This window comes from Salvelinus namaycush, chromosome 3, assembly GCF_016432855.1.
Source record: "Salvelinus namaycush isolate Seneca chromosome 3, SaNama_1.0, whole genome shotgun sequence".
In the NCBI taxonomy this organism is placed as follows: domain Eukaryota; kingdom Metazoa; phylum Chordata; class Actinopteri; order Salmoniformes; family Salmonidae; genus Salvelinus; species Salvelinus namaycush.
Window position 1 is genome coordinate 27,470,693 of NC_052309.1, and position 72,089 is coordinate 27,542,781.

The window sequence follows — 72,089 nt, forward strand, 5'->3', positions numbered from 1 at the left end:
GCTGACAGACACAGCAAACCTTTTTGCCACAGCTCGCATTGATGTGCCATCCTGGATGAACTGCACTACCTGAGCCACTTGTGTGGGTTGTAGACTCCGTCTCATGCTACCACTAGAGTGAGAGCACCGCCAGCATTCAAAAGTGACCAAAACATCAGCCAGGAAGCATAGGAACTGAGAAGTGGTCTGTGGTCACCACCTGCAGAATCACTCCTTTTTTGGGGGTGTCTTGCTAATTGCCTATAATTTCCACCTTTTGTCTATTCCATTTGCACAACAGCATGTGACATTTATTGTCAATCAGTGTTGCTTCCTAAGTGGACAGTTTGATTTCACAGAAGTGTGATTGACTTGGAGTTACATTGTGTTGTTTAAGTGTTCCCTTTATTTTTTTGAGCAGTGTATTTAACTTCTATGCCTATTTTTTAGCTAGAAATTTTTAATTTTAAATAAGTTTATTATCCAATAGGCCCCATCCTATCCTAGACCACAATGTACCCCTCCCCCGTTTGATACCTGGCTCTGGCCAGGTATCAACCTTACCTACTCTAAATAATGACTTAGTACATTATAATATAGGAACGTCCCTTTCATTCGCCGCATATCCAATTCTCCCTTGGGCGTACATTCATATCTATTCTTTTCCAATTCTCTGTCAAGTGACTTATCTACTTTAAAATGTATCTGTGCTGCTTATATATGTTAAACCCTTTCTCTCCTATCTTATTTCACAGCCTACCTTGCTCATTTCCTGGTCCACCCTCCCCACTCTACTCTCAAACCTTCAAGGTCTCAACAGTGCGGGGTAGACCCATCTGTCTGCCTTTTTCTAATAATAGTCAATAACAACTATGTGTTCTTTTGCAATATTAACTAAGTGTCTCACTGTTTTGACTTTATCTATCCCAAATGGATTTAAAAATAACAACATGTCTTATAGTGTCAATCTCTAAAGTCCTTACATAACCTTAATAAACCTATCTTCTAATGGCCAAAACAAATGCTAACCTTATGGTCAAGAGTTATAAACTCTATTATAATCAATTTACCTCAAAACTAATATCCCAAATGACACAAATTCATTATTCTCACTACATTCCTCCGTGAGTGATCAAGTCACCGGAAAATGCAACGAAAATAGGTCAAAAAGGTTACACCTACATTCGTGTTCCATACCATATCTAGACATACCAAAAGAACCCTTTATCTTAACAAAGTCCCTTGCCTAAATAAAATTCAGAAAGTAAAACTCTTATTCCAATATGAGTGTATTCTCTCAAGATATCTTGTCTCTGGGAACACGGAAAACCCCTTAACCCAAACGTTTGCCACAAAAACAAAACCTAATAATTATGATAATACCCTTAAATCATTCGTTTTAAATTTCCCCGATGTTTCATGTAACACAACTGTGATAAACGTGTACTGTCCCTTTAAAAACTCCCTGCCAGCCATACCAGGTTGCGAGTCGTTCATTGTTCCCCATAATGAAAACAGATCACGTTTAGAATACGTTTACTTATTGTTCGAATTCTCTGGTATTACCTAAACAAAAACCAATAACTTTCAGCAACTTTTGAAAAGTATCTCAAAGCTATAATGTACACATTTTCCCTCTAAATGACACAACCAATTTTCTCTAGCATAATTTAATACGGCCACACCCGGTGGGGAAAGTACAAATTGTATCCCGTTCCTCCTATAATACCCAATGCTAAATTCAAAGTTGTGGTTAAATATATGGATTTGCCAATCATTATCAAATGTTAAATATACAGGTTTAGTACTTTTATCAAATAGATTAGTATAGTTCAAATAAAGATATGCGTTTACTAGCGCTCAACCTGTGTTCAGAACGCAGCAACTAGCCAATACAATACCAAAAATAACTGTCTTATTCATGCCTCTAGGCAAAACATCTAGTTACTCCAACTGAGTTTAGCAGCAAAACTATCGTATAAGTAAAATCAACTTCTCAACTTTCTCCATTCCAAAGTGTAAACTTACCATATACTTCGCTAAATTTATATCGCATGTCAGCCAATCCATAACAATAATATCATTAGTCTGTAAATTTAACCTAAATAAGTTATTAAATGTATTCTCTCTACTCCGAATTGGTTTTAAGTTTTTCTCTGTCACCAGCATTCAAACAGGCTCCCCGTTTGCTGGGAGACCGTTGAGTGCTGCAATACTGCCATCTTCTGTCCATTCTCTGCACAGCTCTCCACCCCCAACTATTCTAAGAGTTATGAGTGTGTGGAGGAATATCACAAATAAGGGGCCAGATATCCCTAGTCTTGCCCAGGGAGGGAGAAATGTCCCTCTAACTGGGTGAGGTTCCTTTTTCAGGGGAGGCGGAGTTTGATGCCGCATCACCTGAGTCAGGAGTGTCTTCATTTGGAATCGAATTTAGGCCGCTCAAATCAGCTCTGACTTCTGTCAGTGTTCTGGAAGGAATTGGAGCTGGAGTGCAATGTGTGAGGTGGTGCCAAGGTGCGCCTGATTTACCTTTGACCTGAACTGAGTGTGAAGTAACCTCCTTCACTTCGTACAGTTCAGTCCACCTGGGTTCCAGCCACTTTCTCTTGTGGACTTTAACCCCCACCCAGTCACCATTTTACATTCAGTGGTGGCGTGCCTCCTGGCAGCTCCCCCTCTCGGACCTTGTGAATCTGTTTGGAGAGAGCTGCAGAAAGTTCCGTCAGTTTTTTCACATATTTACATCAAGAGCGGGCATATGACCTCCCTCTCTTGGTGGACCAGGTATGACTCTTCCAGTCATTATCTCATGAGGAGAGAGATGGGTGCCTGCCCCTGGAGAGGCTCTCATGGCCATCAACGCCAGAGGCAGGGCTTCAACCCATGTCAACTTCGAACCTGCACATACCTTGGCTATCTTAGCCTTCAAAATTTGATTGGCGCGTTCCACGAGGCCTTGAGATCGGATTTGTCGTGGGATACCATACCTAGGTATGAGTTCTGTTTGCAGCCACTTAATGACCGACCTAGCATCCTCCCCCGCCCATGTTCCTATTTTTAGTTCTGCTTCTGCTCTCTCTCGTTGTTTAGTCCCTTCCTTTTTAAACAAGTGCCTTCTGTTCTGTTCTACCTCCCTGTCCCTAGCTTCCTGCACTCCATCTCTCAGTCCACCTTCCATCGTACTCAGTTGGGCCCTGCTTGGCGGCCCCCCTCCTAGATAACCTGCCTGTGTCCATTTCAACTTCAACCCTTCCCAAACCTTCTTTATAGACTTCCACTGTTCTTTTCCCCCTGACCTGTCTTGTATCTTCTGATCTAGAAAATCGTTAAATTTTAGCTTTGGAGTATTTGGGGTCGTCATATTGTCATGTATTTTATATTTTAACTTTTATCTCTATATTTTAAATCATCTGATTAAATTTCATCACTATATTTAGACTATCTGAATATACTTAGCCCGTCACTGGTAAATACCCGTGATGAATTCTTGGAGACACGTACTCTGTCTTATCTCAGAGCTCCTCCCTCGTACACTCAGAATTTTATATGTATTATTTAATTTATACGGCGTTGTGGAATGCGCAACCAACAGATTATATCAGCACATTTAAACACATCATTTAAACATTCATTCAATTTAGTCAATATTTATCACTTAAAATACTTCACATTAATCAGTATACATTCAACACTTACACATTACATTAGAGATCTCTTAAACACTATGAACCTATCCCTTACCGATCTCAGTCGGACCGGTCTCAGCCGGACTTGGAATTGTTATCACTTTTCACTGTTTACTTTAAGTGCATCCTTCACCGAACAAATATTCGGACTATTGGATGAGACTTATTTCACTTTAAGACTTCCTTACCGGTCTCTGCCGGACCGGTCGCTGCCGGACTATCGGATAAGTCTTTTTATCAATTCAAACTATTCCTTACCGGACTCTGCCGGACCGGTCTCTGCCGGACTATCGGAATTTAAACACAATTTTGTCCCTTACCGGACTCTGCCGGACCGGTCTCTGCCGGACTATCGGAACAAAATTATGGCCACATATATTTACTTCACTGTCATTCACATGTCATCTATGCACATAAATTTAAACAAGAATTCTTACCCACACTCGGTACTACTGATCAAATTTAGACAGACTATACGACAATATGCAAAGTTTGATTTAACAGGTCTTGCTTACCTTGTTTATGGTCGACCTTGAGATCAGTTTCCCGAGCTGAGCAGAATTGTTGTCCTCCCCCCGAAAGATTTCACCTGTCCTCCGTGAACCGTCCTTTCACCAACTCGCCCCCTCACATCCACATCAACCACTCTGGACCGGGTATCTAGACAACCATCCTCTGCTTACCAAGTTTCTGTTGATAATGGGATATGGAGAAGGGTGAGCCGGTCAAGGATCGATTCAGACAAGGTGGTAAATTGTATGACAAGCGACAGTTTAATTTAAGAGTAAAGATATCTGGTACAAGCGTATACGGACTCGTTCATTCAGCTCATAAGGAACCTCCAGAAAGAGCCCAGATAACAGAGTGCATAGACATTTTATACAGCACAGAAAGTAGGTTGAGTCTGGAAGTTCTGGTCCTCTGGTTGGTTCTGGACAGGTTGTTGTCTTCTCAGATTGGTCCTGATGAGCTGGGCGTCATCCTTCTGAGTCTTGCAGCAAAAGTTCTTTGTTACCAAATGTTCAGCTAAGCAGGAGATTTTGTGTGTGCGTAGATGTTCTCGTTTTAATCAGTGTTTATGAAAGGTTTACGTCAGCCCTCTGTCCTTGGGTATGTGTGTGTCTCAGTATCTCGTAAAATGCAGACCCAAGCACCCTTTTCTTATCAGTGTTTATGAAAGGTCTGTGCCAGCCCTCTGTCCTTGGGTGTGTGTGGGTCTCAGTTTCTGCTTATGAGTTTGTGAGAAACCCTGTTTTGAAAGAAGTTAGTTATAACAACGTAATAGCAATATGCTTGTGTTATTTTAAATGGTATTTATTACACACGCTACCCAAACCGGACCCGTCGCGTGCGCGAGCGTTGCAAAATGAATTTACACATACATGTTATTCAATCATTGCACCCACAATGCTCGCACACTGTGTGTGTGGAGAGCCAGAAGTTTGGGATATATTACATGGTTTACACGCTACCCAAACCGGACCCGTCGCGTGCGCGAGCGTTCCAAATAAATTTACACATACATGTTATTCAATCAATGCACCCCACAATGCTCGCATGCACCAACGAGCGTCTGCGTTGGCAAGCCTAAACTAAAACTTACTTCTATTTGTGACGTCGAACGCGATGCAAGTCCTGCCTCTCCCATTTCCTCATTGTCTTTTAAAAGCATATACCCACATGCCATCTCCTCATTGGTTATACCCACGTGGGTGATTGAAAGATGAACTGAGGTCGGTTGTGGTAATACACCTTATTATGAAAGTTAGATGCCATATAAAGTCCAAAGAAGAAAAAGCCTGGAAGGAGGAGAGTTGACTAGAAACGATTCGGTTGACCTTTTTATGTGTGGATTAATTGTCTGAGTAGTGAACCTTTTGCATTTCAGGTAAAATAACAACCCAGGACAAATTAGCTAGCAACAGCAAGCTAGCTAATAGCTAAATAGGACAAATTAGCTAGCAACTGCAAGCTAGCTAGCTAAATTGCCATAAATGTTTAATGCTTTTCGACCTGTCCCCAAATTAATATAATTGGTTCAGAGTTTGTTTTGATATTTCAACCTTCGTGTCGTAATCACGTTTGGTGTAGGGTGACAAAATCAATTTGCGCATGATGGCACGCACAGACGGTTTGGGCATGGTTTTAGTCTCTGCTCAGTAAGAGGAAGAAATGGAGCTCAGTTTGAACACACAAACATCTAAACATCACCGCCTAGTGAGAGCAAGAAAAGAAGAGATGCTGACAGGGTTTATCATAAGTTAAAACTACGTTCTCCCACAAGAGCCCTGCAGCCAATCACACTCACAGTCAAAAAATCAGACTCACACACAATGGGCCAGTTTCCCTGACACAGATTAAGCCTAGGCCCTGGACTAAAAAGCATTCTCAATGGAGAGAGTGTATGTTTGAATAATAATGTTTGTGTTGCAGTATGATGCGGACGACCCTGTTGCTGTGTTTGGGGTTCCTCCTCTCCCTCTTATGCTCAGTTGGTGATACACCAAAATCGCTGTTTTCACTCTCAATTCTTTCTTATGCTCTCATGTCTTTTATTCACTCCGTCCCTTTGGCTTTCCTATTCTACACTTCATCTCTCTCATCTTCCTCTAGTAGATTCACCACAGTCTCTCCATCTCTACGTCCCTCCATTTTCATTCTGGCTTGCCAATCCCGAACACCATCACTCTTTGTCACATCACTTCTCTATCTCCTTATTTTTCTCATTCTCCATGAACAAGCCATGTCAATAACCCTCCTCTCTCTCTTCCTGTGTCTTTCGATTGACCAATCCCATGCAGTTGGAGACAGAGGAGGCGGGAGGGGAAGAGGAAGCTGTGGAGCTCTTTACCACGCCCAGAGCAAAGATGACCGCTGCCACCTCTGACTTATGCTACAACCTGTTCCGGACCTTGGCGGGTCGCGACCCCAAGACTAACGTGTTCCTGGCCCCCATCAGCATCTCTGCAGTGCTCACTCAGCTATCCATGGGTTAGTAAGCCTCAACACTGTTATACTTTATATCACTGTCTGCTATTTATCTGGTATTTAATTGGCAAAATTGTAATTACATATTGATCTCTCTCTCAGGAGCGTCTCCGGATCGTTCAGAGAGGTGGTTATACAGAGCTCTGAGGTATCACACACTGCAGGACCCTCAGCTCCATGACACTCTCAGAGACCTACTTGCCTCACTCAGAGCACCTGGCTAAGGCCTCAGCATTGCTGCACGTGTCTACCTGGCCCGCAGTGAGTGAATGTGTGTGTGTGTGTGTGTAAGCATGCATGTGTCTCAGATAATTTTGATCAGTCTGTGTGTGTTTTGCTTGTGTGTATGTTTGTTGAGCTGTGTGTATCTCTCTAGGACTGCGTCTGAAGCAGTAATACTTTGGCGTGGTGGAGAAGCAGTATGGTGTGCGGCCCAAGACTCTGATGGGCGGGGCTAAAGATGTGAATGAGATCAATGATTGGGTCAAACAGCAGACGGGCGGCAAGGTCAACCGCTTCATGTCCAAGCCCCTGGGACGGAACTCTGGTGTGGTTCCTCTGGGCGCCGCCTACTTCAAAGGTAAGGACAGTCTGTCTGCAGTCCAATTCTCTACCCTTCTCCCCAAAGTGTGCAGTTGTTTATGGGGTGCTGTTTGTAACATGCTGTTTGTGTGTGTGTGTGTAGTGAAGCGGATGACTCGGTTCAGTCAGAGTGGAGGGATGGAGGACTTCCAGCTTGTTGGAGAGGCTCCCACCCGCATTTCCATGATGCAGCAGAACAATTACCCGGTGAAGATGGGTGTAGACCCAGACCTGGGCTGTACAGTGAGTACAGATGCAGTATATTCAGCAGTTATGCTTTTTCCAGTGGTCATTACTTTCTTAACTAGCCAGTTATCAAGTTTGCCTCAGGGAAAACATTTATTGATGACCCCCCCCCCCTCCCTTTCTCTCCAGATTGCTCAGATTCAGATGCAGGATGACGTCAGCATGTTTGTGTTCCTTCCTGATGATGTCACTCAGAACATGACCTTGGTGGAGGAGAGCCTGACAGCTGAGTTTGTTCAGGACCTCTCCATGACCCTTCACCCCGTGCAGACGGCCCTCACACTGCCTGTCCTACAATTCAGCTACTCCACTGACCTCCTGTCACTCCTCACTGACCTGGGTGAGTTTCTTCACCTCCCTCCTTCTCTCTTCCTCTCGGCCTTCATTTTGTTCTTCTGCCTTCACATCTCTCATATCCTCTTTCTCCATCTCTCCAGGTCTCGACGAATTTCTGGCAGACACGGACCTGACTAAGATCACGTCTCAGGCGGCGAAGCTCGGCAGCCTCAATCATAAGGTTGTCATGGAGATGGCCCCAGAGGGCACCCAGTATGCCAGCTCCCACCCCGCCTCCACACCCCTTTCGTACTGCGTGGACCATCCCTTCCTGTTCCTGGTGAGGGATGAGTCCTCGGGGGCACTGCTCTTTATTGGCAAGGTGGTCAACCCACGCAATCTGAGGATATTAACACAGACACACACTGGATCCTAAGCAGGTCCTAGGAGGGTATCAGCCATCGTTAAGCTTAAGCTTCTTTGTGTCATAAATGCACAATATGAGAGGGTGGATAAGCAGCTAGATTTGCCCATTGATCATATAATACAGGTTCTTAATCATGTATGAAAACCATGCATACCATTCAGACTAAAAGTTCAGACCAAAAGTCTGAACACTCACAACTGATAGTCTCAAGTTGTTTTCAGGGAAAATAATTTGTGATTGAAAATTCCACCTCTCATAATTTTTAAATAGAGGCACATACTTTAACCCAAAACATACTCTTCATAATATTGTCAATTGCGATGCAAGAAATAAACATTGAAGTTAAGTCTTTCTGTTTGTCTGACTCCATAGAGGGAGTTGTATAACTTTATCCAGTTGACATACTATAGCTGCTTCCAGTAAAGGGTTGGGTTATGTTGGAAAGAAATTGGACTCTTGGATGCTCTTTCCTTAGCTATTGTGCTGGTAAACAAAATTTAAAGGACTAACACAAACATATGTGACCGACCGCCTTGATTCGGTCTTATGTAGCAAAATTTGAAATTGTGTTTTTTACATTGGATAAAAGCAGAGACACAGAGCGACAAAATTGTATATCATGCACTGCATTTGAGGAACAATGGGAAAGTAATTCTGCTTTGAAAGTTGATTAACTTAACCTCACTTTTGAGAAAATGGCCTTTGAATATTTTGGTACCTACTGGAGAGCTGCTCATTGTCTACACCCATTCAGCATCGTTCACACACTCTTAAGCTTTAGCCGAGCGTTCTGTCCTAACAACAACAACAGTCAGGCACCCAAGCTAACGTTGGCTAGCTACTTCCAGACACAAATGAGAGAACAGCTCACTGACCATTTTCTCACCCTTGCAGAGCTGGTTAGGCTGTTTTCATGTTATCCAGAGCGTTGGTGACTGCAACTGTGCTGTTGGCAACAATTTACACTTTTTTTGTCAACGTTTACTGACAACGGCTATATTCAACGGGTGTTGAGCAGTTATTCTGAACTCTGGCACACTCGGAGTAGATAGCCAGAGCAAATTTACCACCTATGTCTATCAACGGTTGTCGCAGTGAATTTCTATTGAAATGGATACTTGCATAGTGGAGTCTTTTGTTAAGACATCTAGTTAGCTAGCTAAACAATGAACCATAATCCCAACTCATGATGTTATTACCCAGCATTAATCTGCAGGTAGCTAACCAACCAGGTTCAATGTTAGCTAGCTAACATTGGGCTATAGCTAGCAAAGCAAATGGCTCTGAGATACAAATAATAAGATCATACACATAACATTAGTGAGTGAGCCAGCCAGCTAACTTTAGCTAGCTAGCTAGCTAACAGTATGAAGCTAGCTAGATGGATGGACGCCTCTCCCTGTCATGGATGCCAAGGTTGCCCTTCTACTGTGCCAGTGGTTCCCAAACTTTTTATAGTCCCGTACCTCTTCAAACATTCAACCTCCAGCTGCGTACCTCCTCTAGCACCAGGGTCAGCGAACTCTCAAATGTTGTTTTTGCCATCATTGTAAGCCTGCCACACACAAACACACACATTTCTTAAACATAAGAATGAGTGTGAGTTTTTGTCACAACCCGGCTCGTGGGACGTGACAAAGAGCTCTTATAAGACCAGGGCACAAATAATAATAATCAATAATTTTGCTCTTTATTTAACCATCTTACATATAAAGCTTTTTTGTTAATCGAAAATTGTGAATAACTCACCACAGGTTAATGAGAAGGGTGTGCTTGAAGGATGCACATAACTCTGCAATGTTGGGTTGTATTGGAGAGAGTCTCAGTCTTAAATAATTTACTGTGCCTGTATTTAGTTTTCATGCTAGTGAGGCACAAGAATCCACACTCACATACAGTACCGTTCAAAAGTTTGGAGTCACTTAGAAATGTCCTTGTTTATGAAAAAAATGAAAAACAATTGTCCATTAAAATAACATATTGATCAGAAATACAGTGTAGACATTGTTAATGTTGTAAATGACTATTGTAGCTGGAAACGGCTGATTTTTTTAATGGAATATCTACGTAGGCGTACAGAGGCCCATTATCAGCAACCATCACTCCTGTGTTCCAATGGCACGTTGTGTTAGCTAATCCAAGTTTATCATTTTAAAAGGCTAATTGATCATTAGAAAACCCTTTTGCAATTATGTTAGCATAGCTGAAAACGGTTGTGCTCATTAAAGAAGCAATAAAACTGGCCTTCTTTAGACTAGTTGAGTATCTGGAGCGTTAGCATTTGTGGGTTCGATTACAGGCTCAAAATGGCCAGAAACAAAGACCTTTCTTCTGCAACTCATCAGTCTATTCTTGTTCTGAGAAATTAAGGCTATTCCATGCGAGAAATTGCCAAGAAACGGAAGATCTTGTACAGCGCAAACTGGCGCTAACCAGAATAGAAAGAGGAGTGGGAGGCTCCGGTGCACAACTGAGCAAGAGGACAAGTACATTGGAGTGTTTAGTTTGAGAAACAGATGCCTCACAAGTCCTCAACTGGCAGCTTCATTAAATAGTACCCACAAAACACTCCGGGATGCTGGCCTTCTAGGCAGAGATGTCTGTTTCTTTGCAACTCTCAGACTGGCCAATAAAAAGAAAAGATTAAGATGTTCAAAAGAACACAGACACTGGACAGAGGAAGATTGGAAAAAAGTGGACAGACGAATCTAAGTTTGAGGTGTTCAGATCACAAAGAAGAACATTTGTGAGATGCAGAAAAATGAAAAGATGCTGGAGGAGTGCTTGACGCCATCAGTCAAGCATGGTGGAGTTAATGTGTTGATCTGGGGGTGCTTTGGTGGTGATAAAATGGGAGATTTGTAAAAGGGATCTTGAAGAAGAAAGGCTATCACTCTTTTTTGCAACGCCATGCCATACACTGTGGACGGAGCTTAATTGGAGCCAATTTCCTCCACTGTGTCTCACAGCTCCACAATATGTAATAACTATTTAGGGAAGAAGCAGTCAGCCGGTATTCTGTCTATAATGGAGTGGCCAGCACAGTCACCGGATCTCAACCCTATTGAGCTGTTGTGGCAGCAGCTTGATCATATGGTACGTAAGAAGAGCCCATCAAGCCAATCCAACATGTGGGAGGTGCTTCAGGAAGCATGGGGTGAAATCTCTTCAGATTACCTCAACAAATTGACAACTTGAATGCCAAAGGTCTGCAAGGCTGTAATTGCTGCAAATGGAGGATTCTTTGACAAAAGTAAAGTTTGAAGGACACAATTAAAAATCATTATTTATAACCTTGTCAACATCTTGACTATATTTCCTATTCATTTTGCAACTCATTTCATGTATGTTTTCATGGAAAACAAGGACATTTCTAAGTGACCCCAAACTTTTGAACGGTAGTGTAGGTACATGGTTGCAAAAGGCATCAGTGTCTTAACAGCGCGATTTGCCAAGGCAGGATACTCTGAGCGCAGCCCAATCCAGAAATCTGGCAGTGGCTTCTGATTAAATATAATTTTCACAGAACCCATTGTTGCAATTTTGATGAAGCTCTCTTGTTAAGATATCGGTAAGTGGACTGGAGGCAGGGCATGAAAGGGATAATGAATCCAGTTGTTTGTGTCATCCGTTTCGGGAAAGTACCTGCATAATTGTGCAACTCACTCAGGTGCTTCGCTATATCACATTTGACATTGTCCGCAAGCTTGAGTACTTTTGCGCACAAATCATACAATGATGGAAAGACCTGTGTGTTGTCCTTGTTAATGCAGAGAGAGAAGAGCTCCAACTTTTTAATCATAGCCTCAATTTTGTCCCGCACATTGAATATTGTTGCGGAGAGTCCCTGTAATCCTAGATTCAGATCATTCAGGTGAGAAAAAACAGCTGTCAGGCATTCCCTTGGCAGCAAGAGCCTCTCGGTGGATACTGCAGTGTACCCAAGTGGGATCGGGAGCAACTGCTTGCACGCCACTGTCTCCCTGTCATGGCTTTTGCACCATCAGTACAGATACCAACAATGGCAGCAGCTACGTTTGGCTACATACGGACCGTTAGTGGAATTCCCGCGATCGGTTAATGTGATTGGATGTTAATTATTTGACTAGGCTACCTGTATTTGACATTGTGTTATTTCGCTGAACACCTAGATGGCTTAATTTTTTATTTTTGGCAGTAAAACGAGGCAACTTAGGTGCGGAAAAAAAACCTCACCCAAATGTATAGCCCCATTTGACATTATAAATGTACTGTTTGAAAATGTGAAGATAATTATTTATTTTTACATAAAAAAAATATGTGAATCACACAGGCATACCCCTGACGGCATTGCGCGTACCCCAGTTTGGGAATACCTGTACTACGTGATACATAAAAAAAAGCCACGTTGGACAGGATTACCTACACATACTGACCAGCTCAAATAGACAGAAGCGAGCTATATGGCAAACCAATCCGAACGCCTCTCTCGGCATGTCGAGCCCACTCATTATCTCAACCAATCATGGATAGCGGGAGGTTGCTGTCTTTTTCTGTGGCTAAACCAACTAGGCTCGTAATTTAACAATTGTATTCATATTCACAGATGGCATACAAGTCTGTTATTAAGGCACATGGAAGTTCACATGTTCCAGAAGGGATTTCTACCAAAAAATGCATTTTGATAAAAGGAAATGTACGTTCAAATGCCTCTCCTGTGAAGTAGTGACGTGGAACATACGCCTAGCTTCCTGGAACGGGTCACATATACTCTTCTCATTCTTCTCTGTACATCAGAGTATCTTTCAAATTAAACATAGATGAATAGTATGTGTAGTGTGTGTGGTGTGTTTGCATGAAGTCATGTTTCTTGTACGAGCTGATTCAAAATACATTTTCCATGTTTGGGAAGAGATTGCTGTGGCCACGGTAACCCTTCCCAGAACAAACACAACCAAAGCCATGCCTGGAAGAAATCAGTCGCTGATTAGAGGGGAACAATTAAAAAATGCAGTGGAACTGGCTTTGAGATCCAGAGTTGAGTTTGAAGGCGTGAATCATGACTCACTCTCTGTCTCCATGCCATCCCTCTCAGGCCCCCATTGTGACCACTAGAGGGAGCCCTTTATCAGGGATAGCGCTGAGGAGGCACTGAGGAGGCAGAGAGAAGACAGGAGGAGAGAACATGAGGAGTCAAGGTGAGACTATTGAGATTGAGACATTCATTTACCGAGAGGAGCGCTGAGGTCATGTAGCACACTTCAATGTGTTTTTCCACATGAAATGCCATGTTTGGCATTCTGCTGCATTGTGAAGATATGGAGGTCAGCAGTTGGCTAGTGTGATTTCTGATTGGTGGCAACCTTATTTAATGTCACTATGCACTTTAATTCATATCCCTGTCAGTGAACATGGTTAACCTTTGGCTTTAAACTATTCAGCATTTCACAACTTCATGTTTTCATAGCACTATGGGTCAGATTTTCTGTAAGAGGAAGTCGCGCACGCACGCACACACACACAGACAGAGGAAGCAGGGTGCAGACATGGGATGCAGTTTCACAATGGAATAAAATAAGGGGAGATGTGGCTGAGGTAAAGATTAGTCTGTGTACATAGACTAGAGAGGAGAATTCTGACAAATTATTTGAAGACAGTTGACAGACGCGCTCGCCAGCACACCTCTGTGACTAGCTGACTGGTCATTAAGGGGTCAGAGATAAATAAAATACAATTTGTATATGTTCAATTACTTATGCAGAAGTAATAAATGTATACAAATTTAATTGAACCTATCCCCAAAAAATCCTTACCCTAGGATACTTTAACTGGTGACTAACCGGGAGATTGAATTGCCTTCATCAGGTCATTACAGTCCCTGGTTCGAATCCAGGCTGTATCACATCCGGCCGTGATTGGGAGTCCCATAGGACGGTGCACAATTGGCCCAGCGTTGTCCGGGTTTGGCCAGGGTAGGCCGTCATTGTAAATAAGAATTTGTTCTTAACTGACTTGCCTAGTTACTCACTCACTCACTCACTCACACTCCCCTATACCCCAACATAGTGTTCTGGAAGCAGCAGTGTTAGAGCCAGCCAGCAGATACGCTCACAATTCAAGAATGATGTGTCTCTCTGGAATGACAACAGGAATTGGGCCTCTTTGCCTTTTGACTCTGCGGGACATGGCAGGACTCCCAGATGTTAACTCTGATATTCTGAGATTCAGATATCAGATATATCAATGTTAGGGAGGTCTTGGCAGGTCCACACTCACAATCGTTCATGCACCAGCTTGTGTCACCCCATACCTGTTTAAGACAGTAAGTCAGCAAGACACAGTTGCTCTATGAAGTAAAAACATGCCATCTCCTGGCATGACTCCTTGACACAACCTTTTCTGCAGTGAAAGGATGAGGACTGAACATGTCTGCTGATAGAGTTTATTATCCTTGTGTATCATCACTCAGGATGGCAGTTATAAATGCTTGGCTCAGGTTTCACAACAACTCCCGCCTCTCGCTCCCCTTGGAGAGCAATGCCCTCTTCAATGTCACATGGGTTCACATCAGTTCATTACATGCATGATTTCTTCCCTGTTTGGAAAGGGCATTTAAACTCACAATGCTTGCCTACCATAACTCATTACATGACAAGAGCAATGGAGAAACAGATGCCTTGTGTGGAATTGTCCATCAAATATAAATTCCACTTTATATAATGTAGTGAAAATATTTACATTTTTTTCTTCACAGGATAAGATTATAAGCATGATATATTATTGGAGTTGTTTATATGTAAGGCACCTCCTCAATCTATGATACTTTTCTTTGAAAGTATACGTTCACCACTTTATATTGTTTACAAAGGACAAAAAGTTTTTTTTTAATCTGTAGAAAAATATATGGTATAAAAACAAGCAACATCTGAAGACCATTGGCTTGGTAAGTGTGGTTATCTAATGCTCTCTTTGGTCTGATAACGCTGATCTACAGTTCATAGATCAGGTGTCTCCTACAATACTCACTATAGATTATCCTCTAGAGGTCTAGGATCAGCTTATACTCCCCAAGTCTTAACCTTAACCATAAGAGGTATAGAAAAAGATCTGACCCTGTTTCAGTGGATAGGGAACCACTCAGACTGGTCCCAGAGAATGACATGCTATAGTAAAAGTGCCATGGCTCAGATACAGCACTTGCTGTACACATTATTACAGTCAGTTTGGGCGCAGTAATAGTGTACTTTCTCTAAGCACAGTTTTGGGAGTAGGGAACTATAGTTCAAGCAGTAATTTAAATACATTTTGCAGTAGCTTGGTGTTACTTGAACTAAATTAAAATATGGTAGTATTTTTAGTAGGTAACTAGAAAGGTATAGGCTAGCCTGAACATGTGGCAGTTGGTTTGGTGTCTCTAGCTTGAATGGTTCAAGAGTTACTGTTGGTGAGGTATTTTATGCAAATTTGAATAGTTCTAGTTAATACGTGTTTTTAAGAATTGGAAGTTATGATAGCCTGAACATGTGAAAGTTGGTTTGGTGTCTGTAGTTTGAATGGTCTAAGAGTTACTGTTGGTGGGTTAATTTATGCAAATGTGGGACACATTCATGTAGTTATAGTTAATACAGATTTTAAAGAATTTGAAGTAGGTATAGCCTGAATGTTTTAAAGTTGGTCTTGTAGCTTAGCTTAACTGGCCAAGGAACTGGTCCATTTTGATAAGCTACCCTTGTATTCCTATGGTTCTCATTTAAACTTATGTTAATTTATGCACATTTAAGATCGTTATAGTTAAAAAAGTATACATAGTATAAGAAAATCCTTTGACAAGAAATCTAAGTTGGGCCAGTCTGAACATTTCAATGTTGGTTTGGTGTTAATAGCTTAATAGAGATTGGTCTAGAATCTCTTTTTTTATTATTATTATTATTTTTTTTACAATTGAAGTCTGTGACCCTTTTTTTCCATTGAAATGCATTGGGAGCTCATTTAAATATTGATATGGTTCAAAAAGTATAAATGTTATCAAAAATATTTTTCTCAAGCAACCCCAGTTGGGGCAGTCTGGGCATTTGGAAGTTGGTTTCGTGTTAAATCGTTTAAGCTCGAGCGGGCTAAAGAAATCAAATAATAATAATATGAGTATGTAAGAAATCTAGAGTTGCACACCTAATTACTTTTTGCCATGTAGGGGTGTAGTTAACTACTGGAACTCCACCCTACTTTTTTGCAAAAATAAAATGGGTGATATGGGTGATGTAGTCAATCATTTCATTTTTTCTGCATCACACCTGCCTAATTCATTTTTTTCATTTAGCAGATGCGCTTATTCAGAATGGATTCATTTTTGTACTGGTCCCCCATGGGAATCAGACCCCCAACCCTGGCATTGCAAGCACCATGCTCTGCCAATTGAGCCACACATGACTTAATTCTCACTTGATACATAGTTTTTGTGATTAATAGGCAAATTACACATTCTGTTGATACCCCAAAGTGATGCGTTATTGCAATTGGTAGTCTATGACATTTCAGATGTAATTTTTATTTTTATACATTTTCACCAAGTAGTTTGGATATAGTGAACTCCTTTTTCAAAGTAACTTTAGTTTAATAAAACTATATCTTTTTTTAAAGGGTAGCTTTAGTGTAGCTTAACTTCTTCCAGTCTGAAGTAATTGCCTGCTTGGTAACCTATATTTTCAGAGTAGCTTCACCAACACTTTCGAAGCACTGCTCATTGGCCAACAGGGGTCAGGAAGAGAAAGTAACAAGTCCTCCCATGGACAAAATGGAGGACACACACAGTAAGAGATGGACTCTCAATGAGAGAGAATTCTAAGGAGCAGCTCTCATTTCTGTAGTTTTCATCAGGACCCTCTGGGGGATAGAAATAGACTTTCTACTCAGTTCGCAATTCAGTTCTTTCTTTCTTTCTTTCTTTTTCTCCTTCTCTATCAGGCCTCTCTTATGCTGCCATACTCTGCAATTCATTGGAGGCAGTGTTCTTGTCTGGACTCTGCTCTCTGTCAATCATAGTGTATCCCTGTCCTGCCTGCTGGCCTTGTTTTCCTGCTCTATGTCTCAGGACCAGGAGGGAGAGCAGGAAGCAGACAAATGCTCCGGTGACAAAGAATGCCTGCAGACCCAGGAACCTGCACACAGAAGAGAAAGGAGAATATCAGACATACCACTACTCTATAACAGGCCTGGGTCTAAGAAATACAGTATTGGAAATACTTTTAAATACTTGAACTGTGTTTGATTTAGTTTGCCTGGTAAAATGGTCCGTAACTGCTCTATGCTAAATCAAGCACATCTCAAATACTTTCTAGAATGACTGACATGGCTGACATATCTGTTGGCGCTTGCCTCTGTCTGAAGAGGTCCATGTTGTAGTAGTGACAGGACGTGTTCCTCCCACACTTCTTCCCCCAGATGATACAGGTGGTGTCTATGGCAGTGCCATACAGGACTGGGGCTGGCAGGAACGCTGGAGACACACATACACAGAATTATAAACACACTGTGTAAACAGACATTTGGATGAGCGCCTTTGAGGTGATTCTTTATGAGTGGCAGTGTTTTTGTGTTAATTATCCCTGTCGAGTCTTATTTCCATAGTGTACATGGTCCTGCTTAAAGGTAGAGTCAGCTAAATGACATTGCATGAGCAGTAATGCAGATATTGCGATGAGTGAGATGCAAGACTTCGCTCTCACACAGTATCTGCGCATGCTCACAAGTTCGCTTCACACTTTTACAACGTGGTAGCCACGGGACCAAAACAGCAGAGAAGTTTGGCATCGCGCTCCAATGCTTTTAGTTGTTGTGGAAATTGACCCACTATGCTGTTTGATTTGTGCATCTACGTCATATTGCTGACTCTACTGTACCTTTAATGTCACCTAACAGGACAAACAGAGTCAAATTCAGGGTTAAATATTTAAAAGGCAGTTTCCCAGACATTTGCTGTTAAAATTATGGATGTTTGCTCGAACAGAAAAGTCGATCACTGTAGGTCATTTATCTACATTTCTTGGAATCCAAGGCAAAGAGGTGAGTGTGGCTGGCTGTGTAATGCTGATATACAGTGTCTTCAGATAGTATTCACACCCCTTGACTTTTCCACATTTTGTTGTTTTAAAAGGTGGGATTAAAATGGATTTAATTGTAATAGATCTACACAAAATACTCTAATGTCAAAGTAGAAGAAAAATATGAACATTTGTAAAAAATAAAGTATGAAAATAAACACTAAAATGTCTTGATTACATAAGTATTCAAACCCCTGAGCCAATACGTACACATTAGTATCACATTTGGCAGTGATTACAGCTGTGAGTCTTTCTGGGTAAGTCGAAGAGCTTTGCACACTTGGATTGTACAATATTTGCACATTATAAATGTCTTAATTCTTCAAGCTCTGTCAAGTTGGTTGTTGATTATTGCTAGACAGCCATTTTCCAGACCTCCCTGGTCTTTGCAGTTGAATCAGTGTTTGAAATTCACTTCTCAACTGAGGAACCTTACAGATAATACTATGTGTGAGGTACAGAGATTAGGTAGTCATTCAAAAATATAAATAATTTTAAACACTATTAATGCACACAGTGTGAGCCCATGCAACTTATTTTATGACTTCTTATTAAGCATTATGTGACTTGTTACTCCTGAACTTATTTAGGCTTGCCATAACAAATGGGTTGAATACTTATTGATTCAAAACATTTTCAGCTTTTCATTTTTATTCATGTGTAACAATTTCTAAAATCATAATTCTACTTTGACATTATGGGGTATTGTGTGTAGGCCAGTGACACAAAATCTAAATTTAATCAATTTTTAATTCAGGCTGTAACACTGTAACTCACCCAGCACTCTGAAGAGCATGTACTGAACACCCACAGCAAAAGACTTATCCTCTGGTCTCACTGTCCTGCAGAGGAGAGTGGGAGAGATAAGGAAAAATTGATGGAGAGGGTAGAGGGGATGGAGAGCTGGATAGAACAGCGTTTAAATCAGAGTGAATCACAACAGCTAAACGGATGCAGTAAACCATGTCAGACTTTTTTCACACACACACACACACACACACACACACACACACACACACACACACACACACACACACACACACACACACACACACACACACACACACACACACACACACACACACACACACCTCAAATATCAACATGCCACACTACCCCCATCCTCTTTATCTTGAAATCTTTGTTGTTGCATGCACCTTAGAGACTGCTTTGCCCTATGTACATACACTGCTCAAAAAAATAAAGGGAACACTTAAACAACACAATGTAACTCCAAGTCAATCACACTTCTGTGAAATCAAACTGTCCACTTAGGAAGCAACACTGATTGACAATAAATTTCACATGCTGTTGTGCAAATGGAATAGACAAAAGGTGTAAATTATAGGCAATTAGCAAGACACCCCCAATAAAGGAATGGTTCTGCAGGTGGTGACCACAGACCACTTCTCAGTTCCTATGCTTCCTGGCTGATGTTTTGGTCACTTTTGAATGCTGGCGGTGCTTTCACTCTAGTGGTAGCATGAGACGGAGTCTACAACCCACACAAGTGGCTCAGGTAGTGCAGTTCATCCAGGATGGCACATCAATGCGAGCTGTGGCAAAAAGGTTTGCTGTGTCTGTCAGCGTAGTGTCCAGAGCATGGAGGCGCTACCAGGAGACAGGCCAGTACATCAGGAGACGTAGAGGAAGCCGTAGGAGGGCAACAACCTAGCAGCAGGACCGCTACCTCCGCCTTTGTGCAAGGAGGTGCACTGCCAGAGCCCTGCAAAATGACCTCCAGCAGGCCACATGTGCATGTGTCTGCTCAAACGGTCAGAAACAGACTCCATGAGGGTGGTATGAGGGCCCGACGTCCACAGGTGGGGGTTGTGCTTACAGCACAACACCGTGCAGGACGTTTGGCATTTACCAGAGAACACCAAGATTGGCAAATTCGCCACTGGCGCCCTGTGCTCTTCACAGATGAAAGCAGGTTCACACTAAGCACGTGACAGACGTGACAGAGTCTGGAGACGCCGTGGAGAACGTTCTGCTGCCTGCAACATCCTCCAGCATGACCGGTTTGGCGGTGGGTCAGTCATGGTGTGGGGTGGCATTTCTTTGTGGGGCCGCACAGCCCTCCATGTGCTCGCCAGAGGTAGCCTGACTGCCATTAGGTACCGAGATGAGATCCTCAGACCCCTTGTGAGACCATATGCTGACACATGCACATTTGGAGGTCATTTTGCAGGGCTCTGGCAGTGCACCTCCTTGCACAAAGGCGGAGGTAGCGGTCCTGCTGCTGGGTTGTTGCCCTCCTACGGCTTCCTCTACGTCTCCTGATGTACTGGCCTGTCTCCTGGTAGCGCCTCCATGCTCTGGACACTACGCTGACAGACACAGCAAACCTTTTTGCCACAGCTCGCATTGATGTGCCATCCTGGATGAACTGCACTACCTGAGCCACTTGTGTGGGTTGTAGACTCCGTCTCATGCTACCACTAGAGTGAAAGCACCGCCAGCATTCAAAAGTGACCAAAACATCAGCCAGGAAGCATAGGAACTGAGAAGTGGTCTGTGGTCACCACCTGCAGAACCATTCCTTTATTGGGGGTGTCTTGCTAATTGCCTATAATTTACACCTTTTGTCTATTCCATTTGCACAACAGCATGTGAAATTTATTGTCAATCAGTGTTGCTTCCTAAGTGGACAGTTTGATTTCACAGAAGTGTGATTGACTTGGAGTTACATTGTGTTGTTTAAGTGTTCCCTTTATTTTTTTGAGCAGTGTATAATCATTGAACACTGGTCACTTTAATAATGTTTACACACTGTTTTACCGACTTTATATGTATATACTGTATTTTAGTCATGAACCTATAACTACTGCTGTACACAACTTTTCTACTTATATTCTGTCTATACACACCATTATATATATTTATCTTCCTGAACTCTGACATTGCTCGTTCTGATATTTCTTAATTTCTTTTCACTTTTGGATTATGTGGGTATTGTTTTCTAGGCATTGGAGCTTGAAACAAACATTTCGCTGCATCTGCAATAACATCTTCAAATCTGTGTACGTGACTTTGATTTGCAGATGCTCTCTCTCTCCCTCTCTTTCATTGGTGTGTGTGTGTTCAGTATGTTAGTATCATGTTAGGCCTGTGTGTGAAAGGCGTGTGTGTATGTTCTACCTCAGTATCATCATGTAGGATGGGGTCTGTGAGAATGATGCAATGAAGCAGGTGAGAGCAGAGAGAACCATGAAGGGCAGGAGGAGGTGTTTGCAGTCACTACCGCATGTCCCTGGCAACGCATAACCATAGGATCCGCTGACCCCTATGCAGCCACAGTCGGTGTATTTCTGTCAGAGAGACAGAGAGAGTCACATGACGTTAACCACTGACTGGCCAATCAGACTCACACCATTGCATCTGGCAGTAACTGTTGGCATTATTAGGTATGAATGAGAATCTCACAAAGACATTGAAAAGACATTATCAAGAAACAGTCTCTCTGGCTTCAAGCAAAATGAATATTCTTCTCCCAGGCTTTGTGTGGTGGTAGCATGTGTGTGTGCATGTGTGTAAGTGTGTGTGTGTTGGTTCAAGAATGCTGAGTCTGGCTTTAAACTCTGTTTTCCATGCAGTAGGCACCGGGCTGTGACAGTAAAGCAGAAGTGAGGCCCCTTTAGAGTCTGTCTGACACGTCTACTACCTTGAAACCCATCATCTAGGGTTTCTTCAGTCCTTCTGCATCTTATATGATTTCATTTTCTCTCTGCTTTCTTTTTTAAGCTCATGTGCAAATATAATACATGGAACATTCATTGAATGCCAGGAGAAGTTAGGATTCAGCCCATTTATGGATAGGCAGGTGTAGTGGTTTACCAGGATTTTGCTGGTGTTGTCATCCAGTACTTTGGTCAAGCAGCCTGCATGACAGGGCGATCTGAACTCCACCCCGTCTGAGCCACACACTGGGTTAAAGTCCTCAGTCGGACAGGAGCACCCAGAGCTACACTCCAAAGACCTGTTCTGTCTGAGAACAGAAGAAGATGTAAGAGAAATGGTGCCTGGTACAATATGGCAACTTATGGCTTAAGTGTTGTTTTAAGGAGGGTGGAGAGGTGAGGGTAACCTTTTGAGACGGCAACCTACTTGGTGGGGTAGATGCCAGTGACCCTCTGTGTGGAGCAGCCGAGGAGGAGGAGAGGCAGTGCGGTGAGTATACACATCAAGATGGCTGACGTGCAGATGAGGGCGGAGCCTCTAGTAGAGATATTCAGCCTCCTCATCAGAGCCCCGCCCAGCACGATGCCCAGCACCGCCAGAGGGATGTTCACCCCACCTTCAGGCACACAAAGATTAAAGGTTACTCAGAATAAAGCAGTTGGCACATTCCAGATAATGTTAATTGCAGTCGCCCTGCACATCTCAGAAGATAGCTGTGTTACTATGGTTCCGGAGACATTAAACACTGTGAGATGTGCGCATCCCGACTTTGAGAAAGACAACCTGGAACACAACCAGTGTTTCCCATTACTTAGGCAGGGTGGTTCCCCTCTGCCTCGCTCTGTTAACACCCTCCTAAAAATGGTCAGCCTTATTTGGTTGTCATGTAAAATGGTGATATATTGGCAGCTTCAGGTGCTAACACTGGAGATTCTGCACCCCGCCAAAGAACTGGCTACAACACTGGGGTAAAGGGCAAGTAAATCCCATCCAGATTTGACCCTGTTCATCAAAGAGAACACACTGTATTCCAAGGCTATAAGCATGGGTGGCAGGGGTTTGATTGGCTGTGCTCTGCACATACAATGGAGTCTTTATCGTCTGGACAGCATCTGTGAATGATTACCTCCAGTTGATCATTAATCTGACAGATTTTTATGGGGATTTTTTTACTAGGCTAATTAGATTTCCACAAAAGTGTTTGTGGTCGTTTTCTATGCGCCCTGTGCTTTCCATAGACCATTGGAGAGTTGAAGCATAATTATTCTCAGCTAATACTGTGTATATGTCAAACACAGGTGTCAAATACTGGAGGTGTGCAGATTTGACTGAAGCAATCACTCTCCATGGAGTGGAATTTTCATTTGGTCCATTGGTTCTATTTCTATTCAAATTTTTTAGACAAACCCTAACCTTAACCTTAATCTAAACCAGGATGTTCCACAGAGATAACGAATGGTGTCTCTCACCGATCATCATGTTGGAGAAGGAGGCGGTCTGGGTAAACTGGCGCTCTATGAACTTGGCCATGAAGGTGGCAAGGCCGGCTATCATAGCTGCCAGGTGGACCTGTGCCAGCACCACCAACAGGTAGATGGGGTTCTGCAAGGTCCGCAGGGTGATACGGGGGAAACCTGGGAGAGAGAAGGGGGGGGAAAGAGAGGGAGAAGAAATAGGCGAATGAAGCCGATGACCTAACTGCTTCAGACCATATTTAACAAGGGATGAGAAGCAACAATAGAGGAAGAGAGAGACCACCACAACTACTTTTCATATACTATCAGTATCATGACATCAGTGACCGTCACCCTCAACGCCATGTAGTCACCCACAGACACAATGAAGGGAAATGGAAAGGAAACAGACGGATGTGGTCTTATAAAAGAGTAACTTTTGAGGAACTGTGTGAGGGTGAGCTCCTGGACGGGGTCTGGCAGCGGTTTCTTTTTCTCCTCGGCTCTGGGTTTTTTGGCATCGCCTGCAGCTTCCTAACCAGGGGAGAGGAAGAACCACAATGATGCTCTTTACTCGTGTTAAAACAGATTTGAGTGTGAATACGGTACAGTAAACATGTAATCCTGCCTGTATTGCATTAACTCTCTCTAATAGCCTTTGAAGAGACCTGGGTCACACGATGTGGCAAAGAGATAGTTTGTCTGATTGCGAAATGATCAAATGTAAAGTGTATTCTTTATTTTATTCCACCTTTATTTAACCAGGTAGGCTAGTTGAGAACAAGTTTTCATTTACAACTGCGACCTGGCTGAGATAAAGCAAGCAGTGCAACACAAACAACAACACAGAGTTACACATGGAATTAACAAACATACAGTCAATAATACAATAGAAAAAGTATATACACAGTGTGTGCAAATGAGGTAGGATAACAGAGGTAAGGCAATAAATAGGCCATAGTGGCGAAATAATTACAATATAGCAATTGAACACTGGAGTGATAGATGTGCAGAAGATGAGTGTGCAAGTAGAGATACTGGGGTGCAAAGGAGCAAAAAAATAACAGTATGGGGATGAGGTAGTTGGATGGGCTATTTACAGATTGGCTATGTACAGGTGCAGTGATCTGTGAGCTGCTCTGACAACTGGTGCTTAAAGCTAGTGGGGGAGTTATGAGTCTCCAGCTTCAGTGATTTTGCAGTTCGTTCCAGTCATTGGCAGCAGAGAACTGGAAGGAAAGGCGGCCGAAGGAGGAATTGGCTTTGGGGGTGACCAGTGAAATATACCTGCTGGAGTGGGTGCTGCTATGGTGACCAGTGAGCTGAGATAAGGTGGGGCTTTACCTAGCAAAGACTTATAGATGACCTGGAGCCAGTGGGTTTGGCGAAAAATATGAAGCGAGGGCCAGCCAACGAGAGCATACAGGTCGCAGTGGTGGGTAGTATATGGGGTTTTGGTGACAAAACGGATGGCACTGTGATAGCAAATTGGATGCAGTCTGAGTAGAGTGTTGGAGGCTATTTTGTAAATGACATCGCCGAAGTCAAGGATCGGTAGGATAGTCAGTTTTACGAGGGTATGTTTGGCAGCATGAGTGAAGGATGCTTTGTTGCGAAATAGGAAGCCGATTCTAGATTGAATTTTGGATTGGAGATGCTTACTGTGAGTCTGGAAGGAGAGTTTACAGTGTAACCAGACACCTAGGTATTTGTAGTTGTCCACATATTCTAAGTATGGTGCAATGCAGTGCACTCAAGTTACACGCCAAGCTTTAGAGCTTTTAAAGCTCCAGCATTCAAGAGACAGAGAGAGAGAGACTGTGTGTCTGTGTCTGTGTTTGTGTTTGTGTGTGTGTGTGCACGCCCAGTTATGCTCTGGCATGTTAATATGATATACAGCCACTTTCACTATTGAGCAAGAACTGGCAGGAGTATTCTTCTTTGTGCTCGATGACTGATTAGAGAAACATGAACCAAAATCTGATAAAAACATTATTTCAGAATGATAGATATGAGCCAAAACCTTATTCAACAAGGTCAAACCACATCACTCTCACTTGTTCTGAACCACATATTTTCTATGAGAGAAGATTGTGCAACTTTCATTAGAAATATATGTCATGACTGTGACTCAGCTGGTATACAATCACCTCTTTTGGCATCTGTTTGGGGAAGAAGAGGTAGGGCAGGGAGGTGAGAAAGAGGAAGGAGGCTGCCACGACAAAGCCCAACCACCAGGCTCCCACCCAGCGAGGGTCCCCTCTCTCCAGACCTATCTCATCTGCAGACAGGAGAGAGACATGTTACTGTACTAGTTGCAAAGTACATTATCAATAATAAAATAAAAATATTCGATGAAACTATTAAATAAAATAATAAATTGAATCAAATGCACTGTATGTATAGAAGTGTACCCTGATCACAGTTCCTGGTTTCAACATGTTGTAACGTTTTGAGCAATTTTAGACAGTGTTAAGAGAAAGTTGTTTTTTCCCTTGGTATCATGCAACAGAACATTGAATCTCCGTCAAACTGATAGCAGTTTCCAGGAAGAAATCAGTCTTTCATTTTCAGTCATTGAAAATGAATGTGGAGCTTCTCCCAGTGAAAGAGAGTGATTTCTTCCTGGAAACTGCTATCAGTTTGCCGGAGGTTAAATGTTCTGTTGAATGAGGTCACACTGGCTGCAGGAACCCAAATTCCAGCTAAGAATCTATTTTACTCCAAAAAGGGAGTAAAGCAGATTTCTCTCATAGAAATTAATCTCATATCATGCACTGTTTTACAGAGGTAAATAAGTTAAGTTATTCATTATATGCAGTGCATTAGGAAAGTATTCAGATCCCTTGACTTTTTCCACATTTTGTTACGTTACAACCTTATTCTAAAATGGATTAAATTGTTCTTTTTTTCTTCAATCTACACACAATAGCCCATAATTACAAAGCAAAAACTCATTTATTTAAAAAAATATATATATTCTTGGGTATGACACTACAAGCTTGGCACACCTGTATTTGGGGAGTTTCTTCCATTCTTCTGAGGAGCGTCGCTGCAGAGCTATTTTCACGTCTCTCCAGAGATGTTCGATTGGGTTCAAGTCTGGCCTCTGGCTGGGTCACTCAAGGACATTCAGAGACTTGTCCCAAAGCCACTCCTGCGTTGTCTTGGCTGTGTGCTTAGGGTCGTTGTCCTATTGGAAGGTGAACCTTCGTACCAGTCAGAGGTTCTGAGTGCTCTGGAGCAGGTTTTCATCAAGGATCTCTCTGTACTTTTCTGTTTTCATCTTTGCCTCAATCCTGACTAGTCTCCCAGTCCCTGCCGCTGAAAAACATCCCGACAGCATGATGCTACCACCAACATGCTTCACCATAAGGATGGTGCCAGGTTTCCTCCAGACGTGAAGCTTGGCATTAAGGCCAAAGAGTTCAATCTTGGTTTCATCAGAACAAATAATCTTGTTTCTCATGGTCTGTGAGTCTTTAGGTGCCTTTTAGCAAACTCCAAGCAGGCTGTCATGTGCCTTTTACTGAGGAGTGGCTTCAGTCTGGCCACTCTACCACAAAGGCCTTCTGGAAGGTCCCATCTCCACAGAGGAACTCTAGAGCTCTGTCAGCGTGACCATCTGGTTTTTGGTCATCTCCCTGACCAAGGCCCTTCTCCCCTGATTGCTCAGTTTGGCCGGGCATCCAGCTCTAGGAAGAGTCTTGCTGGTTCCAAACTTCTTCCATTTAAGAATGATGGAGGCCACTATGTTCTTGGGGACCTTCAATGATTCATACATTTTTTGGTACCCTTCCCCAGATCTGTGTCTCAACACAATCCTGTCTCTGAGCTCTACGTACAATTCCTTCCACCTCATGCCAACTGTGGGACCTTATACAGATAGGTGTGGGCCTTTCCAAATCATGTCCAATCAATTTAATTTACCACAGGTGAACTCCAATCAAGTTGTAGAAACATCTCAAGGATGATCAATGGAAACAGGATGCACCTGAGCTCAATTTCGAGTCTCATAGCAAAGGGTCTGAATACCTATGTCATTAAGGTATTTCTGTTTTTAATTTTTTATACATTTGCAAAAATGTCTAAAAAACGGTTTTCGCTTCATCATTATGTGTAGATTGCTGAAGATTTTTTTACATCCATTTTAGAACGAGGCTGTAACGTAACAAAATGTGGAAAAAGTCAAGGGGTCTGAATAATTTACGAAGGCACTATATATAACTTCCATCTAAATATTTGCAAGAATGAAGTCACGTTCCATTAAGCTGCACTGTGTGTGCCTTGCAGAAGGCGCTAGTTCAGGCTTGAGGAAACACACACACACGAGCACACGCACACACAAACACACACACACACACACCCAGACACAAACCTCAAAACAATGGGGAATAATCTAGTACTACCTAAGTTGAATTCAGCTGGCCTTTGAACAGTTTTGAACATTTGTCAAATCATAGACAATGCTCTCACACCTTGATAAATGAGATGCATTAAACTAAAAAGCTGAGATCAATGAGAGCAGACTGCAAATACAGGACACTGGCCCATGATTGTTGTAAATCCTGTTTTAGAGGTATCTGAAGCATTGCAGGGTGAGAACATGTCTGTAGTGGTGGCTTTGGTTCACACAGAAGGAGGTCGATCTTAAAATAATATTTGCTTGTTAGAATTCACAGGAGTGGAGTGAAGATAAGGTCGTCGCTATCATGAACATTATTCCAGCTAGTCTTCATTAACACCTGATTTTATTCACGGCTTGAAACTCAGGCATGTAAAGAAAATACCCTAACGTGACCCTTAGTACATAACCCGCCCTATATTGCATTCTAACCCTAACCCTAGCTTTATGTCCACTTCCCAGTTCAACCCTAACCCTAGCTTTATGTCCACATGCCGGTTCAACACTAACCCTAGCTTTATGTTCACTTCCCAGTTCAACACTAACCCTAGCTTTATGTCCACATCCCGGTTCAACACTAACCCTAGCTTTATGTTCACATCCTGGTTCAACACTAACCCTAGCTTTATGTCCACATCCCGGTTCAACCCTAACCCTAGCTTTATGTTCACATCCCAGTTCAACCCTAACCCTAGCTTTATGTTCACATCCCGGTTCAACCCTAACCCTAGCTTTATGTTCACATCCCGGTTCAACCCTAACCCTAGCTTTATGTTCACATCCTGGTTCAAGACTAACCCTAGCTTTCTGTCCACTTCCCAGTTCAACACTAACCCTAGCTTTATGTCCACATGCCGGTTCAACACTAACCCTAGCTTTCTGTCCACATCCCGGTTCAACCCTAACCCTAGCTTTATGTCCACATCCTGGTTCAACACTAACCCTAGCTTTATGTCCACATGCCGGTTCAACACTAACCCTAGCTTTCTGTCCACATCCTGGTTCAACACTAACCCTAGCTTTATGTCCACATCCCGGTTCAACCCTAACCCTAGCTTTATGTTTACATCCCGGTTCAACCCTAACCCTAGCTTTATGTTTACATCCCGGTTCAACCCTAACCCTAGCTTTATGTCCACATCCCGGTTCAACACTAACCCTAGCTTTATGTCCACATCCCGGTTCAACCCTAACCCTAGCTTTATGTTCACATCCTGGTTCAACACTAACCCTAGCTTTATGTCCACATGCCGGTTCAACACTAACCCTAGCTTTATGTTCACATCCTGGTTCAACACTAACCCTAGCTTTATGTTTACATCCCGGTTCAACCCTAACCCTAGCTTTATGTTTACATCCCGGTTCAACCCTAACCCTAGCTTTATGTTTACATCCCGGTTAAACCCTAACCCTAGCTTTATGTTTACATCCCGGTTCAACACTAACCCTAGCTTTATGTTCACATCCCGGTTCAACACTAACCCTAGCTTTATGTCCACATCCCGGTTCAACCCTAACTCTAGCTTTATGTCCACATCCCAGTTCAACCCTAACCCTAGCTTTATGTTCACATCCCGGTTCAACACTAACCCTAGCTTTATGTTCACATCCCGGTTCAACACTAACCCTAGCTTTATGTCCACATCCCGGTTCAACCCTAACCCTAGCTTTATGTTCACATCCCGGTTCAACCCTAACCCTAGCTTTATGTTCACATCCCGGTTCAACCCTAACCCTAGCTTTATGTTCACATCCCGGTTCAACACTAACCCTAGCTTTATGTTTACATCCCGGTTCAACCCTAACCCTAGCTTTATGTCCACATCCCGGTTCAACACTAACCCTAGCTTTATGTCCACATCCCGGTTCAACCCTAACCCTAGCTTTATGTTCACATCCTGGTTCAACACTAACCCTAGCTTTATGTCCACATGCCGGTTCAACACTAACCCTAGCTTTATGTTCACATCCTGGTTCAACACTAACCCTAGCTTTATGTTTACATCCCGGTTCAACCCTAACCCTAGCTTTATGTTTACATCCCGGTTCAACCCTAACCCTAGCTTTATGTTTACATCCCGGTTAAACCCTAACCCTAGCTTTATGTTAACATCCCGGTTCAACCCTAACACTAACCCTAGCTTTATGTTCACATCCCGGTTCAACCCTAACCCTAGCTTTATGTTTACATTCGGTTCAACCCTAACCCTAGCTTTATGTTCACATCCCGGTTCAACACTAACCCTAGCTTTATGTTCACATCCCGGTTCAACACTAACCCTAGCTTTATGTCCACATCCCGGTTCAACCCTAACTCTAGCTTTATGTCCACATCCCAGTTCAACCCTAACCCTAGCTTTATGTTCACATCCCGGTTCAACACTAACCCTAGCTTTATGTTCACATCCCGGTTCAACACTAACCCTAGCTTTATGTCCACATCCCGGTTCAACCCTAACCCTAGCTTTATGTTCACATCCCGGTTCAACCCTAACCCTAGCTTTATGTTCACATCCCGGTTCAACACTAACCCTAGCTTTATGTTCACATCCCGGTTCAACACTAACCCTAGCTTTATGTTCACATCCTGGTTCAAGACTAACCCTAGCTTTATGTCCACTTCCCAGTTCAACACTAACCCTAGCTTTATGTTTACATCCCGGTTCAACCCTAACCCTAGCTTTATGTTCACATCCCGGTTCAACACTAACCCTAGCTTTATGTTTACATCCTGGTTCAACACTAACCCTAGCTTTATGTTCACATCCTGGTTCAACACTAACCCTAGCTTTATGTTCACATCCCGGTTCAACACTAACCCTAGCTTTATGTTCACATCCTGGTTCAAGACTAACCCTAGCTTTATGTCCACATCCCGGTTCAACCCTAACTCTAGCTTTATGTCCACATCCCAGTTCAACCCTAACCCTAGCTTTATGTTCACATCCCGGTTCAACACTAACCCTAGCTTTATGTTCACATCCCGGTTCAACACTAACCCTAGCTTTATGTCCACATCCCGGTTCAACCCTAACCCTAGCTTTATGTTCACATCCCGGTTCAACCCTAACCCTAGCTTTATGTTCACATCCCGGTTCAACCCTAACCCTAGCTTTATGTTCACATCCCGGTTCAACACTAACCCTAGCTTTATGTTTACATCCCGGTTCAACCCTAACCCTAGCTTTATGTCCACATCCCGGTTCAACACTAACCCTAGCTTTATGTCCACATCCCGGTTCAACCCTAACCCTAGCTTTATGTTCACATCCTGGTTCAACACTAACCCTAGCTTTATGTCCACATGCCGGTTCAACACTAACCCTAGCTTTATGTTCACATCCTGGTTCAACACTAACCCTAGCTTTATGTTTACATCCCGGTTCAACCCTAACCCTAGCTTTATGTTTACATCCCGGTTCAACCCTAACCCTAGCTTTATGTTTACATCCCGGTTAAACCCTAACCCTAGCTTTATGTTTACATCCCGGTTCAACACTAACCCTAGCTTTATGTTCACATCCCGGTTCAACACTAACCCTAGCTTTATGTCCACATCCCGGTTCAACCCTATCTCTAGCTTTATGTCCACTTCCCAGTTCAACACTAACCCTAGCTTTATGTTTACATCCCGGTTCAACCCTAACCCTAGCTTTATGTTCACATCCCGGTTCAACACTAACCCTAGCTTTATGTTTACATCCTGGTTCAACACTAACCCTAGCTTTATGTTCACATCCTGGTTCAACACTAACCCTAGCTTTATGTTCACATCCCGGTTCAACACTAACCCTAGCTTTATGTTCACATCCTGGTTCAAGACTAACCCTAGCTTTATGTCCACATCCCGGTTCAACCCTAACTCTAGCTTTATGTCCACATCCCAGTTCAACCCTAACCCTAGCTTTATGTTCACATCCCGGTTCAACACTAACCCTAGCTTTATGTTCACATCCCGGTTCAACACTAACCCTAGCTTTATGTCCACATCCCGGTTCAACCCTAACCCTAGCTTTATGTTCACATCCCGGTTCAACCCTAACCCTAGCTTTATGTTCACATCCCGGTTCAACCCTAACCCTAGCTTTATGTTCACATCCCGGTTCAACACTAACCCTAGCTTTATGTTTACATCCCGGTTCAACCCTAACCCTAGCTTTATGTCCACATCCCGGTTCAACACTAACCCTAGCTTTATGTCCACATCCCGGTTCAACCCTAACCCTAGCTTTATGTTCACATCCTGGTTCAACACTAACCCTAGCTTTATGTCCACATGCCGGTTCAACACTAACCCTAGCTTTATGTTCACATCCTGGTTCAACACTAACCCTAGCTTTATGTTTACATCCCGGTTCAACCCTAACCCTAGCTTTATGTTTACATCCCGGTTCAACCCTAACCCTAGCTTTATGTTTACATCCCGGTTAAACCCTAACCCTAGCTTTATGTTAACATCCCGGTTCAACCCTAACACTAACCCTAGCTTTATGTTCACATCCCGGTTCAACCCTAACCCTAGCTTTATGTTTACATTCGGTTCAACCCTAACCCTAGCTTTATGTTCACATCCCGGTTCAACACTAACCCTAGCTTTATGTTCACATCCCGGTTCAACACTAACCCTAGCTTTATGTCCACATCCCGGTTCAACCCTAACTCTAGCTTTATGTCCACATCCCAGTTCAACCCTAACCCTAGCTTTATGTTCACATCCCGGTTCAACACTAACCCTAGCTTTATGTTCACATCCCGGTTCAACACTAACCCTAGCTTTATGTCCACATCCCGGTTCAACCCTAACCCTAGCTTTATGTTCACATCCCGGTTCAACCCTAACCCTAGCTTTATGTTCACATCCCGGTTCAACCCTAACCCTAGCTTTATGTTCACATCCCGGTTCAACACTAACCCTAGCTTTATGTTCACATCCTGGTTCAAGACTAACCCTAGCTTTATGTCCACTTCCCAGTTCAACACTAACCCTAGCTTTATGTTTACATCCCGGTTCAACCCTAACCCTAGCTTTATGTTCACATCCCGGTTCAACACTAACCCTAGCTTTATGTTTACATCCTGGTTCAACACTAACCCTAGCTTTATGTTCACATCCTGGTTCAACACTAACCCTAGCTTTATGTTCACATCCCGGTTCAACACTAACCCTAGCTTTATGTTCACATCCTGGTTCAAGACTAACCCTAGCTTTATGTCCACTTCCCAGTTCAACCCTAACCCTAGCTTTATGTTTACATCCCGGTTCAACCCTACCCCTAGCTTTATGTTCACATCCCGGTTCAACACTAACCCTAGCTTTATGTTTACATCCCGGTTCAACACTAACCCTAGCTTTATGTTCACATCCTGGTTCAACACTAACCCTAGCTTTATGTTCACATCCCGGTTCAACCCTAATCCTAGCTTTATGTTCACATCCCGGTTCAACCCTAACCCTAGCTTTATGTTCACATCCCGGTTCAACACTAACCCTAGCTTTATGTTCACATCCCGGTTCAACACTAACCCTAGCTTGATGTCCACATCCCAGTTCAACCCTAACCCTAGCTTTATGTCCACATCCCAGTTCAACCATAATACCCTGACTACACCGCTCGCGTCGCGTGCGCGAGCGCTGCAAAATACATTTTGAAATCTATGTTATTCAATTATTGCACCCACACTGCTCGCGCACGTTAACGAGCATCTGCGTTGCCAAGGGCTAAAATAGAAGTCCTTTCTATTTCTGACGCAGATCGCACTGAAAGTCCTGCCTCTCCCATCTCCTTATTGGTTTTTAGAAGCAGGTACCCACGTGCCATCTCCCCATTGGTTATACCCACGTGGGTGATTGAAAGACGAACTGTGTTGCCGGTTGTTGTGGTAATACTATGAAAGTTTAGATGCCAATCACGATATAAGTTCAAGGATGAAAAAGCCTGGAAGGAGGAGAGATGACAAGAAACGATTCGGTTGACTGTTTTATGTGTGGATTAATTGTCGGAGTAAAGGACCTTGTGCATTTCAGGTAAAATAACAATCTAATGTTTATATCCCAGGACAAATTAGCCCAGGACAAAATAGGACAAAATAGCTAGCAAGTGCAAGCGTTTGGTGTGGGGGGACAAAATAAATGTATGCACGATGGCACGCACAGCCGGTTTGGGTTCTGTGTAACCCTAGCTTTATGTCCACATCCCAGTTCAAACCTCCCAGTTCAAACCTAACCCTAGCTTTATGTCCACATCCTGGTTCAACACTAACCCTAGCTTTATGTCCACATCCTGGTTCAACACTAACCCTTAATCCTCATAAAATGTTGGTGAAACTCATTGTCAGTAGTGTGGTAAGAGAAAACATGACCCCTGGATTTTCCTTCCCCATATCAACTCCAGATGAAACACTTCTGACATGCTGTGAACATCTGAGGAGTGCCTGGGACTGTGTGTGTGTGTGTGTGTGTGTGTGTGCGTGCGTGCATGCGTGAGTGAGCGAGCAAGTGCGTGTGCTAACCTTTGGACATCTTGTCGATGTCGACATAAAATCTCAGCATGAAGGAGCCCATCATGAAACCAAATGCAGGACCGATAGACGTGACAGCCAGGAGAATACCTGCAGGGGGGAACCACAGTCAGACATAACACTCCTGTTGTGGGGTCAATACAGTTAAACAGAAAATAAAGTGTGATTGCTCATGATTTGCTTCTCCCCAGATCATACTTCTAAGTTGATGAAAAGAAAATGAAAGTCTGCTTATCGTTTTTAGACTAAACACAACACAGCCTTGAGAGCTGCAAACAATGAGTGGATACAATACATTCACTTTTGTTTCTTTGCCAGTTTTTTCAGCTTCTGCACCAGGGTTAAATGTGAAATGTCTCATCTAGCACTCCCTCTAACATCCCTGCATGTATTCCCAGTATTGGAGGTTATAAAGTGCAGGCAAAAGTTGCAGGAACGTTACAGAAGTATGGTGGAACGCTCCCTACAAAAAAACAAAACAATAATCTACTGATTTGTAGTTAAAAAAACGGACGTTTTGGCCCAAAAGTCCTGCATCAGAATGTATATTCCCAGTATTCCAAGAATTTTTGGTGTTTCCCAGTCATTCCCAGTGATCGCACCTAGGTAGAAGGGAGAGTTTCTCTTGCTGGCATAGTCATCAATGTAGGAGATTCCGAAGGGTTGGATGGGAACTCCGCCGATTCCCAGGAGTAGCTGTCCTAGGAGCAGGAGCGGGAATACGCCCTGCTGAGCATGACTCTCCTGCTGTGTGCAGCTGTGATTGGACAAGGGGGTTTGGAAGGAGCTCTCTAATTGGCAGAGACCAGAGTTGTCATCCTTGGATTCTATGGAACAAAGGTAGAGGTAGGAAGGAGTTAGAAGTTAGGTGATAACAACTATTTTTGTTTTGAGATTCAAACAAATGTGTGTTTGTGTGTGCGTGTATTTGAATGTGTGTACGTGTCTGCATTTGTGTGTGTGTGACTTACGGCTGATGTGGACTGTGTACTCGTAGGGGCCACTGATGAAATGAGGCAGGGCCATCATCAAAGCAGCCAGACTGGCCACCAGTGCCCCTCCACCGATGAACCGCGGCCGGTGAACACGGCTACCAAAGAAACTCACAAACACTATCAGGACCGTGTTCCCCACCTACACACACACACACATACACACACACACAAACGCGCACACACACACACACACACACACACACACACACACACACACACACACACACACACACACACACACACACACACACACACACACACACACACACACACACACACACACACACACACAGTCTTGTACAGTTAACCTTGTGGGGACACAAAATTCAGTCCCTTTCAAAATCCTATTTTTCCTAACCCCTAACCTTAAACGTAACACTAAACCGTACTCTTACCCTAACCTTAATCTTAACCCTAACCTTAACCGAAAATCCTAACCTTTTTTAAATTTGTATTACTTCACCTTTATTTAACCAGTTAGGCCAGTTGTGAACAAGTTCTCATTTACAACTGCGACCTGGCCAAGATTAAGCAAAGCAATGCGACACAAACAACAACACAGACTTACACATGGAATAAACAAACATACAGTCAATAACACAATAGAAAATTCTGTATACATTCGATATATTTCTATATATTTCAATTTAGCAATTAAACACTGGAGTGATGTGCAGAAGATGAATGTGCAAGCAGAGATACTGGGTTGCAAAGGAGCAAAAAATAAAAATAACAGTATGGGGATGAGGTAGTTGGATGGGCTATTTACAGATGGGCTATGTACAGGTGCAGTGATCTGTGAGCTGCTCTGACGGCTTGTGCTTAAAGTTAGAGAGGGAGATATGAGTCTCCAGCTTCAGTGATTTTTGCAATTCGTTCCAGTCATTGGCAGCAGAGAACTGGAAGGAAAGGCGGCCAAATGAGGAATTGGCTTTGGGGGTGACCAGTGAAATATACCTGCTGGAGCGCGTGCTACGAGTGGGTGCTGCTATGGTGACCAGTGAGCTGAGATAAGGCAGGGCTTTACCTAGCAAAGATTTATAGATGACCTGGAGCCAGTGGGTTTGGTGACAAATATGAAGCGAGGGCCAGCCAACGAGAGCATACAGGTCGCAATGGTGGGTAGTATATGGGGCTTTGGTGACAAAACGGATGGCACTGTGATCCACACACACACACACAAACATACCTTAACACACTCACGTGCACCCTCTCACATGTGAAAATTAATCTTCTGAAAATCTTCTGAAAATAATCATCTTAACCTGATGAATTTGGAACAAATCAGCCTGTTATCTGAACCAGCTCAGTAGAGTGGTGGGGTACATGGCACGCTCACCTCATTGAATGAGGCCAGGATGCCAGACTTCTGGCTGGAGAAGCCGTAGCGTCTCTCTATAGTGGAGATGGAGCTCTTCAGATACCCAGACACCAACAGTTGGGCCAGCTGGAGCATACCATGGCATAGCACGAAGAACTAGTGGAGAGAGAGGTTGACAGACTATAGATACGTGTAGTAGGAATCATTCAAAATTAATATAACAGATCTGATCAATGGTCTACAGAAAGCTCAAAAGTCTGATTCAAATATTCAGGAGAACTTTATGTGGAACCATGTCATGTTTCACGTATGACACCTTTATGTAAAGAAATGATGTAATGTAACAAAACGTAATGCTACTGTAGTTACCTGGAGGGCTAAAGAGGGTCTGGTTTTCTCTCTTTAGAATGGCCACTCTGTAGGCCTATGGGTAACTTTATGAGGATTTTCACTCCCAGAACATAATGTGTTACACGTAATACAAACTGCCTAACCCTAATATTTTTTTTGTAATTCTTTATTTGCCAAGTTTCTTATCTTAACTCTCCTGAAGATACAGTTTTACAAGTGAATTCACGAGGAAGTCGACTCATGTAGTTAAAAGACACATACAGAAGCCAAGTTTATGTGTTTCTAACTCATGGGAACACTACAAGGTTGTGCTGAAAACACCAGGAAACACAACCCCTCCTGGGGCTACAGAGGAAAATCACAGTAGACTACAGGACACACATCAACGTTTTCACTACATTAAGAAATAAACTACATTTCAGATTGCAAAACAAGGAAGATTTTCTCCCTTTCCTCTCTGACGGTGGACCTTAGATTTTTTGGCTCCAGTCCACAACATGAGGATATCCTGTCAATTAATGTAGGTTAAACTCCTTAATGTTAGCACGCTAGCAGTCTCTGTGACCCTAACATCACAGAATCCAAGTCTAAATCTTCTGGACTCCTGAACAGCAGTCTGTAGACATAGATTTGCCCTTTGACCTCACTTCCCGGTATTGTCTCAGTTCTGCGACAACACAACACACAAAGCAGACCAATACATTAATTGGGCTTTTTCGACATTGCAGGTTATCTACAAATCAGCTTGAATCATAAATAACTACTAATTATTATTTGTAGATCAGTCAATTTACTCACAACACATCAAAGATTTGATGCTCTCGAACACTGACACTCAGTGAGAGTTGGGAGTAATGATGTGAGAGGTGAGAGACAGGAGTAACCAGTTGTGGAAAAAATACTAAATTGTCATACTTGAGCAAAAGTAAAGATACCTTAATAGAAAATGACTCAAGTAAAAGTGAAAGTCACCCAGTAAAATATTACTTGAGGAAAAGTCTAAAAGTATCTGATTTAAAATGTACTTAGGCACATTATTGGTAGAAAAGGTACTCAGTTGTCATACCTGAGTAAAAGTAAAAAGTAAACGCTATACATCAAAATCATTATATTCAGCAAACCAGACGCCACAATTTAATTGTTTTTTAAATTTACAGACAGACAGGGGCACACTCCCACACATCAATAATTTACAAATGCAATATCTGTGTTTAGTGAATCAGAGGCAGTACGGATGACAATGTGTTATTTTGATTGGTGCATCAATGGGATCATATTGCTGTCCTGCCTGAGCAATCTAAATATAATGAGTACTTTTGGGTGTCAGGGAAAATGTATGGAGTAAAAAGTACATTATTTTCTTTAGGAATGAGTAGAAAGTAAAAGTAGTCAAAAATATGAATAGCAAAGTACAAATACAAATAGTATTACTTCAAAGTATTTTTACTTAACCTTTTTAAAGGAAAGTGTGTGTCCCACGCTGGACAGTTGAGCTAACGTAGGCTAATGCGATTAGCATGAGGTTGTAAGTAACAAGAACATTTCACAGGACATAGACATATCTGATATTCGTAGAAAGCTTAAATTATTGTTAATCTAACTGCACTGTCCAATTTACAGTGAAATAATACAATGCTATTGTTTGAGGAGAGTGCATAGTTATGAACTTGAAAATGTATTAATAAACCAATTAGGCACATTTGGGCAGTCTTGATACAACATTTGAACAGAAATGCAATGGTTCATTGGATCAGTCTAAAACGTTGCACATACACTGCTGCCATCTAGTGGCCAAAATCTAAATTGATCCTGGGCTGGAATAATATGTATGTTTTTTTTCTTTGTATTATCTTTTACCAGATCTAATGTGTTATATTCTCCTACATTAATTTCACATTTCCACAAACTGCAAAGTTTTTCCTTTCAAATGGTATCAAGAATATGCATATCCTTGCTTTAGGTCCTAAGCTAAAGGCAGTTAGATTTGGGTATGTCATTTTAGGCGAAAATTGAAAAAAAGGGGCGGATCCTTAAGAGGTACTTTATACCACTGGGAGTAAAATGTAATAAACGAGAACCTATAATTTTGGAAATTGTACAGACAACAGCAACAGCCGGACGGTAAAATGATATTATGCTAATCAGCAGTGTTGCGTGGCGTTCTAAAATGTATGCTACTCTCATAGATTTCTATTCCTTTGCTACTACTGGTATGTAATTGACATTTGGCGCTAGTTGCAAGTGGAAATGTTATATGTAGTTTTGAGGTGATGCAGCCTACCTTGATGCTGTTGAAGGGGCTCCTGCATCTGGCAGGAGGCTTCGACCTCAATTGTTCAGAGTTCATCTGGAGGTCGCTGGCCATCATACCTGTCAGACTCAGTGATCCAAACCAGGAAGTAGAAAATCTATAAATGTCACAATGTCACAGATTTCCAGTCAAGTTCTTTTCCTTGTACTCTGGTTACTTTGTATCTTCAATCTTTATATTCACTTTGTCTCTCTATAATTTGGACTCCAATAACACTTATACTTACTTCTATCTCTGCTGGTGTTCTGTATCTACTGCCATTGTTAAAATCAGGTAGAGGAGATGTGCTATTCATTTAAATCATATTGAGATGCAGTGCACTGAGTTTATATTCAGTTTGAAGAGAAACAATCTTCATTCACATCATAATGTTGAGAGAGAGAGAAAGAGAGAGATTAAGAGAGAATTAGACAGAGAGTGGGGACAGAGAGATCGACAAATTGAGACCAACAGAGACAGTTGTAGGGAGAAAAATTTAGGGGGATATGCTTGGGTTCAAGTTGTCCACCATTTCTCATTACAAAGTGAATGTGAAAGTCAGTAAGCATTACTCCATTACCTCCCATAAAGAATCCCAAGTTGTGGTGACATGCTGGAGAGATCATGACTTTAAGATTAACTTTACCTTAGTTTGGTGAATTACTGTGCACATTATGCACTAGATCACACTAAACAATGCACTAATAGCAGATATAAATCTGAAGACCACACAGAAGAGAGGTTGCATAGCACTGGCCACTAGAACACACCTTAGAGAAGCATTTCCACATGCAGTATATACTTACTGTGTGTTCTTACTGTAAAGCAGTAAAATGTAAAGCAGTAAAATACAGCGTCTTCAGAAAGTATTCACACCCCTTGACTTTTTCCTCATTTTGTTGTGCTACAGCCTGAATTGAAAATGTATAAAAAAACATTTTTGTCACTGGCCTACACACAATCCCCATGACGACAAAGGTGCTTCGACAAAGTATTGACTCTGAAGTGTGAATACGTATGTAAATGAGATATTTCTCCATTTCCTTTTCAATACATTTGCAAAAACAAAAAAAACAAAAACATGTTTTCACTTTGTCATTATGGGGTATTGTGTGTAGATGGGTGAGAGAAAAAAAATCTATTTTGAATTGAGGCTGTAACATAACAAAATGTGGAGTCAAATGGTATGAATACTTTCTGAAGGCATTGTAGTGTTTTTGTGTGGTGTTTTTCCACGTTTGTTTGTGTAACATGGGAGTTGGTGTGGCTGCAGTCAAGAGAGATAAGATGGGCAGGAGACAAGCACCAATCAGTTGTGGAATGTCAACAAAAACAAACACTGCACCATAAAATACCACACCAGTGGGACTGGCATTACTGCAGTCGTAGAAATATCAAACTCCATTTCAGACTCCTCAAATGTATACACACAAAAGCAATACATTTTAGATTTTAGTGCTAACACCTTGGTGTTCATTGTAAAAGGCCAGTTTCAACCACAAATACAGTTGAAGTCGGAAGTTTACATACACCTTAGCCAAATACATTTAAACTCAGTTTTTCACAATTCCTGACATTTAATCCCAGTAAAATGTCCCTGTCTTAGGTCAGTTAGGATCACCACTTTATTTTAAGAATGTGAAATGTCAGAATAATAGCAGAGAGAATGATTTATTTCAGCTTTTATTTATTTCATCACATTCCCAGTGGGTCAGAAGTTTACATACACTCAGTTAGTATTTGGTAGCATTGCCTTTAAATTGTTTAACTTGGGTCAAACGTTTCGGGTAGCCTTCCACAAGCTTCCCACAATAAGTTGGGTGCATTTTGGCCCATTCCTCCTGACAGAGCTGGTGTAACTGAGTCAGGTTTGTAGGCCTCCTTGCTCACACACGCTTTTTCAGTTCTGCCCACAAATGTTCTATAGTATTGAGGTCAGGGCTTTGTGATGGCCACTCCTCTACCTTGACTTTGTTGTCCTTAAGCCATTTTGCCACAACTTTGGAAGTATGCTTGGGGTCATTGTCCATTTGGAAGACCCATTTGCCACCAAGCTTTAACTTCTTGACTGATGTTCTTGAGATGTTGCTTCATTATATCCACATAATTTTCCTACCTCATGATGCCATCTATTTTGTGAAGTGCACCAGTACCTTCTGCAGCAAAGCACCCCCACAACATGATGCTGCCACCCCCGTGCTTCACGGATGGGATGGTGTTCTTCGGCTTGCAAGCCTCCCCCTTTTTCCTACAAACATAACGATGGTCATTATGGCCAAACAGTTCTATTTTTGTTTCATCAGACCAGAGGAAATTTCTCCAAAAAGTATGATATTTGTCCCCATGTGCAGTTGCAAACCGTAGTCTGGCTTTTTTATGGTCGTTTTGGAGCAGTGACTTCTTCCTTGCTGAGCGGCCTTTCAAGTTATGTCGATATAGGACTCGTTTTTCTGTTGATATAGATACGTTTGTACCCGTTTCCTCCAGCATCTTCACAAGGTCCTTTGCTGTTGTTCTGGGATCAATTTGCACTTTTCGCACCAAAATACGTTCATCTCTAGGAGACAGAACGCGTCTCCTTCATGAGCGGTATGACGGCTGCGTGATCCCATGGGGTATATACTTGCGTACTATTGTTTGAACGTGGCACCTTCAGGCATTTGGAAATTGCTCCCAAGGATGAACCAGACTTGTGGAGGTCTACAATTGTTTTTCTGAGGTCTTGGCTGATTTCTTTAGATTTTTCCATGATGTCAAGCAAAGAGGCACTGAGTTTGAAGGTAGGCGTTGAAATACATCCACAGGTACACCTCCAATTGACTCAATTGATATCAATTAACCTATCAGAAGCTTCTAAAGCCATGACATCATTTTCTGGAATTTTTCCAAGCTCTTTAAAGGCACAGTCAAGTTAGTGTATTTAAACTTCTGACCCACCTGAATTGTGATACAGTGAATTTTAGGTGAAATAATCTGTCTGTAAACAATTGCTGGAAAGAATTACTTGTCACATGCACAAAGTAGATGTCCTAACCGACATGCCAAAACTATAGTTTGTTAACAAGACATTTGTGGAGTGGTTGAAAAACAAGTTTTAATGACTCCAACCGAAGTATGTAAACTTCCAACTTCAACTGTATGCTGCACACAGCAACCTGTCCTCTCACACATAATCTCTACACACTGCACAGTACATTAGATTACAGTGTCTGAATTACAGCTAGTAGAGTTAGTGGATAGTGGATCACAATTAAAAGCAGTAGTACAGAACAGTACAGTTGGTCACTTACTCTGTAGATGAAGCTGAGGTTTAGTGGTGTGTTCTGTATCCACTCCTCAGATGTCGACTCACACAGAAAGTGAGCTTAGTTGGAACCCCAGGAGGTAGCTTTCACTCGATGAAATAAGGCGTGCTCAACTTTGATGAATTCCTTGAAATGGGCAAGTGACTGAACAGAAAGGGGGAGGAGAGTGGGGCTGGGAGTGGGAGTGGGTGTGTGGGTGGGAATGAGGAAAAGGGAGGTCAGTTAACATTATAAGAGAATACAGGATAAGAGAAAGGAGATAAACTCTGCTATCATGTGGGTAGAATGCCTGAACATAACATACTGTACTGGTTGTTAGACAGCTATGAACATTGTTTATTTGGCTTATAGTAAAGACTGAGCGCAAAAGATCTGAATTGGATGGTTAATTTGGTGTGATATACACTTGAAGTCGGAAGTTTACATACACTTCGGTTGGAGTCATGAAAACGCGTTTTTCAACCACTCCACGAATGTCTTGTTATCAAACTATAGTTTTGGCAAGTCGGTTAGGACATCTACTTTGTGCATGACACAAGTAATTTTTCCAACAATTGTTAACAGACAGATTATTTCATTTGTAATTCACTGTATCACAATTCCAGTGGGTCAGAAGTTTACATACACTAAGTTGACTGTGCCTTTCAACAGCTTGGAAAATTCCAGAAAATGATGTCATGGCTTTAGAATCTGCTGATAGGCTAATTGACATAATTTGAGTCAATTGGAAGTGTACCTGTGAATGTATTTCAAGGCCTACCTTCACACTCTGTGCCTCTTTGCTTGACATCATGGAAAATCAAAAGAAATCAGCCAAGACCTCAGAAAAACATTTGTAGACCTCCACAAGTCTGGTTCATCCTTGGGAGCAATTTCCAAACGCCTGAAGGTACCATGTTCATCTGTGAAAACAATAGTACGCAAGTATAAACACCATGGGACCAAGCAGCCATCATACCGCTCAGGAAGGAGACGCGTTCTGTCTCCTAGAGATGAACGTACTTTGGCACGAAAAGTGCAAATTGATCCCAGAACAACAGCAAAGGACCTTGTGAAGATCCTGGAGGAAAAAGGTACAAAAGTATCTATATCAACAGTAAAACAAGTCCTATATCGACATAACCTGAAAGGCCGCTCAGCAAGGAAGAAGTCACTGCTCCAAAACGACCATAAAAAAAGCCAGACTACGGTTTGCAACTGCACATGGGGACAAAGATCATACTTTTTGGAGAAATTTCCTCTGGTCTGATGAAACAAAAATTGAACTGTTTGGCCATAATGACCATCGTTATGTTTGGAGGAAAAAGGGGGAGGCTTGCAAGCCGAAAAACACCATCCCAACCGTGAAGCACGGGGGTGGCAGCATCATGTTGTGGGGGTGCTTTGCTGCAGGAGGTACTGGTGCACTTCACAAAATAGATGGCATCATGAGGTAGGAAAATTATGTGGATATAATGAAGCAACATCTCAAGACATCAGTCAGGAAGTTAAAGCTTGGTCGCAAATGGGTCTTCCAAATGGACAATGACCCCAAGCATACTTCCAAAGTTGTGGCAAAATGGCTTAAGGACAACAAAGTCAAGGTATTGTAGTGGCCATCACAATGCCCTGACCTCAATACTATAGAACATTTGTGGGCAGAACTGAAAAAGTGTGTGTGAGCAAGGAGGCCTACAAACCTGACTCAGTTACACCAGCTCTGTTAGGAGGAATGGGCCAAAATGCACCCAACTTATTGTGGGAAGCTTGTGGAAGGCTACCCGAAACGTTTGACCCAAGTTAAACAATTTAAAGGCAATGCTACCAAATACTAATTGAGTGTATGTAAACTTCTGACCCACTGGGAATGTGATGAAAGAAATAAAAGCTGAAATAAATCATTCTCTCTGCTATTATTCTGACATTTCACATTCTTAAAATAAAGTGGTGATCCTAACTGACCTAAAACAGGGAAATTTTACTAGGATTAAATGTCAGGAATTGTGAAAAACTGAGTTTAAATGTATTTGACTAAGGTGTATGTAAACTTCTGACTTCAACTGTATGTTATCTTGATTAGCGTTAATAATCCTTTTAACTATACTGAACAAGATAAAGGAAAAAGGAAACCGCACACTGCTCTTGATAGTATCACCGATATTTAATAAGCTTACTTATCGGCTTCACGGCCTTCGTCAGAGCTTTTGTGATTTAAAAAAAAATTTGCACCCTTATGTAGACCTGGCCCCGTTCTACACATCGAAGGGGGTTGGAGGCAAAGGAAAAACAAATAAGTGCTACCAAATATAACAATATGCATTTCATAAATATTACAAAAGTGTATAAATAAGGCGTATTGAACACGTCTATAAAACCTCAATGAGGACATAGGAAGTTTTCATTAGTCATTGGGTGCATCGTACGAAAAACGTCAGAATAATCTACAATAGACACATATTTCATGTTCAAATTCACAACATAACATACATAGGCATTTCATCATTAAGTCCTTTAGGAAATAATGTCTGGAGGGTGAAAATCCAAAAACATTCTCTTTTACTCAGAGTATTATTAATATCTCCTCCCCTGTCTGATATCTTAACTTTCTCTATGCCACAAAATCTAAAGGTGGAAATGTCATGCTTCAGGTCATTGAAATGTACAGCGACTGGATAATCCCTGTCGTTTCTCCTGATTGAACTTTTATGTTCACTAATTCTCTGTTTGAGAGAGCGGGTGGTATTACTACCGACATAACAGAGCCCACATGGACATTTAATAATGTAAATAACATGGGTGGTGGAACACATAATAATGTCATTTATTAGCAACCGTTTTCCTGTGCGTGGGTGGCAGAAATATTCACATTTCATCATATTGTTGCACTGTGCGCATCCTCTGCATTTATAGCTACCATTTGGTAGAGGGCGTAAAAGAGCTTGGCTGGTTTTCTTTTGTGGCTGGCAGTTGGCATGAACCAATTTATCGCGTAAATTGCGACCTCTCCTATACACAATACGTGGTGGATATTTAAATTCAGCCGGCAAAGCTGGGTCTGATGATAAAATATGCCAGTGTTTCTTGACGACACCTCCCACTTTTCGCGAATTCAAAGTATATGTAGTTGTGAACATTACGGAGTGTTCTTTAGCTTTAGCGGGTCTTTTTTGTAGCAGTTCATCTCGTGTTTTTTCCAATGCCAAATTATGAGCTTCATCCACACATTGTGACGAATAGCCTCTTATTAGATACCCCATGCGCATCTCCGCTGCTTTTTCTAGATAATCCTCTGTGGAGTGGCATATACGGCGCAGTCTAAAAAAACTATACTGAACAAAAATAAACGCAGCATGCAACAATTTCAAAGATTTTACTGAGTTACAGTTCATATAAGGAAATCAATCGATTTAAATAAATTAATTTGGCCCTAATCTATGGATTTCACATGACTGGAAATACAGATATGCATCTGTTGGTCACAGATACTTAAAAAAAAGGTAGGGGCATGGATCAGAAAACCAGTCAGTATCTGGTGTGACCACCATTTGCCTCACGCAGCGCGACATCTCCTTCGCATAGAGTTGATCAGGCTGTTGATTGTGGCCTGTGGAATGTTGTCCCACTCCTCTCCAAAGGCTGTGCGAAGTTGTTGGATATTGGTGGGAACTGGAACTCACTGTTGTACTTGTCGATCCAGAGCATCCCAAACATGCTCAATTGGTGACATGTCTGGTGAGTATGCAGGCCATGGAAGAACTGGGCCATTTTCTGCTTCCTGTAATTGTGTGCAGATCCTTGCGACATGGCGCAGTGCATTATCATGCTGAAACATGAGGTGATTGCGGCGGATGAATGGCACGACAATGGGAATCCGGATTTTGTCAAGGTATCTCTGTGCATTCAAATTGTCATCGATAAACTGCAATTGTGTTCGTTACCATAACCCCACCGCCACCATGGGGCAATCTGTTCACAACGTTGACATCAGCAAACCGCTCGCCCAACGCCATAAACGTGGTTTGCACTAGTGAAGCCGGTTGGACGTACTGCCAAATTCTCTAAAATGACATTGGAGGCAGCTTATGGAAGAGAAATTACCATTAAATTCTCCTGCAACAGCTCTGGTGGACATTCCTGCAGTCAGCATGCCAATTGCACGCTCCCTCAAAACTTGAGACATCTGTTGCATTGTGTTCTGCGACAAACCTCAATTTTATTAGTGGCATCTTATTGTCCCCAGCACAAGGTGCCCCTGTGTAATGATCATGCTGTATAATGATCATCTTCTTGATATTGCACACCCGTCAGGTGGATGGATTATATATTTATTTTTGTGAGTATAGAACATTTCTGGGATCTTTTCTTTCAGCTCATGAAACATTGGACCAACACTTTACATGTTGCCTTTATATTTTTATTCAGTGTAAATAACACTATTCTGATATTGGCCTCTGGTGGTTTTATTGGATATCCTCAGGACTCTGATCAGGCTGCAATGGCATCATATCACCAGGAGGTGGTATATACAGTGCTTTGTATGGGATATTTCCGTAAAGAGCACGCTACAGAAAATCACAGAGAACCTGTACTATACAACCAACTGCAAGACAAAACTCATTTTGCAGCAGTCTTCAAACGTGTAATTGGACATTTTGAAAAGCAATGATATCTTGATCTGAATCACAGGCCTACTGCTCTAATGACACCCTCGCCAGGCTGCATTGCCATCTATTTAGTACGTGAGTTACTCTACATCCCCTTAGTGTACTTATCTCCTGGCCACACTTTATTTGGATAGTCCAGATTGTCCATCGGCAGATGCTCTACAGATGGTCATACTATCAACACTGTATGTTGATAAGCAACTGTTTCCTAAGGTTACAGTTAGGGTTAGGTTTAAAATGAGGGTTAGTGTAAGGGTTATGGTTAGTGTTAGGTTTAGGTTAAGGGTTAGTAGATAGTTAGTTGAAATGTTATTGATAGTCTGTAGAGCATCTACAGATGGACTGTCCAAGTTAACTCCTTAATAAATGTCCTTACTGCAAAATCCAAACTTGTCAAAATTGTTTCATTTCTCGTTCAGCCCACTCCTGATTTTGGCTCCCGGTCTAAGGCACTGCATTTCAGTGCAAGAGGCATCACTACAGTCAATGGTTCGGATCCAGGCTGTATCACATGCGGCTGTGATTGGGAGTCCCATAAGGCGGTGCACAATTGGCCCAGTATCGCCCGGGTTTGGCTAGGGTAGGCGGTCATTGTAAATAAGAATTTGTTCTTAACTGACTTACCTGGACAACGCGTCCGATGTAGCGGGCCAGTAAAACATATTTTGTTGTTTAATTCATTATGGCATTTCTTTGTGTAAACAACTGTTTTCCCATTTTCAAGGCAAGTGACCATACTCTTCGGGCAACCAAAAAATACTGCTGACTTGGCCAATGGGAAAGTGCTTTTCAGACCTTAAAGTTAGTCTCTGTGTAAGGTATGACATAATGATTAATCAGTTGCAAAACGGTTTTATGATGACAGAGTTTTTCTAACCAGGTCACATAGTTTTAGAAAAACTCCTGGCCCTATAGGGAAGATGAAAACCCTGTCAAACTGTAGCAACCTTGTACTTGTTCAAGGAATTGTATTTTAAAAGTAAACTAATGGGGGTTTCCGTTACATGTGCATTAACACAGTCTAGCCTATGTAATCACTATTTGTTGATTTAATAAAACATTTTAATTAAAAAAGGCCCAGGTACCCCAGCCAACTAAAGTTTGAATATAAACAAAATTTTAAACAAAATATAAACAACATTTCACATTTTAACACAAATACATTTGCTTAGGCTACAAAAACTGTAGGGATCCTGGTTTATAAGCGCGGATATGGAGAATGTTGAGGGTTCGAGCAGCGCTCCCTGTTTTCTGCTTTGTTTCCCATGGGCAGATGGGACAGGGTGCATAGAGGCCAGGCATACAGTTGATCAGCCTGATACAGCATGTCAGATCGTTAATGTGTAGGTGTAGGCTGCTACAACATTTCTGTAAAGTGTTTTTGCTTTTGTCTGATGGGAGTGAGCTTTCTATAGATGCTTGACACATGCGACCTGTGATTTCAGTGAATCTGATTGGTCAACACACACACACACACACACACACACACATACACATACACATACACACACACACACACACACACACACATACACATACACATACACATACACATACACATACACACACACACACACACACACACACACACACACACACACACACACACACACACACACACACACACACATACACACACACACACACACACACACACACACACACACACACACACACACACACACACACACACACACAAACCAGCATCACTCTGATGAGGTCATAGAGTGCGAGTTGATGAATTATGAGGCAAGGCTAGTCAGTCTAAAAAACAGTAGGACTACTTTGTCCCTGTTTTCAATGCTTTTGCTTCAATTTAATAAACCAAATCAAAGTGGTGGGGGGCTACCCCACCTAATTGAAAAGTGCTGAGGCAAATGCCTGCTCGCCACACGTTTCCTATCGTCCCTGCAGTGGACACAACACTACAGGGTCCATATCTATTATATTACTTTTCATTGAATGTTGCTTAGACTGATTTTTTAATTGTGCAAGAGTAATAAGACATGAGAGGCGCAGCAGTCTAAGGTACTGCTTCTCAGTGCTAGAGGTGTCACTACAGACCCTGGTTCAATTCCAGGCTGTATCACAACCAGCCGTGATTTAATGGGGTGGCAAGTAGCCTAGTGGTTAGAGCGTTGGGCCAGTAACCGAAAGGTTGCTAGATCAAATCCCTGAGCTGACAAGGTAAATGTCTGTCGTTCTGCTCCTGAACAAGGCAGTTAACCCACTGTTCCTAGGCTGTTATTGTAAATAAGAATTTGTTCTGAACTGACTTGCAGAGTTAAATAAATCAATTACAGCCTCTCAAATAGTGTGAATCTTTCCAGAGCAAAGTAATAGGTTTTCCGAGTCTGACCATGGCAGTCATTTTCTTATACAATAAAGGCATTGGATGTGTTTCCAACTCTTGTTTCAGAAGTGAAACACCTGTTCAAAGAAATGCCTAATGGATACAATAAAGTCATCATTATCATCATCATCACCTCCGCTGTTGTAGTGGACGCCTGTTCAATGGTCAATTCATTGTAATTAAATGTGTCAAGGACTAGGGGTAGCCTACTAGTGAAAGGGAACATATTTGGTGAGAGAGTAACAGAACAGCACAGATTTCCAGCTGGATTGGTAACATTATGTACTTATTTTCAGATGGTCAAATTCTTGAGTTAGGGCCAGTTCTTACTCTCATGTCCTTGAGTTTCTATGACAACTAAAGTTATGTTTGTATCTTTCTCCTCCAAGCACCATGGAACACTCTGTTATTAACAAGGAGCTCAAGGGAAAAGTTGGCTCCCTAATGTCTGCTGTTTCATCACCCCTGCCCCCAGTCAACATGCCCCCGTTAGAATAGCATGGACCTCTGAGCGACTAGAGGATCCATAATGAACGCTAACCTAATGGCTCTGCCTAACACCCATAGGGATGAGTGGAACTGTTGCACTGTCATTATCAAGCTCCATTGTGGGATGACTTCAACAAACACCTATTAAAAGTGTCTGATAGTAATTAGTGCTTTGGGAGCCAGAGATTGTGTTTATCAGACGGCTACGTTAATACTAATGATATAAGTCCATAATGTTGTCTCCTGGTATTTGAGGCCCAACAGCTCCACCTCTACCTCATAATCACAAGAGTGATTGGTGTTTGGCCTTTGGGCCTTGGGTTTTTCTGTATTGCCTACTAGAGTGATATAGTTTAGACAACAGTTCAAACTTTGAATTTTGCTCAGTCAGTATTATATAGTCTGTGTTCATAATGAATCCCACTCCTATTTCAGACAATAATAGGCCTACACAAATTTCATGCTGACCTTTTCTGTCTGTAGGTGTCTGTGTGACACTATTTTCTGTGTCCTCACTCCTCACTAAAGTATGCTCTATAACCCTGCAGTGTCCAGTGGATAACCTGGCTGAGAAAGGGAGAGAAAGGGGGGGAAGAATGAGAGATGAGTAGAGGGACAGGCCAAACTGAACAGTCCATCCGAAGGGGCCCAACTATTCCCTGTCTTCTGCCCTGGAGGGCCATCCCAGGGTGCATCACTTCACCTCCTCTAATTCAATTATCTCTGGGTCATCAGCAACACCTATGAGGCCAGAGGGACCGTTCACTACCTACAAGACCACACACACCACCTCCTTCACACACATACATACAGAAGCACACACTCACACTGACCACATCAACCATAGTCCATAAAGGAGTACAGTGCAGTCAACTTTGATCTTCTGAAGTAAAACTTTAGTTTGTTGAATGGACATTGAGTGAGTCTGCACAGTGCTTTCTCACCAGTGGCTGTTTGGAGGGTGTGAGGAGGCTGTCCCTACAGAGACCTCATTAACCCCCTGGTGTTACATGGTGTGATTAGTGGCTCTATGACAGTGACTGGGGAACTCATTAGTCAGACATGGGCTCTATACTGCAGCAACAAGTTGCAACACTAACAAACAAGCATGTGTGATGAAATAGCAGAGTCAATCTTACACACAGATATGCCTACACACAAGGGTTGGGGTCAATTTGGATATAATCAGTCAGTTCAGGAAGTAAACTGTTGGCACTACATCTATCTAAGTGACTTCTCAATAGACTGAAAAGGAGAAGCTATTTATTTCAAGTTTTGTAATTAAAAATTCAAATCACTTTCTGAATTGAGTTACCTTAATTTGAATTGACCTTAGCCCTGCTTCAAACAACAAGCAAAATAAGAAACACATACATGCAGATGCACACTCCGACACATTTCTGATATGTATTTGTAACTCAATTGCTACATAATTAAAAAAAAGTATAAATAAGGATATATCATACCAATGATATATACTCATCGATTCCTTCAGAATATAACTTATAAAAGCTCAATGAGCTTAGTTCAACTGGTACCCCATCAGAACTGAAAATATAAGATTGTTTTACTCCAATGTTTGAAAACATTGTAAATGTAGACAAACACTGTTTAAACCTAATAATATGCTTAAAACTCTAAATTGGATAACTTAGATGGTCAGTCCTTGCATCAATAGCTACAGTACGTCTATGAATTTAAGAGTGGTTACATTTATTCAGGCCCATCTCTCAGCTTTTTACCAAAACAGAGGCTGGATGGCTGCTTTGTTATTTTTTCAACTCCGGATTGTCCCTTTAAATATACATTTTGAAACAATAAATGTTTCTGACCAATATCCCTGCTAGCCAGCGACACACCCAATGCTTAGCCTACATTTTTTACAATTAAAGTGTTTGGGACCTGATGGAAGGCACTAATACCATTTAAAAAAAAAAAATCCATTACTAATTTGTGTCACCATCCATGACTATCATCATCAAATGTGTGTTCCTTATCTACATTTTTCTCAGGGTTATGGTACTGTAGAACCTCCTGACATTTATTGGAGCTAGTGGAAAGCAGTAGCTGATGATGATCATAAGAATGACGATCATAGATGACCAGGTGAGAGGCGTAGGTCTGTAAGGTCTTACGTGGACTGCCCTTGTCACTCCTCCTCATCAGTCAGGCTGACAGGATCTTGGCGTAGCAGAAACCGATGATAAAGAAAGGTGCTGCTGCTGAGAGTCCAAGACAAGTCATGCACAAACCTGGAATGACATGAAGAATACACTTACTTGTCGTAGATGTTGTTGATGGGGGTGGGTAAGCAGGCCAGGTTCAGGATGGAGCGGTTGCTGCAGTAGACATGCCTGATGAGGTTGCCACATAGGGAGGTACCCACATTCAAAGTGAAGAGCACAGCTATAAGGCTGATTGCTCCTGGCCAGCATGAACACCAACACCATGTGGGCCATGGTCATGATAGCATGGTACCTCAGTGGTGAACCGCCACATACTGTACCTGCAGTTAGAATAGCATAGAATAGTCAGTATCTGGTGTGACCAACATTTGCAGAGCGACACTCCTTAGCATAGAGTTGATCAGGCAGTTGATTGTGGCCTGTGAAATGTTGTCCCACTCCACTTCAATGACTGTGCGAAGTTGTTGGATATTGGCGGGATCTTAAACACACTGTCGTACACGTATATCCAGAGCATCCCAAACATGCTCAATGGGTGACATGTCTGGTGAGTATGCAGGCCATGGAAGAACAGGAACATTTTCAGCTTCCAGGAATTGTGTACAGATCCTTGCAACATGGGGGCATGTATTATCATGCTGAAACATGAGGTGATGGCGGCGGATGAATGGATTTCGTCACGGTATCTCTTTGCATTCAAATTGCCATCGATAAAATGCAATTGTGTTCGTCGTCCGTAGCTTATGCCTGCCCATAACATGACCCCACCACCATGTTCACAACATTGACATCAGCAAACCGCTTTTTATTGTCCCCAGTTCAAGGTGCACCTGTGTAATGATCATGCTGTTTAGTCAGCTTCTTGATATGTCACAACTGTCAGGTGGATGGATTATCTTGGCAAATGAGAAATGCTCACTAACAGGGATGTAAACAAATTTGTGCACAATATCTGAGAGAAATAAGCTTTTTGTGCATATGGAACAATTCTGGGATCTTTTATTTCAGCTCATGAAACATGAGGCCAACACTTTACATGCTGCGTTTATATTTTTGTTCAGAATACAATGTTGTTGATCCAACCTCAGTTTTCTCCAGAGTTACAGGCATTAAACTCTGTAACTGTTTTAAAGTCGCCTTTGGCCTCATTTTGAAATCCCTTAGTAGTTTGATTCCTCTCTGGAAACTGAGTTAGGAAGGACAACTGTATCTTTGTAGTGACTGGGTCTATTGATAAACCATCCAATGTCATTAAAAACTTCACCATTCAATGTCTGTATTTTTAACCATTTACCAATAGGTGCCCTTCTCTGCGAGGCGTTGGAAAACCTCCTTTGAAAAACCTCCCTGGTCTTTGTGGTTGAATCTGTGTTTGAAATTCACTTTTCAACTGAGGGACCTTACAGATAATTGTATGTGTGGAGTACAGAGATTAGGTAGTTATGGAACATTTATGTTAAACACAATTATTGCACACAGAGTGAGTCCATGCAACTTATTATGTGACTTGTTAAGCACATCTCTATCCATGGTTTCTGGTTTGGGTAGGCTTTAATTGTCACGGTTCATGAATCCACTGCCTCCCTCTCTCTCTCTCTCTCTTTCTCTTTCTCTTTTTCTCTCTCTCTCTCTCTCTCTCTCTCTCTCTCTCGTGTTTGTGTGGGCGTGGTTCCCAATCTCGGCCTGATTGTCTGCGCCAGCTGGAATCACTTATCTTCCCTTTATATGTTCTGTAACCAGTGTTTCTTGTTGTCAGATCATTGTTACTTCCCTGAGGTTGTGTCGTGTGTCTGGGCTCTTTCTCTCGCCGCCCTTGTGTGGATTATCTTCTGTGCTCCTTCCTACCCATCCGGACACATTCCCCTGGATTTCTCAGCACGCTATCCTCGGTATATGCGCCCTAGTCCCTGGGTCGGATTCCGTCTGAGTACAGTCTGTCTGTCCTGTTGCTGCTGTAAACTGTATTCATTAAACCATCGTTGCTTGCATCTTGCATCCGCCTCTGTATTGTCACATTAATAGTCACAGTGGGTACAACATCTCCTACACATTTCCTGATAAACTACGGCTAAAAACTAAAACTAAAAACTAAGGCTACCCGGAACATATCCCAGTCTGTCTGATCAAAACAATCTTGAAGCATGGATTACTATTGGTCAGACCAGCGTTGAATAGTCCGTAGCACGAGTACTTCCTATTTGAGTTTCTGCCTACAGGAAGGGAGGAGCAAAATGGAGTCATGATCAGGTTTGCCGAAGGGACGGCGGGGAAGGGCCTTGTAGGCGTTTCAAAAAGCTGAGTAGCAGTGGTCCAATGTTTTGTCAGAGCGAGTGCTACATTAAATGTGTTGGTAGAACATCTGTATCGGCTTGATGGGGAGTATACACGGCTGTGACTATAACCGAAGATAATTCTCTTGGGAGATAATATGGTATTCTAGGTCGGGTGAACAAAAGGACTTGAGTTTCTGTATGTTATCACAATCACACCATGTGTAGTTAATCATGAAACATACACCCCCACCCTTCTTCTTCCCGGATAGATCTTTATTCCTGTCTGCGCAATGAACTGAGAACCCAACTGGAGCGGGTAAGGGTCCCCACTCCAGAGGCGCCACCTAAGTGGGCCAAGACTAAGGTGGAGCGGGGTCCACGTCCCGCACCAGAGCCGCCACCGCGTTGAACTGCCCACCCAGACCCTCCCCTATAGGTTCAGGTTTTGCAGCCGGAGTCCGCACCTTTGGGGGGAGGGGGGGGGGGGGGGGGGGGGGTACTGTCACGCCCTGACTTTAGAGATCCTTTTTATGTCTCTATTTTGGTTGGTCAGGGCGTGAGTTTGGGTGGGCATTCTATGTCTGGTGTTCTATGTTGTCCTTGTTTTGTATTTCTATGTGTTTGGCCTGGTATGGTTCCCAATCAGAGGCAGCTGTCTATCGTTGTCTCTGATTGAGAACCATACTTAGGTTGCCTGTTCCCACCTGTGTTTGTGGGTAGTTGTTTTCTGTTTTGTGTGTCGTCACCTTACAGAACTGTTCGTTTGTCATTTTTGTTGTTTTTGTTCAGTGTTCAGTTGATTGATTAAAATATGAACACTTACCACGCTGCAACTTGGTCCTCTTCTCCTTCTCCCGACGAAGTTCCTTACATGCATCTTGTTGCTGCAGTCTGACTAATGAGTACCCCAGTCACTGGCATAGAGCCACTAATCACACCATGAAACACCAAGGGGTTAATGAGGACTCTAAGGACACAGACTCCTCACCTCCTCCATACAGCTACTAGTGACTCAGCACTGTGCAGAAACTCACTCATTGTCCAGCCAATTAGACTAATCAACTAAAGTTTTACATTCTGAGTTTAGAACTGACTGACTAACATCAGACCATGGCTTTGATCTCATGTCAGGGATGCTGTATGATGATGTAAACCTGACAAAGACCCTTACAGGTCAAAATATTGTTAATAAACTTTGGACGCATGCTCTCATTCAAAGATTTTTCTTTATTTTTACTAATTTCTAGAATAATAGTAAAGACATCAAAACTATGAAATAACACATATGGAATCATGTAGTAACCAAAAAAGTGCTAAACAAATCAAAATATATTTTAGTTTTGAGATTCTTCAAAGTAGCCACCCTTTGCCTTGATGACAGCTTTGCACACTCTTGGCATTCTCTCAACCAGTTTCATGAGGTAGTCAGTCACCTGGAATGCATTTGAATTCACAGGTGTACCTTGTTAGAAGTTAATGTGTGGAATTAGTTTTTTTCAATTGTTTAAGCACAATTTTGAAAACAGGGCCCGGTTTGTCAAAACACTACACACAATTAGCACAACGCTACACCAAAGTAGCACAACACTTCAGATCATTTGCAAAATGGAACACTTTTGTCAAAACTATACACGACTTCATAAAAATAATATTTTGTTACCATACGAAACACACACATTTCATATGACTTCAATCTTTTTGAACCAGTTACACACTGCTGTTGCTAACCTAAAACACTTTTAGCAAGTCTAATTGTCAGTGATTAGAGTACTGTAAATAAAGTACACAGAGAAAGTGCAACTATACGAACACTACACCAATGCTGCAGACTGAGGAAAATATCATTTATTTCTCTCCATATACCCAAATCAGTCAACATGTCAACATGGAGAATCACAACAAAACATGTCCCAGTTTTCATACTACTACATTAGTGTGCATAACACTTAGCTCAGCAAACAGACAAACGTAAAATACTGTATCCAGTACAGGTTACAATTACAGTAAATAACAACAACAACAAACATAAAAAATTATCTTATGCAGTCACAAAAACCAACAATCGCTATGATGAAATTGGCTCTCATGAGGACCACCACAGGAATGGAAGACCCAGAGTTACTTCTGCTCCAGAGGACAAGTTCATTAGAGTTACCAGCCTCAGAAATTCCAGCCAAAAAAAAAGCTTCACAGAGTTCAAGTAACAGACACATCTCAACATCAACTGTTCAGAGGAGACTGCGTGAATCAGGCCTTCATAGTCGAATTGCTGCAAAGAAACCACTACTAAAGGACACCAATAATAAGAAGAGACTTGCTTGGGCCAAGAAACACGAGAAATGGACATTGGACCGGTGTTAACCTGTCCTTTGGTCTGAAGTCCAAATGTGAGATTTTTGGTTCCAACCGCCATGTATTTGATAGACGCAGAGTAGGTGAATGGATGATCTCTGCATGTGTGGTTCCCACCATGAAGCGTGGAGTAGGTGTGATGGTGTGACACTGTTGGTGATTTATTTAGAATTCAAGGCACACTTAACCAGCATGGCAACCACAGCATTCTGCAGCGATACGCCATCCCATCTAATTTGTCCAGAATATATTTATGAAATATAAAACTTGAGCACATTATAGAACATGGCATATATTAAAAAATATCTGTTAATTTAATATACTTTTTGCTTTTCTTTACCTCTCGTACCTTAGCATTAGGTCGCCAAAGTGGAGTTTGAATGCAAAAGTTAAATAATTGAATTGTAGTTTAAAATAAATTGTGCAGCTCTTGAGGTATAGCCTACCTGTCACTTACGAAACATAGTAAGTTTAGCTGTGTGTATTTCAAAAATAGCCCCAGCCCGCCTTCAACTGACAGAGCAGCCGTTGCAATTTAGAATTTTCTTCTGATGAAGGAGAAGAACAGCTGTCACCACCAAAAATCTTTTTCATGGCTAATGGCATTTCATTTGATTGTATTTTCATAATATTGGTCCATCTTGGTACACATTTGTAGTAAGTACACTCATCATGAGAACACTCTTCTGGTCTTGGTGGATGGAATATTGAAGCACCGTTAGGTGCAGCTTGTTGCATTTCTTGCAGGGTCGTCTGAGGTGGCAAGCCTTTAGTTTGTGGGATAGTCCGCACTTCCAACACTGTTGTCTATCCTTTATCCACTCAATGATCTGTCCTGTGTTCAACTTCTTGAACTCGGGACAGACGGTGAGGTAGTGTTTGATGTCACAGTGATGAGAGTATGGCTTGGAAGGGGGATTGGATGATGCAGGCTCCTAAGAGCTGGGGTCTTTGCTAGAGTTGAAGTAGATCGAAGTGTATCTCTCTTTTGGTCAAGAAGAGGAACGCTGGTTTTCTTTGCTGGCACGGGCATGTCATATTTGTAGAGGGCCGCAGCTCTCCCACTTAACCTGGGACTTCCTCTGCAACCAGGCTGCCAGGTCAGATAAGGTGTACGTTTGGTCCGTGCCTGTCTAGAGAATGCTGTGAGTAAAGCAATACTCTACGATGGAATTCCGGTAGGTCCGTGGCATCTTGCTTAAGAGTCGGTCGACATGGGATCCGCATCTGAACATCTGAACTAGCTCATCGTGTTGTCTAGGACCATTTGGAGGAGGGCAAAGTCACTCTCTCTGCCACTCTCAAAATGGGGCAACAACGGTTTTGGGATGCCATGTGAGGAGGCAATCAGCTGTCCATGCAAAGTGGCAAAGCAGGCGCATGGTAGGGTGATGTCTGGTCCGGAGGAGTGTATGGCGCTGCTGGATTGGGATAGGGCATGCCTAGGCCCGGAGGGGAGTAGTGTTCTGCTGGAATGGGATAACCCAGAGCGATGTAGGGTGCTACTAGGGCTGTTACGGTGACATATTACCGCCACACCGATGGTCATGAGTCATGACTAATAGCCTCCAACACTCTACTCAGCAAATTGGATGCAGTCTATAAGTGCCATCCGTTTTGTCACCAAAGCCCCATATACTACCCACCACTGCGACCTGTATGCTCTCGTTGGCTGGCCCTCGCTTCATATTCGTTGCCAAACCCACTGGCTCCGGGTCATCTATAAGTCTTGCTCGGTAAAGCTCCGCCTTATCTCAGCTCACTGGTCACCATAGCAGCACCCACCCGTAGCATGCGCTCCAGCAAGTATATTTCACTGGTCACCTCCAAAGCAAATTCCTCTTTTGGCCGCCTTTCCTTCCGGTTCTCTGCTGCAAATGACTGGAACAAATTGCAAAAATCACTGAAGCTGGAGACTCATATCTCCCTCACTAGCTTTAAGCACCAGCTGTCAGAGCAGCTCACAGATCACTGCACCTGTACATAGCCCATCTGTAAATAGCCCATCCAACTACCTCATCCCCATACTGTTATTATTATTTTTTTGTTCCTTTGCACCCCAGTATCTCTACTTGCACACTCATCTTCTGCACATCTATCACTCCAGTGTTTAATTGCTAAATTGTAATTATTTCGCCACTATGGTCTATTTATTTCCTTACCTCCCTTATCTTACCTCATTAGCACACTGTATATATACTTTTTTTCTATTGTGTTATTGACTGTACGTTTGTTTATTCCATGTGTAACTCTGTGTTGTTGTTTGTGTCGCACTGCTTTGCTTTATCTTCGCCAGGTCGCAGTTGTAAATGAGAACTTGCTCTCAACTAGCCTACCTGGTTCAATAAAGGTGTGAAAATTATGACACTAAGGTAACTTGCCTAAACGACTACCGACCCGTAGCACTCACGTCTGTAGCCATGAAGTGCTTTGAAAGGCTGGACATGGCTCACATCAACACCATCATCCCAGAAACCCTAGACCCACTCCAATTTGCATACCTCCCAAACAAATCCACAGATGATGCAATCTCCATTGCACTCCACACTGCCCTGTCCCACCTGGACAAAAGGAACAGCTATGTGAGAATGCTATTCATTGACTACAGATCAGCGTTCAACACCATAGTGCCCTCAAAGCTCATCACTAAGCTAAGGATCCTGGGACTAAACACCTCCCTCTGCAACTGGATCCCCTTGGTGTAAGGGTAGGTAACAACACATCAGCCACGCTGATCCTCAACACGGGGGCCCCTCAGGGGTGCGTACTCAGTCCCCTCGTGTTCTTCCTGTTCACTCATGATAGCACAGCCAGGCACGACTCCAACAGCATCATTAAGTTTGCCAATGACACAACAGTGGTAGGCCTGATCACAGACAACGATGAGACAGCCTATAGGGAGGAGGTCAGAAACCTGGCCGTGTGGTGCCAGGACATCATCTTCTCCCTCAACATGATCAAGACAAAGGAGATGATGGTGGACCACAGGAAAAAGACGACCGAGCACGCCCCCATTCTCATTGACGGGGCTGCAGTAGAGCAGGTTGAGAGCTTCAAGTTCCTTGGTCCACATCACCAACAAACTAACATGGCCCAAGCACACCAAGACAGTCGTGAAGAGGGAATGACAAAACCTATTCCCCTTCAGGAGACTGAAAAGATTTGTCATGGGTCCTCAGATCCTCAAAAGGTTCTACAGCTGCACCATCGAGAGCATCCTGACTGGTTGCATCACTACCTGCTATGGCAACTGCTCGTCCTCCGACCTCCTCCGACCGACCTCCGACCACATGGCAAGCGGTACCGGAGCGCCAAGTCTAGGTCCAAGAGGCATCTAAACAGCTTCTACCCCCAAGCCATAAGACTCCTGCACATCTAGTCAAATGGCTACCCAGACTATTTGCACTGCCCCCCCCCCTCTTTACACCACTGCTATTCTGTTGTCATCTACGCATAGTCACTTTAATAACTCTACCTACATGTACATACTACCTCAAATAACAGGTTCCCCCGCACATTGACTCTGTTTCGGTACCCCCCTGTATATAGTCTCGCTATTGTTATTTCACTGCTGCTCTTTAATTACTTGTTACTTTTATCTCTTATTCTTACCTGTATTTTGTTTAACTGCATTGTTGTTTAGGGGCTCGTAAGTAGGCATTTCACTGTTTCACTGAATACCTTTTGTATTCGGCGAATGTGACTAATACAATTTGATTTGATTTGATATCAGCCTTCAAATAGCGAGTTTCCTGCCGAGCCAGCAACTGTTTACCGGCCAATGTGTAGCCGTTTCCCAGCCAATGTATTTTCACACGAGATGGTGGGTAAGAGTGCGCTGCAGAGTTTGCGTCGGCTGCAGCATTCACGCTAAAATATATCGCTCTGTGATATATGTTTCGTTCTTGTAATTCCAGGTTAATGAGCGGCCTTATTTGGTCGCAGCATAATGTTATAATAAGGTATTTTGATGTCCATTAGGGAACATTATGAAAAGGTTCCTATTTGGTTCTGATAGGACGTTATCCATGGGACATTCAATGACCAAAAGGGGACGTTTCATGATGATCAAAGGGGATTTTGTATGATGCTCCCAAGGGAACGTTCTCTGGGGGACCTTTGTCTATTTCCCTGTAAGTCATCAGTACGTCATTGAGGACCATGCCAGTACCTTTTTAGGATGTTCTCAGGACTTTATTTTACTAGTCATTAGGATGTCATGTGATCTTCCCAGGGGAACGTCCCTGAAGACAAAATGAGTCATTAGGACATCCCCCGGAATGTTATGTATTGGTCACCTAAAGTGGTCAGGACGTTGTGTCATGGTCCTTTAGAGGTTTTGTCTAGTTTCCTGTTTGTCCTGCGGATGTCCCCGGGGACGTTTTTAGGATGTTCTTTGGGTGTGGTGTCATGGTTCCCTGGAGGTTTTGTCTAGTTCCCGGCTTTGTGCCAGGGATGTTTTTAGGATGTTCTTGGAACGTAATGTCATGGTCCCCTGAAAGTTTTTGTTACGTGATGGTTGCAGGTGTCCCAAACCATTATAAGTAAAGTAATTATAAGTGGTAGACTGTTCAGCTAAAATAGTGTAAAAGCCTTTAATCAATGACAATATGATTACAATTTGACATGATCACTTGGTACTTACTTTTCAATATGAGACCACTTGGGATTTGAACACACAACCTTTGGATTTGGGGAATGCTGATCTTTCTGCTGCGCTCCAAAGTCTGTTGAATTTCTAAAGTCCCAAACACATTCATTACCTATAATACATCACTGCACTTAGCAAAATAGTGCCAAAAACCCAAACTCTATGCTATTTTAGTCCTCAGTTAATCTTTCTATTCTCTCATCATTGATTTCATAGACTTTCAGCAATTTGAGTTTGGGTTTTTAGTATAGTTGTCAAATGTTGGTGGGAAATATAATTCTGTTTTAATGTTACTCCTGAATCACTATGATAAATATAGTTTTTCTAGATTTTTTACAGAGCTGAGTTTTACTATGAAGTGCAAAGTGTAGGAATACAGGTGAAATCAGTCATTGATACAGATATGGTGACGTAGCAGGAAGTTTGGAATGCTGTGAGGTGGGGACATGTGGAATAATAATTTCTGTATGAATAAACATACACATTGTAATAATGTACATCAAATATGTACATTGAAAACACTATGTTAAAAGTGCTGTTGTGGGTGTCCTTAACATTGCCAAAAGAGCTGTGAATGGATCAGTGGTTTACCAATCATGGCCTTGATGGGCTTGGCAACAGTAACAAGGGATGATGTGTAATGAATCTAGGGTTTGCATACCCTGGGTAGACCTTTGTTGGGGGACTGAACATTTTATTGCGAGGTGACCTCCCCGGAACAAGCCAGGTATTAGACAAAAACCTCCAGGGGACCATGACACAATGTCCCAATAACGTTCTAAAAATGTCCCCAGGACAAACCGGGAATTAGACAAAACCCCCAGGGGACCATGACACTATGTACCAAGAACATCCTAAAAATGTCCTTGGGACAAACCGGGAACTAGACAAAACCTCCAAGCAACCATGACACAAGGCCCTGGAAACTTTAGGCGACCATTTTGTGACATTCCGGGGACGTCCTAGCGACTCATTTTTATTTGCAGGGATGGTCCGGAGGTTAACTTCATGTTTTAATGTTTTGCCGAAACCCTTAAAAGGACCTAATGGGAACTTTGCCGAATGTCCTTAGGATGTCCCCTGTTTGCGGGCAGAGCTCTAGAGTCTTTATATTGACAAATTCACTTCTTGTGTAAGCGCCTTAATTATGGGTCCATTAGTTCACAATGACTCTGGGTGTTGTTCAATCAATCATAAACAGCTAGTTTAAGAGAAGAAAAAAAAACTTCTAGCACTGTATGAATTCATGGGGGTAAGGACCTGACCATTACCATGGCACTTTTGTTGATGCCTCATAGCAACATCATCTGAGGTGCTGACTGTGGCTCCCCTGACAGAAAAAGAGAGGTTGAGTCCTATAAAATGATAGAAGGTAGCAGAACCTGCTTAGTTATAGACTCATAAAGGTAGGTGAGATATCGACACCAGGTTCATCTACAGATTGAGAACTGAAGGATCGGGGAAAAAGCAAGGTGCCGATTAAGAGGTTTTCAAAGTATTTTCAGATTTTCCTATTTTGAATGTTTTATTTGTTATCATGGTGCTATGTTGTTTCATTATCCTACGTTTAATACAATTATGATAAGCCACTCTGGATACAAGTTTATTTATGCTAAATGTAAAGTCAAATGTATTTTAGATGAGTTTGAGGAATTAATAAGGTAGTAAGAGTATGTGTATAACTCTAAAGCTCTGTTAGAGGATGGTTTTAGTTATAAACAAGCTGATCTGAGGACTCAGAAAAAATCCTCATATATGCCCTTGAAGCCAATTATGGCTGATATCGTGATCATTGATATGCAGTGAACTTCCACTCCCCATACCTTCAGCCTGGGTGCCAGTCTGTTTCTTCTTCAGCCATTATATCATGCATTATCTTGATAAAAAGGAAATGTTGGCTGGGATTCAATGCAAGGAGCGTTATAGAGAAGCTCACTAGACAGCCGACAATGCACCTTAATGGAATTTTCCCAAACATTCACAGAGCTTGGATTCATGGTAAACTCTCAAGCGTAAATTACCTTTAAAAGTCTGGTATAGAGCGCTGATTTATAGCGCCTTAGATTGAAGCCAATCCCACTGGGCACAGATGTCAGTTCAAGACTAGTTTTGATTAACTAACATGAAATTCAACATGAAATCAAGAAAACATTTAACCATGTCATTGGATTTAGGTTAAAAGGTCTGTGAAAAAAAGAATAAATGCCCTTACGTTGATTACTTTTTTCAAATCCAATCAGTTTTCCAGGTTGAATCAACATCATCAAATAGATTTTTGGGGTTTAAATGATGTGGAAACAACATTGATTCAACCAGTTTGTGCCCAGTGGAAGGTCTCATTGTTTAAAGCAGAAACAGCAGATTCCCTAGGCTATAATCCCATTTGGTTTGTCATTTGAGGAGTCCTTTTCAAAAGGAAATCGACATAAGTCTTTGCTTTTATGATCATGGCTTTAATTCTAGCAATTGTTGTACAATGAACTTCTATTATATAATATTTTCAGACGACACTATCTGTCCATTTACCTTTACATTTGTCTGGGCCTCGGTGTGACACAATGTGTTTCACATCTTTTCTCTCTTTCCTCTCCTCCTCTCTCAGACATTCGATGTTTAACCTGACCTACAACAGCTACATGCTCCAGCTGGAGGGGTTAAAGGTAACGGAGGAGACCATGTACCCTGTCTTTATCATCCTCTTCTTCTCCTACGTCATCATCATGTTTACCAATGTCGGAATAGTGGTCCTCATCTCCATGGAGAAGAGCCTGCACCAGCCCATGTACATCCTCTTCTGTAACCTGTCCTTCAACGACATCATCGGCAACTCCATCACGTTCCCCCGTCTGCTGGCAGACATCCTCGTCCCTGCCTCTGAGCGCTACATTACCTACTCAGAGTGTGTGGTCCAAGCCTTCTGCACACAAATGTTTGGGACGACCTCTCATACAATACTGATGATCATGGCCTTTGATAGGTATGTGGCCATCTGCAACCCCCTGTGATATTCCACCATCATGACCAACAAAATGGTTATAAGGTTGTCTGTGTCTGCCTGGGGGGTGGCCATAGTCTTAGTGGGGATCCTGCTGGGCCTCACTATACGCCTGTCACGCTGCAGGTCGATGATATTAAACCCTTTCTGCGATAACGCCTCGTTATTCAAGCTCTCCTGCGAGAGTGTGTTGATCAACAACATGTATGGCCTCACCTTCACCGTTGTCCTCTTCGTCTCCTCAATTGGCAGCATCGCACTGACCTACATGAAGATCGCAGCCGAGTGCCTTACCAGGAAGAACAAGGCTATGAACAGTAAGGCCCTGAAGACCTGCAGCACACATCTGACTGTGTACATGATCATGCTGATTAGTGGTTCCATCATCATCATCCTGCACCGTTTTCCTCAGTACTCAGACTACAGGAAGGTGGCAGCCCTGCTCTTCCACATCATCCCCGGGAGCCTGAACCCCATCATATACGGCCTTCAGTCCAAAGAGATACGCAAAGTAGTAGTCAATATGTCCTGCTCCAGGAAAGTTTCACCTTGATTGCAATTAGAGCTGACCCCAATTCGTCGACTGGTAGATTGTTTGGTCAATGGTCAAACAAGATTTTTTTTAGTTGAGCACTAGCAAATATATACTGTATATATATATATGTATATATGTATATATATATATATATATATATATATAGGATTATGGCACATAAGACACCTGTCTTATTTGCGCCCATCTCATTGAACGAATCCATTGTGGAGTCCAAGACTAATCCATTGCAGAGGCCGCGGGGATGACACAGTCCAAGAAGAAGGGGAGTGTGTCTAAAAGGTGCAGCTTGGTCAATCAGCATTTACTGCGACGCGGCCTCCGCGGAAGTCAGAGTAAACAGACTTTTTCCGCTTTGCGGAGCAGAGCTGTTGTAAAGGAAGTTGTCAAGGAAGTGAGTTTGTGTTTATACAAGACCGCTCACCCTCACCTACCGTCAACCAATCATATCAATGAGGAGCTATATGGAGCCCTCATTTAAGAGGCACAAGGTGATGCGGTATGGAGCTTGATTTGGCCTCTGCAAAATGCAAAACCTATGCTACACTTGTGAGAAACAAGTTTTGGTTTATTTCATTCAATTTATGAGTTTTGTCAATTTAGTCATTGTCTTTTCTTTGGACAATCATTCCTCAAAGTATTTGATTTTTTCCCCCCAGCTCTCCCCCTTTCGATAACCCCTCAGGGTGAAGGGAAAAATGTCATGGTCTGATCCATTGGAAATGTTATTTAGATTGACAGAATTTTTATTAAACACATGACAATGATTTTGAGATAGGAAGACATTATTAGAAATTAAATGAGACTGTTCCATGAAAATGTGCATATGAAAACCATAACTGGCACACAGATTGGTAGAAATGGTGAGATGAATTGGCATTCCACATTGGCATTCCACAAAGGTCGAAGAGTCTTTATGTAGCCTGTTACCAGCAACTTCAAGAGAGTAACGACAGAATCGGCAAAACCATTGGGAGCGGGAGAATGGTCAGGTCACTTTTTTTCTGGTTATCTTTGTCTCTGGCTCCCTCTTGAGTCATTTATATATTATTTCATCAAACAGAGCGCTTAACTTTTTATGGCTGCAGGGGCAGTATTGAGTAGCTCTGATTAAAGGTGCCCATTTCAAACGGCCTCGTACTCAATTCTTGCTCGTACAATATGCATATTATTATTACTATTGGATAGAAAACACTCTCTAGTTTCTAAAACCGTTTGAATTATATCTGTGAGTCAAACAGAACTCATTTGGCACAAACTTCCTGACCAGGAAGTGGAAAGTCTGAAATCGATGCTCTGTTCTACTTCCTGCCTATACATGGGCATGATACGTATTAGTATACGTGCACTTCATACACCTTCCCCTGGATGTCAAGAGGCGGTGAGAGAAGAAATTTCGTGTTTATCTTGGTCTGAAGTGGAATACAAGCTCTTTGTATGACGTGTCCGCCCATTTCCTGTTTTCTGGAGAGCGCGAAAGGGGACTTGGATTTGCCTTCTGTTTAGCTGCCGTTATAGGCGACTAATATCTTCGGCTTTGATTTCATTTGATACATGTGACCATATCAGCGTAAAGTATGTTTTTTCAATATAGTTTCATCAGATTATTGAAAAATTTTCGGGAGTTTTGCCGTGTTCCGTTCTCTTCCGTTTGTTGACAAGGAGAGCTTCGAGCCACTTGGCTAGTGCGCTTGCTAAATCGAGAGGGAAAATGGACGTTCTAAATCCAAACAACGATTGTTCTTGACAAAGGACACCTTGTCCAACATTCTGATGGAAGATCACCAAAAGTAAGAAACATTTTATGATGCTATTTCATATATCTTTCGTGCATGTGAACTAGTCGCCGGCGCCCAACTTTGGGGTACTCAGCTATACCGAAGCTGGATGTCGTAATGAAGTTATTTTTTAGAATTCTAACACTGCGATTTCATTAAGAACTAATGGATCTATCATTTCCTATACAACATGTATTTTTTAGTTATGTTTATGAATAGCTATTTGGTCAGAATATGTGTCAGAAAACGTGTCAGAAAAATATCGTTGCTGTTTAGACGTTGTGGAAAAAGTAGCTAAGATAGCAACATGTATAACCACTGATTTCAGCTCTAAATATGCACATTTTCGAACAAAACATAAGTGTATGTATAACCTGATGTTATAGGACTGTCATCTGATAAAGAATATCAAGGTTAGTCAAAAATTATATATCCTTTGCTGGTTTGTTACGATCGCTAACTTTTACTGCTGGGAAATGGCTTGTCTTTCTGGCTATTGTGGTAAGCTAATATAACGCTATATTGTGTTTTCGCTGTAAAACACTTAATAAATCGGAAATATTGGCTGGAATCACAAGATGCCTGTCTTTCATTTGCTGTACACTATGTATTTTTCAGAAATGTTTTATGATGAGTAATTAGGTATTTGACGTTGGTGTCTGTAATTATTCTGTCTGCTTTCGGTGCAATTTCTGATTGTAGCTGCAATGTAAACTATGATTTATACCTGAAATATGCACATTTTTCGAACAAAACATAGATTTATTGTATAACATGTTATAAGACTGTCATCTGATGAAGTTGTTTGTTGGTTAGTTTGGTTGGTTCTTGGTTAGTTAGGTTGGCTTTGTGCATGCTACCTGTGCTGTGAAAAATGTCTGTCCTTTTTTTGTATTTGGTGGTGAGCTAACATAAATATACGTGCTGTTTTCGCTGTAAAACATTTTAAAAATCGGACATGTTGGCTGGATTCACAAGATGTGTACCTTTCATTTGCTGTATTGGACTTGTTAATGTGTGAAAGTTAAATATTTAAAAAATATATATTTTGAATTTCGCGCCCTGCACTTGAGCTGGCTGTTGTCATAAGTGTACCGACGTCGGGCTTGCAGCCATAAGAAGTTAAACATCAAGCAGAGCGCTTGTACATAATGTTTCTGCAACCGTACCTTACAGCAAAAAAGAGCTTCTGGATATCAGGACAGTGATCACTCACCTCGGATTAGATGAAGATTTTTTCTTCAACAAGCAAGATGCACAGGACATTCGCCAAACACCCGACAGGGCGAACATCCCCATTATTTGCAAGAGGAAGAAACGCAGGTACAGGGGACACAGAGCGGGATGCCTCGTGAGGACCCGCAGAAGACGAGTGGGTAAGCTGCCGTTACCGTCAATATTACGTGCAGTCAATGGACAATAAATTACACGAGGTATGATCATGAATATCCTACCAACGGGACATCAAAAACTGTAACATCCTATGTTTCACGGAATCGTGGCTGAATGACGACATGGATATTCAGCTAGCAGGATATACACTGCACCGGCAAGACAGAACAGCACACTCTGGTAAGACGAGGGGGGGGGGGGGGGTCTGTGCATATTTGTAAACAACAGCTGGTGCACGAAATCTGAGGAAGTCTCTAGATTTCGCTCGCCTGAAGTAGAGTATATTGTGATAAAGTGCAGGCGACACTACTTGCCTAGAGAGTTATCAGCTATACATTTCGTGGCTGTTTATTTACCACCACAGACAGATGCTGACACTAAGACCGCACTCAGTCAGCTGTATAAGGAAATAAGCAAACAGGAAACCACTCATCCATCGGCAGCGCTCCTAGTGGCCGGAGACTTTAATGCAGGGAAACTTAAATCAGTTCTTCCAAATTTCTATCAACATGTTAAATGTGCAACCAGAGGGAAAACTTTTCTAGATCACCTGTACTCCACACACAGAGACGCGTACAAAGCTCTCCCTCGCCCTCCATTTGGTAAATCCGACCACAACTCTATCCTCCTGATTCCTGCTTACAAGCAATAATTAAAGCAGGAGGCACCAGTGACTCAGTCTATAAAAAAGTGGTCAGATGAAGCAGATGCTAAACTACAGGACTGTTTTGCTATCATAGACTGGAACATGCTCCGGGATTCTTCCGATGGCATTGAGGAGTATACCACATCAGTCACTGGCTTTATCAATTAGTGCATCGAGGACGTCGTCCCCACAGTGACTGTACGTACATACCCAAACCAGAAGCCATGGTAACAGGTAACATTCGCACTGAGCTAAAGGGCAGAGCTGCCACTTTCAAAGTGCGGGACTCTAACCCGGAAGCTTACAAGAAATCCTGCTATGCCCTGCGACAAACCATTAAACAGGCAAAGTGTCAATACAGGGCTAAGATTGAATCATACTACACCGGCTCCGACGCTCGTCTTATGTGGCAGTGCTTGCAAACTATTACAGACTACAAAGGGAAGCATAGCCGCGAGCTGCCCAGTGACACGAGCCTACCAGACGGGCTAAATCACTTCTATGCTCGCTTCGAGGCAAGCAACACTGAGGCATGCATGAGAGCATCAGCTGTTCCGGACGACTGTCTGATCACGCTCTCCGTAGCCGATGTAAGTAAGACCTTTAAACAGGTCAACATACACAAGGCTGCAGGGCCAGACAGATTACCAGGACGTGTGCTCCGGGCATGTGCTGACCAACTGGCAGGTGTCTTGAGTCTGTAATACCAACATGTTTCAAGCAGACCACCATAGTCCCTGTGTCCAAGAACACAAAGGCAACCTGCCTAAATGACTACCGAACCGTAGCACTCACATCCGTAGCCATGAAATGCTTTGAAAGGTTGGTAATGGCTCACATCAACACCATTATACCAGAAACCCAAGACCCACTCCAATTTGCATACCGCCCAAACAGATCTACACATGATGCAATTTCTATTGCACTCCACACTGCCCTTTCCCACCTGGAGAAAAGGAACACTTATGTGAGAAGGCTGTTCATTGACTACAGCTCAGCATTCAACAAAATTGTACCCTCAATGCTCATCACTAAGCTAAGGATCTTGGGACTTAACACCTCCCTCCGCAACTGGATCCTGGATTTCCTGACGGGCCACCCCCAGGTGGTAAGGGTAGGTAGCAACACAGCTGCCATGCTGATCCTCAACACTGGAGCCCCTAGGGGTGCATGCTCAGTCCCCTCTTTTACTCCTTCTTCACCCACTTCTGCATGGCAGGCACGACTCCACATCGACACAACACCATCATTAAGTTTGCAGACGACACAACAGTGGTAGGCCTGATCACCAAAAACGACGAGACAGCCTATAGGGAGGAGGTTAGAGACCTGGCCGGGTGGGGCCAGAATACCAACATATCCCTCAACGTAACCAAGACAAAGGAGATGATTGTGGACTACAGGAAAAGAGGACCGAGTACGCCCCCATTCTCATCAACGGGGCTGTAGTGGAGCAGGTTGAGAGCTGTCCACATCACCAACAAACTAGAATGGTCAAAACACACCAAGACAGTTGTGAAGAGGGCACGACAATGCCTATTCCCCCTCTGGAAACTAAAAAGATTTGGCATGGGTCCTGAGATCAACAAAAGGTTCTACAGCTGCAACATCGAGATCATCCTGACTGGTTGCATCACTGCCTGGTACGGCAATTGCTCGGCCTCCGACCGCAAGGCACTACAGAGGGTAGTGCGTACGGCCCAGTACATCACTGGGCTAAGCTTGCCTGCCATCCAGGTCCTCTACACCAGGCGGTGTCAGAGGAAGGCCCTAAAAATCAACGACCCCAGCCACCCCAGTCATAGACTGTTCTCTCTACTACCACATGTCAAGCGTTACCGGAGTGCCAAGTCGAGGACAAAAAGTCTTCTCAACAGTTTTTACCCCCAAGCCATAAGACTCCTGAACAGGTAATCAAATGGCTACCCGGACTATTTGCATTGTGTGCCCCCCCAATCCCTCTTTTACGCTGCTGCTACTCTCTGTTTATCATATATGCACAGTCACTTTAACTATACATTCTTGTACATACTACCCTCAATTGGCTCGACCAACCAGTGTTCCCGCACATTGGCTAACCGGGCTATCTGCATTGTGTCCCACCCCCACCACCGCCAACCCCTCTTTACGCTACTGCTACTCTCTTTTCATCATATATGCATAGTAACTTTAACCAACCGTCTACATGTACATACTACCTCAATCAGCCTGACTAACCAGTGTCTGTATGTAGCCTCACTACTTTAATAGCCTCGCTACTGTATATAGCCTCGCTACTGTTTTTCACTCTTTTTACTGTTGTTTTTATTTCTTTACTTACCTATTGTTCACCTAATACCTTTTTTGCACTATTGGTTAGAGCCTGTAAGTAAGCATTTCATTGTACACCTGTTGTATTCGGCGCACGTGACAAATAAACTTTGATTTGATTTAAAGCATCAGCCACGCTCAATACATATAGATTATTTTCTTAAAACACATAGGGTGTGTCTATATAGCGCTATGGAAAAATACACATTTAAATAATTCGACCAAACGATTAGTTGAAAGAACGCACGACTTTCGGTCAACCAAGATTTTTGTTATTGTTGGGGACAGCCCTAATTGTAATGTACATTTTATTATGTAGAGATTGTTATCTTTTTGAATATATTTGAATATTGTATTAACTCACCACCCAAACCTTTGATACAAGACGCGCATGCACTTCCCCAGAATCTTTTCACGTGTCTATTTTCAAAGGATGGAGCTAAGAACATTAACAACTTCATAGTTAAAAACACTATAACAACATGGAAGAAAATGAAGAGGATTCTATAAGAACCAATACCATCACTCCGTAAAAACATACCCCTCTGGAGCAATCCTTGGAAAGCTTTTCAGAATTCACCGATAAATTGGCCCACATGGAAAACTAAAGGCACAGAAACTGTAAAGGATGTGGTACTAGGAAATACCATTATTTCCATGACAGAATTAAAAGGCAATTTTGGACTGACCAGTGAGGACATTTTCAAATATGCATATATTTAAAACTTAAACATTTTATATCACAAAATATAGACCTGAAAGCTTTTGGACATCGGAGCAATGTTGAGGGACTCCTATTTGAGTCAGAAAAAGATACTCATATGATAGGTAAGATATACAAAACCTTGCAGAGAGCTTATCCACCTGACAATCTCTTAGAA

General features: G+C 42.4%; 1 protein-coding gene and 2 pseudogenes across 2 annotated transcripts; 2 read left to right on the top strand and 1 right to left on the bottom strand.

The window, feature by feature from the left end:
• The first annotated feature begins 6,351 nt into the window (after positions 1-6,351).
• LOC120044305 lies at positions 6,352-8,773 on the top strand (annotated as a pseudogene).
• A 5,819-nt stretch (positions 8,774-14,592) lies between these two features.
• On the bottom strand, positions 14,593-42,710 carry LOC120045164 (solute carrier organic anion transporter family member 2B1-like). 2 transcript variants are annotated; one of them, XM_038990104.1, is made up of 15 exons: positions 42,573-42,710; positions 39,274-39,370; positions 36,660-36,797; positions 35,297-35,459; positions 34,928-35,152; positions 34,317-34,415; positions 25,552-25,682; positions 23,839-23,935; positions 23,417-23,581; positions 22,374-22,563; positions 22,104-22,254; positions 21,408-21,577; positions 19,041-19,105; positions 17,539-17,659; positions 14,593-17,321 (listed from the first exon to the last, which is right to left on the bottom strand). In XM_038990104.1, exons 2-15 carry the CDS (start codon positions 39,358-39,360, stop codon positions 17,135-17,137), a joined length of 1,989 nt encoding a protein of 662 aa, XP_038846032.1. In that variant the 5' UTR covers positions 39,361-39,370; positions 42,573-42,710; the 3' UTR covers positions 14,593-17,134. The 2 variants fall into 2 exon arrangements, with proteins under 2 accessions (XP_038846032.1, XP_038846030.1); XM_038990102.1 differs by having other exon boundaries at positions 39,274-39,400.
• A 21,433-nt stretch (positions 42,711-64,143) lies between these two features.
• Positions 64,144-65,082, top strand: LOC120044306 (annotated as a pseudogene).
• The last annotated feature ends 7,007 nt before the right edge of the window (positions 65,083-72,089 follow it).

What these genes read in the sequence shown, in the direction of transcription:
- LOC120045164 (XM_038990104.1), bottom strand. Translation starts at nt 39,360, where the DNA reads ATGATGGCCAGCGACCTCCAGATGAACTCTGAACAATTGAGGTCGAAG. An exon ending in CCAAACAGATGCCAAAAGAG is followed by an intron (nt 23,936 to 25,551) that starts GTGATTGTATAC and finishes TCCCCTGGTTAG; the next exon opens with GAAGCTGCAGGCGATGCCAA. An exon ending in CATGCTCTTCAGAGTGCTGG is followed by an intron (nt 17,660 to 19,040) that starts GTGAGTTACAGT and finishes GTGTGTCTCCAG; the next exon opens with CGTTCCTGCCAGCCCCAGTC.